The sequence below is a fragment of the Vicia villosa genome, linkage group LG7 (assembly GCF_029867415.1).
Source record: "Vicia villosa cultivar HV-30 ecotype Madison, WI linkage group LG7, Vvil1.0, whole genome shotgun sequence".
Taxonomy (NCBI): Eukaryota; Viridiplantae; Streptophyta; class Magnoliopsida; order Fabales; family Fabaceae; genus Vicia; species Vicia villosa.
The window spans coordinates 100,817,284-100,887,644 of NC_081186.1; the positions used below are offsets into that span (position 1 = coordinate 100,817,284).

A 70,361-nucleotide genomic window follows, 5' to 3' on the forward strand; every position below is an offset into this window, starting at 1 on the left:
CAATACCTTAATTAGAGCTGATGTTCTGCAATGGTAGCAGGTATACAAATGTCAGGATCAATGGATACTTTTGCCAGAACACAATTGATTGAATAATTTTAGAGTTATTAAAGGAGCAAGAGTGATGGAGAAAGTGCAAGAGGATAGTGGATGAATCAAACTTGGAAAAGTTTGTTCATAAATTTCATTGGTTCATTTTCAAAATTAGAAGATTGATTTTTCTATTTGTTAACAAATTTTAATATTGAGAATTTACTGTTTGATTTCACTTTTTAAAATTATTAGTTTTAGTCATCAAATGTTATACTCTGCCATTATTTCTTTTGTTGTCAAACATTGCTGCTTAAATTTACCTATAAAGATTTTTTTTTAAATATTTATAAATATAAATAGCACCAATAATTTTTGTTGCAGATCTTTGATATTTTATTTCATTATGTATATGATTAAAAAAATATTTGTATTTTTAAAAAAATTGGCCGAAAAATATTTATATTTGGATTCAATATAGTTGAATGTTTGTTGAAGACAATTTCTTCATGACATCAAACGAGTTAAAGATGACACGAGTTAAAGACAACTTATGACACATAAATATTATGTATTAATAAAATGTAGGAGTATCAAATTTTAATATATAATATCAATCATTAATATATAATGTGTATTTAAATTAGTACTCATAATAATTAATATAAACAAATTATTTAATTTTTTTATAATATCAAATGTTAATAATTAGATCTTCGCTTGATTATATTAGTACATCAATACAATACTTATTTTATTTTAATTAATATTTTTTCAAAATCCTTATTTTTATATGTTAAAACTTTTTTTTCTCAAAATAATTTATTTTCTCTTCCTTTAATTTTTTCTTTATTTATTATATAACATTTTTGAAACAATAAAAATGGAAATCTATTATAACTATTAAAACTAACTTTTACTCCTCAATTAATTTGAAAGGTTACACGGGAAATCTTTAACTTTTGCTAATTTTGTTAATATATTATACGATGTTCCAATACCTTTTTAAAGTTACATTTAAAATCTCTTTTTCCTAAATAAATCATTATAAATCATTATCAAAATTTGATGTCATTATAAATCATTATGATTTGATAATGTGATGCAAATATTTTTTAGATGAATTTAGATATCAACAGACAATTACAACGTGTTTAGTGTATATTTGGAAGATTTTTTTATATTTTTTATATTACTTATTAGCAATTATTTTTCCATGTTTTTAATACTAAATAGTGCAAAATTAATGAGTATTTTATTTATGGAAATTTAATATAATGTATTATTGATTTTTTGTTATTAGAATTTAAGGTAATTTATTATTGATTTTTTTTTGTATACAACTATTTATTACTCAATTAATTTTACAATAAATGTCAGCGTGAATGTGAATGTAATAATTTTAATTGATTGAATGATAAAACAAATAAAAATTACTGTAAAGTATGAGTCGTTAAATATTAACATGGCGGTTGAATTAATTTATAAAATTTTAATAACTTTAAATTATAATTACTAAAACGTTATATAGTAATAAATATAAACGTTATGTAGTATAGTTACTATAACTTATAACTTTTTTTATTCTAAAGTTATATATTTAGTTTTTCATTATAAAAATATAAGAATAAAAATTATTTTCTAATTATTTAGATCCTTATTTGAGATAAAATATATTTTGAAATTATTTAGACTTTTATAGAAAGGTTAATAAAACAAATCAAAATCAGTTGAGATTTTGTAATTTTTGTAAACTTATTAAATAACTAAAATTTTTCAGAATTTTTTCAAATTAACTTCATAATTGTAATCATGTTAAAAATATGTTACTTGGTAGTCACGAAAATTTAATGATAAATGACAATCATAAAAAATAATGATAAAAGACAAAAATTTATTAATATAGTCAATTTTATAAATTGAATAATCTACGATTGTTTTTATAATCAGGAATAAATTACAAAGCATTTTAAATTTGAGATTTTATATTTATTAGACTACTTAATTTGATTATTTTAAATATATGAGAATAAAGATATATTATTTACCATACATAGGTTTTAAATTTCACTTTTTTTTTTTATAATTGTACATATTCAAGATCTAATTACTTTATTAACATACTCATATTTTATTATTTGTTTAATTTTTAAATATTTTAAGTATACATTTTAATATTTGACGGAAGATGTCATACATTTTAGGTTTGAAAAAAATAAGCTAATATCTCAAATAGGTTTAATAAATTTTATTTTCTAACTATGTTTAATTTCTTAATTAAAATTATATTTTTTAAACTTATAAAATTATATTTTTTTATATTATAATAATATACATTAAATGTAGAAACTCTTAAGCATTTGACGTGAGTTGTCATACATTTTACGCTTGGGAAAATTGACTAATATCTCAAATAGATTTAATAAATTCAACTGGGGTTTCTTAACTCATATGAATTGACGGGTAGATGTGAACGTATAGATACCACTACCAGTGATTGACAAATCATTTTAATGGATATCTTTTAACTATTTCTTTTGTTACTGTTTTATATATTTGAAGTTATAAAATTAATTGACGGGTAGATGTGAATATATCTATGAGATATCAGTTATTGATCGAAATTAGGTGAATATTTATGAACTACAAAATAAGTTATATTATGTTTGATATTCCAAACACATCAATTAAATTTTGATAAATAATTTGATAAATAATTATAAGTTATAAATATATTAACGTTATCTAACTGAAAAATATGATGTCATATTTAATAATTTAGTCATTGATACGTGTAATATGAATCCATGTGTTTATTATTTTTACTTAAAGAGCTAAAAAAATTTGATGTATTAGCTCTTTCATTGTTAACTATTATGTTTTTGGGATTAACATTGACTAAAATTTATTTGCATTTTGGTTAAATATATATGGTTGATTTATATAGAAGAACTTTACAAGTGATATTTAGATACATGTAATGTGAAACCTCGACCAGACCTGTGCGACAGCACGGGTTTCCTACTAGTTAACTAATATGGTTGATGAGTTAATTAATTGATGATTGAAATGTAGTTTACTTAATTTAAGTAAGATTTAAAATTTTTAAGTAAATCATTTTGACCGATGAAATGGGGAAGACGTAACCTTTACTCCATCTATTAAAAACACGTTGGTAGTTAGGACAAACTTATCCCATATCACTACCTACCCTCAAATGTATCCCATATCTATACTACCACTATGAACTATCCCACTACATATGTCTTGAATTGTACTATTGTTCCACTACCCTACAAGTATTTAAAATATCAACTATATGTATATGTTTTTTATAAAGGTTTTTTTATCTGGCTTGTAGGATTGATTTGTGGCACTGATATCACTTTTGGAAGTTATTTTTTTAACAGTGGTTTTAAGGTTCTGTAAGACAAATTACTGTAAATGATTAAAGAATTTGACACAATTAAGTTATAGTTAAACAAAATTTTATAAAAATTTATCACAATTAAATCATAATAAATTATGGTCATTTTTTATTTTAGTATCCAAAAATTTAAGACGATCTTGAGATTTAGTATACTCCAACCAATTTTGAGGTAAAGTTTTTGTTTATGGGTTTTACTCTTGGCTATTTTGTTGTATTTTTTGGTTTTGAGTTTTTTTTTTTTTTTGTATCTTCTTTTATTTCAGATGGCGAATTTAGCAAATCATGTGAACAATACCAATAACAACGTGAATCAGTAAAGAGACTAGGGAGGGGAACATGTTAGGGTTATGCAGGGTGGAAATAACCATTGTGTTGTTATTGCTAAAAATTTGAGTTTTGAAGAAGAAGAACCCTACGAAGAAGAGGTAGTTGATCATGGGATTCGGATGATTATCGAGTGAAGGTTGATATTCCATTATTCTATGGAACGATGAGAGCATGGGAGTTTCTGGATTGACATATTGACGTTGGCAGATTCTTCGACGTTATGGGCGTCCCCAAAAACAAGCAAGTTAAGATGGTGGTGATCAGGATGAAGAGTATTGTTGCTGTCTGTGGAATAAATTTTTTGCTCAGATACAGAGGCAGAGAAAAGGGTATGTCATATCTTGGTGAAGAATGAAACAGTTGATGTTGGAGTGGTTTTATTGGATGATTATGAGCAGATTCTTTATAAGATGTATATTGAGTGTGTTCAAGAAAAGATAACTATGATTGAATACTCAACATAGTTCCTACATTTTTTAGCGTAATGAATTAGGAGAATCAGAGAGCCAGAAAGTGGCTTGATACTTAAGTGGCTTAAAGGGATTCTTGCAGGAGAAGATGGGTTTACATACTGTATGAATCATATATGAGGCATCTAGTCTAGCTTTGAAGGTAGAATTAATGGAGAAATCCCCTCAAAATTTCTCATCTTTTAGGTATTTGCCTCATAATAATTTTGAATCAACAGGAGATAAGGAAAAGAGTACAATAACCAGAGATTACAACCCTGAGAATAAGGGGACTAGCATCCTAGCGGTGTCCAGCAGGGTAAAGCACCAATCCAGAAGAAGAATAACCCATATGCTAAACCCATTGGAGACACGTGATACCGTTGTACTGGAATAGGTCACAGGTCAAATATTTGTCCAACAAAGAGAGTCGTTGTTGTAGAAGAAAGGGAAGAGCAATAATAAAGAGTATGACATGCAATAGAGAACGATTAATATGCAAGATTTGAGTTTGTAGAGGAAGAATCTGATGAGAGGGTAAATTTTATTTTGTCAAAAATTTTACTAGCATCCAAAGATGAAGGGTAACACAATAATTTGTTTAAAAGACGTTGTTCTATTAAGAACAAGGTGTGTAATTTGATTGTGGATATTAGCAGCATGGAGAATCTGGTGTCACAGAAATTTGTAGATTATTTGAAGTTTTCCATAAAACTCCATGAGAAGCGATACACCCTCGGTTGGGTAAACAAGGGCTCTCAAGTTTGAGTAACACTAGTTTGTAGAGTTTTCATCTCCATCGGAAAGCATTACAGAGAATACGTACTTTGTGATGTTCTTAATATGAATGTTTGCCGTCTTTTACTTAGTAGGCCTTGATAGTTTGATAATGATATCATTTATCGAAGACGGGATAGCGTGATGATGTTTACATGGGACACACATAAAATTGCTATAGTTCTTGTTTTACACTTTGATAAGAATTCAGGAGGAAAGAAGTCTAATTTTTTGGTGAGGACACATAAGCTAGAGGTAGTTTCTTGGGCCATTCAAAGTTATTCCAATTAAAAATTAATTTTTATTTTTAAAAAATTCATAACTCAAAATTGAAACATATATTAATTTTTAATACTCAAAATTAAAACTATTTTATTTTTAAACATTTTAAAATAAAAAATGACATTAAACAGAGTATAAATTTTTTAATAGTCCTCATATTTAATTAAACTTATATTATGTAATATCATCAAACTCCTCAATATGTCTTTTTCTTCAATAAATAAAATCAAAGTTATTATATGTTTGAAACTATGTTCACACATCTAAAATACTAAACTTAAAAAGATTACAAAACACATAAGTATTGTTTTAATCAAACTCCATAATTAAGAAATAGAACAAGAATTAGGATTCTCATCACTAAAAAGTTGTGGTGCATAAACATAGTGAATAATATAAGGAACATTAGTATGGTCATTGATTTTAGTATCATCTCTTGTATTCCCATGATGATGAATTTCTATTACTTTGCTTGTTTCATCACTAGCCTTGCCCTTGTCTTTCTTTTCTTCCTTTTTCTCTTCTTTTTTTCCTTCCTTTTTTTCTTCTTTCTTTTCTTCTTTACCCTTATCTTTCTTCTCTTCCTTTTTGTCTTCTTTTATGGAAATAACTTGTGCATTTTTATGCATTATTTTTTTCAAAAATGATAATAATTTTTCCACTTCAATGGTCCCTTCAACGGTTAGACTTTGAGCTTTCACATCGGTTTTAACATTGAAAATACCTATGTATTTATTTGGTCAAATTTAATAACATCAAACTCAATTAACACATGATAAGGTTTCAAGGTCTGAAAGAATAGTGTTTTAGTTACCTTTGTGTTTGATTAATCTATGCTTTAGATCAGCCTCACATTTGTCACAATGCATGTGAACTTTCACAGATATAGTTCGGACAATTGGCTTCAAATCAAACACAAAAAATTATTGTAATGCATATGTAATTCAAATTTGACATCATGTAATATATATCTTTGTATGAGATATTGGCCAAGTCATGATTTTAAATATTTTAAAATATATTACTATACTTTTAAATCTAACATACTTCACAAACATTTTTTTTGTAATTTAAAACTATTTTTATTCTTATATTTTCTTAAAAATCACAATTTTATAAATTTTCTAACTCAAACAAAAAATAATAATATTATTTCTCCCTAATTGATATGAGAAAAAAATCTCCTACATTTTTCATCAAGGCCTCAAAAAGTATAATTATGCCTCTCCTATTTTCACAAGTAATATTTTTGAGATTTGAACTATTTTTCATTAAATGTTAATACAAAAATATAATTACTATGCAATGCTTAATATTTAATTTATACTCTTAATAAAGAAAAATATATACTTACATCCTTAATTTCCTTTGGCTTACTAATAGTAATCTCTTTAGGCTTCACTTTTGGTGATATTAATTCAACTTTTTTATTACTCTTCTTCTCTATAATCTTCAACACTTTCAAAGGGTCCAATTTCCCTTTTACCTTCATCTCTCCTTTCTCAATATCCATTTCCACACTTTGTACCCCTACAAAATAAAATAAAATTACATATAACTAAAATGTTGGGCCAATGAATCGTAGACGAACCACGAAACTAGATTAGTCAATTTACTATCTAAATTGAAACTAATTGACTAAACCAAAAAAATAATCAAAATTAAAAACATTTAATTGATTGGGATAGTTTAACTGATATATGTTAATAGAGGAAAATGAGTATTAGCAGTTAATTTGAAGTTCAATCTCTATCAATAATATTTATTTGTATTTATATATTAATATAAATAAATTGTTGATTTTTATCATCAATGATTTTTTTAAAAACTAAAAACATTGTAATTGCGTGTAGATTTTGAGTTTGAATTTAACACTAAAAATATCGCAATTACGCACAGATGATTTTTGGTTTGTACAAAAGAAAGACTTAAAATAATTATTTATAAAGGATAAAATTATGATTTTAAAAAGCATATTAAAAGCATATAAAAATGATTAATCAAAATTATAATTTCAATATACCTTGAGTAGTTAAGAGATGCTTCTTGATTTTGTTCCCACATTCTTGACAATGCATGTTTAATTTGTAAATAGCAATGATCAATTCAATGTCATCTTTTTTCTTTTCTTCCTTTCCTTCAATCTTATCTTTTCCTTTGTCATTTTTCTTTTCTTCTTTCCCTCCTTCCATTGTCTATTGTGAGAAATATTTGGTTTTGGGGGAAATGAGAATATTAGTATGGTTAACAAAGTGTGATAAACACATGTTGTATATGAATTTTAATTAGCACTAAACTAATTTTCTCTGTTGGTTTAGCTAATGGTAGCTCACCAATTCCATGAAACTTGTTTCAATTAAAAAAAGGAATCTTGTACGCTTTATCCTTTGGGAAATTGTTACCTTACCTAAGAATGTTTCAACTTTCATTAGTTTCAAATTAAAAGTATAGAACCTTAAAATTAAGGTTGTTGTTAAATAATAAGGGAACTTTGATGACGTATATAAACCTTAAACTAGTGAAAAGTTATACTAAAGTAGTCTTGCATGCCTTGTGAGAAAGAAGTGTAGGTTGCGTTTGATTTGTTAAAATATGAGATACTGGACAGGACAACTTTTTTTGTACCATGTTTGATGCTGAAATTAATCATAGTACTGGACAAAAAATATGACAAGGGACAGGACAAAATCACAAATTCTTGTTCCTCACTAAACCATGGGACAACTTTTTGTCTCAAGCACATTTAATCAAAATATCATTTTTTACTCTCTTTCTCATTATTTAATATTTTAATTCATAAATATAATATTAATATTTTATATATCAATAAAAATATTATAATAAATATTATATTATTTTTATTCGGTTCATCGACATATCAAATAAAGTAGAGAAAAAAATCTCTATTTATTATTTTCCTTCTCTTCTTATTATATATTTAATATTTTGATTCATAAATAACAATATTTTCTATATCAATAAAAAATATTATATAAAAAATTATATTATTTTGCCTGCTGCATAAACATATTAAACAAAGTATAGTAAAAAAAAATTCTTCATATTTTTCCTCTTTATTATTTAATATTTTGATTCATAAATATTATATTTTATATATCAATAAATAATATTATAGTAAAAATTATATTATTTTGTCTGATACTAGTACATAGACATAGCAAGCAAAATCGAGAAAAAAAAATTGTCCAGTGCATTGACCATCAAACACAGTACAATATAAAAAGTTGTCTTGTATTGTTCTGTCCAGTACTTCATATTTTGCAAATTAAACGTACAATATTAAATTGGCGACCGGTCAACAAACAATGAGATAAATAAAGAGAAATAAAGAAATAAATAATATATAAAATAAGAAAAAATATAAAAAAATTTAAGAAAAAAATTATAGCAACTACTCCCTCCGTTCCTTTTTAAGTGTCGTTTTAGCAAAAAGCTCTTCAACCAAGATAGTGGATTATTAGAGTTACTTTTCCTAATATACCCTTATTTATTTTTCTCTTTCCAAATAAATTCAATCATACACTCTCTTTTTCCAATAATTAATTGAAAAATTTGAGGTGGAGTTATTGAGAAAATAAGGGTATAAATGACAAATTATAACATTAAATTATAAAACGACACTTAAATAGGAACAAAAAAATTCTTCTAAAACGACACTTAAAAAGGAACAGAGGGAGTATTAGTTTATTTATTTTATTGACTATAAAGTCAACTTTAACAACAAGTAACAAGAAAAGCATAAGCTCATCTAACAAAATAGGAGAAAAACTTTTGTAAAAAATATTTATAAATAAAATGTATTTGAGTGTAATTGAGTTTTGATATTTATATCAAGTGGTGTTCTAGCATCAAGTGGTTTCATCCCCCTCCCCCGATCGTAGTTGTTGGCATCAAGTGGTTTCAGCCCCCTCCCCCGATCGTAGTTGTTGGCATCAAGTGGTTTCAGCCCCCTCCCCCGATCGTAGTTGCGGGGGATTGAGTTGCTGGCATCAAGTGGTTTCAGCCCCCTCTCCCGATCGTAGTTGCGGGGATCGAACCGTGATCTTCACTATCAAGTTCAGCATCAATCACCATTAAACCAACTAACGATTGGTAACACCCGCATATTTTACCTACTACTCCCTCCTTTTTTTATTATAAGTCGTTTTGGAAAAATATTTTGTATTTAAATATAAGTCGTTTTACAATTCCAATGAATAATTAATGTTGTTTTTCCTATTATATCCTTAAATATTTATTATTCTCTCTCGTTTCAATTATATAAATTTATCTTCCACATGTCATTAATGAAGAATAATTTTGTAAAAACCTTCATAATTTCTCATTTTCATACTACAATTATTATTTTTCTTAAGCTGTGTGAAAAGTCTAAAACAACTTATAATAAAAAACGGAGGGAGTATTAATTTTAGTGTGTTTCTGCTTCAATTTAACTCTTACATAAATTTCACCATAAGGAATTTTGGGCAATTTTCTAACAACTAGTATGAGAGTCAATTGGTTGTTATTGTTAATTTTTCTTACTAGTGTATTATTCACATGATTAATAATTTTTGTGAATAATGCAAAAGTTGATCAACGTTATTGAATTTTTATAAAAGTGTTGGTCAGTATGATTGAGGTGTGAAAACAGATTAAAATCAATCTTCAAGTGGGAGATTGTTGGTCAGTAAATTATTAGAAACAAAGAAAATAAATAGTAAATAAATTTAAAAGGGGTTATAATTCAGCTTTGTTATTCATTTGTAACAAGTAACAAGTATGGTAAATAAATGTATATATTTATTCAATTTTTCATCACGGGTCATACTATTTAGATTATGATTCATCCTTTGGCTGAATATGTAATAGTGCTTGTCTTGATTAGACTTTTAGATCTGTTCAATTTATTTTAAAACATTCCAAGCAAAGACACAATTATTATCCCATATATAAGTACTGAAATCATACATGAAGCAAACACCACTGATTATCTTTTTATACTTGGTATCCTTCTCATTTTCTATGGACACAAACATCAATTCATGAAAACTACTTTCAGGTATTCATGGCATTGATAGAGAAACTGTTACCATGTTTCTTCTAGCTTCCACGGTAAGTGCTGAAGGAAAATGGCGAAAGCAATAGAGGAACATGAAAATGTTGCCTTGTCTGTGACTCCAAGATTTCAAACACAATAGATACGGATGGAAAGAAACCGTTCGGATTGTACTTTCCAGTGTTGAAACTTATCCTGTATATCCCTGGATCCACATCATCAACTATGTTCATTAGTTGACCACTACGACCGTCTGAATCTGTCGACGAAGACCCTTGAACCACCCATCCGTCACTATCCGTGTAACCGAATATCGGACGAGCTTGATTACCGTTCCACTTCTCCAAAAGTACATCAATGCCTGAAGCTGGAGAGCCCCGCGAAACATCCAACACATGAGTGGTAATAGGTGGGCGGGTTCTGGACGGGTTTTGGATCGATTTTGCAGTTAAAGTGTCTGAAGCAGCAGTCACGTGACCACCAATAATGCTTACACGTTCTTCTAGCATTCGAAAAATTTTAAAAACAAAATAAGTATCATGGAAATATCATAAGGGTTGTTGTTGCAATCGATGAAACAATTAGAATAGGAAACTATATTTTGGAATCAGATTTGAAATTTGAGGTGTTTTTAAAATAACCAAACATAATAGTAAAACATATTAATGAAAGATTTGGAAGAACCTTCTGCTTTTTTTGTTGCGAGAGAGGAATTTTTATCAGTTGTAGAAATTATGTTTCCTTTACTTGTAAAGAGCTTTGACAAGCGCAGTTCTGTAATTTTCATTTGCTCCTGAGCTGCAATCTCAAATTCGACAATTGGTCTATTTGTATAGCGTTTCTGCAGTGCAAAACAAATTAATTTAAATTTAATCTAACAGTGTTATACTAACATTTTCCTCTCTAACATTTCAAATCCAAAAATGGCACCCGTTTCATCTCTTGATATGTTGTTACCTTCAATTCAGCAAGTATCGATTCAGTACTTCTCCCAGATGCACATATAAGAAATACAAACCCAAACTTTTGCATATACCTAGCATTCCATTCAGCTAGTTCCTATAAAATTCAAACAGACCACTGTTAGACTACTAACTATTCATCTTTAAAAATCTCACATTGGACAATATATGGACTAAACATGTGTTTATAAGTGAAGTGAAAGCAATCTTCACCCTACTAGCCGGTTTTGTAGGGATGAGTTAGGTCCAACCACATTTCTTAATATGGTATCAGAGTCAAGTTTAAGATCCGGTGAGCTACTTGCTATCAGGTTTCTGCTTTCGAACCTTATAAGTGGGAGGCAATCCTCACCCTACTAGCCGTTTTTGTAGGGATCAGTTTTCATACATTTCATAGTACAGGAAACAACACTAAATTATTATTTGTAGTATTGTCAATAGCAGTATCAAGGAAGCAAACCTGTAAACTAGAACCAGTAGCAGTTGCTAAAGCAGTTGATTGTTCTCCCTTACTCCACCTGTCAAAACCAGTTTTTTCTACATGTTAATGATGCTATGATGCTAACTAGTGATCAAGAAATAAAACATTTTTACCCAAATCCACTTCAATTACTATCCGTACCCTAAAATTCAAAATAAATACACAAATTGATAAACACCCACATAACAAAAACACAACTTTAGCACTAAAGTAACAATTTTTCATATCAACAAACCAAAAAAGAGAGAGACCCAGATGGGGAAACAAAAGAAGAGAGAGTTAGAGATTGATGACTGAACTGGGCACTGGTTTGAGAAGCATGAGAAGGGGCACGAGTTTGACCAATGGAAGGGTGAGCAGAGAAAGCTTGTAGCCAACCATTAACATCAACGGTGTTGAACCAAATGTGTCTGGCAACAGAAAGAGCGTGTTGGTAGGAAGGAAAAGGAGAAGCTGAAGCCATTTCTTTGGCGAATTGGGTGCTTCCACAGCATGATAAGTAATCGTTTTCATCAAAACCTAATCCCAATTCCATTGTTGAGACACTGATCGCTTCTCTTTGTTGTGTTTTGTTGGATTGTGTAGAAGTCAAATTCAGTTGAAATTGGATCTATGTGTTGTTTTTGTAGAAGAAATGCTTGTGGCAGATTTCACCATTTACTTATTGTCACTTCTCTGTATAAAAAAAAAAAATTCTAACATGTGACTTGTTTGTAGAAATGTTTTTTTTGAAATATGTGTATTTGATTTTTTGAAATTTAAAAAATTATTTTATTTAATACAAATTTTTAAGTAGTAATTTTAAATGTTTTTTTGAAATATGTGTATTTGATTTTTTGAAATTTAAAAAAATTGTTTTATTTAATACAAATTTTTAAGTAGTAATTTTAACTTATATATCTCGTGAAATTTCAATTATGCCTTCTAATTTTGTAGATACATATGATGTACTTTTTTATTTAAAAATTTTGGTTTTTTTTATATATATCTACGGAATCGTTAAAAAACATAATGAACGTTGGGAAAATTCAAAATATTTCAATTCAGTAAATCTTTCGTAGATGTATTTACGAAACATGTTAAAAATATAGTGTTCCGTAGATGTACCTACTAAATCTTCTGCTATATTTTAAATCAGTGTTATTTCACTCCAAAACTCCAATATATTTGACAAAAATGGAACATCAAAGTAGTGCAATTTAAAGGCAATGGAATATAGTACAACAAAAGAGTACATCGTATAGATCATCTAAATAGTGTCAAATACATAATCAAAATAAAGTGCAAAAATGTAATCAAAATACAAACATCAATAAAATCACAGGCATCACTACTGTGTGTGTGTCAGACAACATCCTCTTCTACCCTGCCTTTGCGTCCACCACATCGTCTGTTGGCTACTTTGGCTCTACCGTCGAGTGTCCCACTGGTCCTGACACGATGTCGACGGTATAAAAATGTTTCATCTGCCACCCTAATGATACCATCATGTATATGCCTGTGATCATAGCCCTTAGGGAAGAAACCATCGACAATGCCTGCCCGCGACATGTCAAGTATCTCACAACAGCGAGGAAGAACATCGTCAGCGTGGTCCAACTGAGAGTGATGAGTCTGCAAGATCTCTTTATGGCCTAGCCTGGGCAGTGATCCCGCTGCAGTGGGGATTATGTAGGGTGTGGCACTGTGAGTACCAAGTGATGTACCTATCGACGCAGCTCTAGTCTCTCTTTGATCTGGTCGCCCGAGCCTCGTCAGGAACCATGTAATGCTTTAAGTCTACAAAGATCTCATCTATCTTCCGACGGATAACGATGATATGAGCAGATACGGAAGGGTGGCGTGGTATCGTTTGACAATAGCCGAACTGTCGCATGACACGCTCTGGAAGATAACGAACAGTGATGGCCAAACTGGCAGCCAACCATCCGGAAGATAATACAAGATTGGTTAATGTTGTTTGTCACAGAGTGTATTCTCCCACTACTAAGGGCAGTCGGGGAATTAGATTTCTTTTTAAAACTAATGAGGTTGCTTCCATGAAGCTTTGTTTAAAGTTGTTTACTTCTTCAAATAAATATGTGGATTTTTTTTTAAGATGAAAAAAGGGCTTATTACTTATCATATCTATTCCACAATCTGGTATGATATTAAAAATAATGTTCAAATCAATTATCATAATAGCAGTTAGAGATTGGATATTGGTGACAAGATTAAATTTTGAACTGATGCTTGAAGTGATGACTCTTTGGTTAATATTTTTAGTATCCATGCCAATGTTCATTCTCTGCTAAATGTCAAAGTGAAATATTTTATTCACAATAAACATTAGATTTTTCATGCATCTAAAAGTTAAATTTATCGCAGAGAAATTTCAAACATTGTTCTTTCAAATACCATCACCCCTAATCAACTTATGTGGAAGTATAATTTTTTTTTTGGGGGGGGGGGGGGGGGGGGGGGGGGGCTCAATTGTACACTCGTGGGGTGACCTAGTGAAAAACCACAGACGCTCCTTAAATTCGAAAATTCATTTTTTTAACTACCTTAACACTTTTTAAGTGAACCATTACTTTTTTTCCCAATGCAACTCAGTATCAATGTTAGGGTGACTCTGTAAGTATACTTCAATAATAACTCTGATTTCAAAAGTAAGTGATTGATACAAAGATGCATCTATGGATAGATTTTAATTCATATAACTCGCATTAGACTTCTCAATTCTTTCTTCTTCGTTGATTAAACTTTCAAAACACCAACAAAACACCAAAAATGCTCGTCAGCAAATTGCAACTCTAGCTTCACAATTCTTCGTTTGTCTAATTATTGTAGAAGAATATCCAATATGAATTTCAGATCTATAAGAGAGGTGTACTCTGTAACCTTAATTTCATGTTAGGGCTTCGCACCGTTGAAGAAAAGAAATATGATATGTCAATATATGCTTATTATAGTGTGGAGTGTTTTTGTGAACAACGTGAGATGAAGGACCGTATATTTATACAAGTTTGTTTTTACACTTGCTTTGACCATTTCCCCACATCACATTTGATTAGTTTGGTCCCTATTGCAGGTTTGAGTTTGTTCCTCATATTTTTGGTTATTTGATACATAGAAAGTAATGCATATGATGTAGGGAACACCTTTGCAATCGAATTCATCAATGCGGTATTATGATCAGTTACATTGACATTTGGCATTTTTTTCTTAGTTCTTGAACGTATTCTTGCACATTTCGAAAAGCCCATGTAGCATTGTTCTCTATTTCGCTTTTCAAAAATGCAAAATCCACTAAAAAAATTATCTCCGTCAAAATAACACAGATAATTTCCATTAGTGGAAGTCTATACTTGTTTGTTTTGTATGTTGAATCAATTATAAGCACAATGGGAAATATGTTGAAAATCTTGATAGAATCAAGATGAGTCCAAAAAATATCTCAAACTATGACTTCATTCTTAAACACTTTTTACCTAGAAATATAGTCTTCATTATCCAAAAGCTTAAGCAGTTGTTACATTTCAGTTCTTGGTCCTCTCGTCGCCTTGTTGTTTACGACACAAACATTGTATATTTTCTTGATATTGGATACATTTTTAGGTCTTTCAGTTTCAATGTTTCAAGTATGTTTTTTAGCGACACCATATTCAACATCATGTCATAAACAAGTTCTTTATCCTCAAGATTAAGTCTACAAACAATGAGATAAATGACTAACTTGTAACAAAAGTAATGATTATGTATACCAGATACCACATTAAATTTCCATGTATTATTTGTCTTACGATATCCACGAACCTTAAAAGAACAATCACACATTCTCAAACCGATGTCATTTCGTTTCAACTTTCAAATAGGTTGTTGGTACGTGTCACTTGTTTCACATCTCATTTATACAAATGCATGTCTTCTATCATAACCATTACCAGACCTCCCAATTACAACATCAAACCCAAATTTAGCGGCTGTCGTACATATCCATTAGAACATATGTTAACGCTCAACAAAATCTTCTTTAGTTATAAATTGTTCATGAAAATTTACCTCAATAGAAACCGGTTTAACATCCACCACAACATCAACCGATTTAATATGGTTTTCGACATCACCCAACTTAACATCCTCATCTACTTCATCCAGTTTAACATACACAATATCTTTAAAGAAAGTATTAGGGTGCACCATATCTACAACCAATCATAAAAAGAATAATAAATAAAAAATTCAAACTCAACCATGATAATATTCGAAGATAAATATTTGAAACATATCCAACCTAAACAGGAGATGGATCTCCCGACTCAACGCTCTTTTTCCATAACATAAACCAGATTAATGCAAGCAATGTGGAAGGAAAAATTTGTTCCTTACCTAAAATTAGGGGTGCTCGCGGTGCGTTTTGGGCGGTTTTGACGAAAAAAATCATCCGAACCGCAAGAGAAAAAATAGTGCGGTTTGGTTTGGTTCGGTTGGCTTTTAAAAAAATCCGAACCAAACCAAACCAAACTAATGCGGTTTGGTTCGGTGCGGTTGGTTCGGTTTTTTACAAATATTTTATTGAGCCATATATACACATATAGATGATAACATAATTTTGTATTTATACATTCATACACTATCAAATAACAACAAAACTCATCATATTTTGACAAAAATTTTCCATTTAATATGTAAAAATTAAATTAGACAAAAGTGGAATATTACACATAAAATAATAGCATAAAACAATATAAAAATTATTATAACGAAACAAAAAAATAGAAGAGACGAAAGATTAGTGAAAGTGAAAAAGAAAAAAAGTGTTGAGAGATTAGAGAAGAAAATATGCGATAAAAACGAAACTGAAATACGGAACATTTACATAAAAATGAGAAGGTGAAAAAGAATGAATATAAGAGAGTACAGATTATAGAAGAAGAGGGAAGATGTATGTGGCAAAGAAGATGCGATATTGTTATTAGAGATTTTAGAACATCAGGACTGAAATTATATGTGTAAAGATGATAAAATTGTTCGTAATCATAATGCTATTGTATAATAAGTTTAAGTTAGGGTTGGATGTGAGTTAGTAAAATTTAGGTTGTAACATAGTGCGGTTTGATTCGGTTTACAAAATACAAACTGCAAATCGAACCGAACCGTGTGGTTTTGTAAAAACTGACCCAAACTAATCCGAACCAAATGCGGTTTTTTGCGGTTTCGGTTTGGTTTGGTTTGGTTTGCGGTTTTCTATTGGGTTGGTTTTGTTTTGATCACCCCTACCTAAAATTGCAGCTTCTTTTGCTCCTTTTGATGGGATAAAACACGAAAAATGCTGATTTGACGTGCAAAAGTTATCCCTGAGAATGAATGCATTTTTTTTTAAAGGGATTTGGTAGAATGACGTGCTTTGACCATGAGAAGGATATGAAAGGTTGCTAATTTATTTATTTTTCCACTTGACATTTTCGGAGATGCATCTCTGGACATGTCATTAAGGGCGACTCAATCAACATAAAATACCATACAATAGTTATCCCTGACATGTCACGCGTGTATCTCCGAAATATGAGAAGAGTAAAATCGAGTTTTCAGTATGTTCACCCTCATGGCCTCATCCCATGAACCAGGAAAAGTATTGAAAAAAAAAAATCTAATAAATGACCACAAAATAAACCGGGCTAAAACTGTTAGTAAGGCCCACAATTGAACACGTTGTTGTTACTAGAAAACACAAAACCACACCCCCATTCTTTTTCTTCTTCTTTTTTTCCCCTTCTATCAATCGAATTTCATTCCCATTCTTAACAGTAGCTTCGTTATCGCATCCCACCGCTGCTGGTAATACTTTTTCTCCATTTCATTCTATCCATCTTCATTTCGTATCTTCTGTAATCAATCCAAAACTCCAACCATTTCGATTTACAAAATTATCGCTATGCATTTCAAATCTGATCCATTAGGGTTCCTTCTTAACATTGTCTCAATTGAAACTGAACGAAATTTCTTTGTTAATTTTTGCAGAAATGGCCGCGTTCTTAGCTCGGAAATCACTTCTCGCCCTTCGTACCCGCCAGATGGTAAGATTGGTATCTATTTCGTTTTTCTGTTCTCTTTTATTTGATTGTCAATTGTGATGTTGTTGATGATTTTCTAGGTTTAAGGTTAATAGCTTATTTTGAATATATATGGGGTTTTTGTTTGTTTATAGGCTGTTGCAGGTCAAGGGCTTCACAATTCCCAAAATTATGGCATGAGATTGAGCTCACACCTCTACTCTACCAAAATAGGTCTGTCTTTTCTACACCAAAACCTTTCTTGGTTTGGTTTTGTTTTACAATTATGATAATGGGGTAGGTTTGGATGTGTAGAAATTATATCTGAATATCACAAGTGTGCGAGTCGGTTTTGGATACTAACACCGACACACCTTTTATTCAGAAGCGTCGGTGCTACATAGGTTACTAATACTTACAAATATACACTATTTGCAAATTGCAACACTCTTCTCCTCAAGTTGGTGTAATGTTTAAAAACAAAACAAAAAACTCCCTAGGCTTTTAGTTGGTTGACCGGTAGAAAATGTGAGAAAAGTGTTTAGGTTCAAATACCACAATATGCTCCACCACAGCTCCCCAGCCCCAAGTCAGCTACCGATAGAAAGCATCTAATTATTTGGGTTAAGGGACGTCAAAGTCTCAAACATTTCAATAGCTTTATCATTTGTGACTGTTAATTGAGATATCACTTGATCTTTGTTTGCTTTTCTTATGCATGTGTTTTATTATGTATGCTTCTTTGATGTATATTTTTGTTTTTTTTTTTTTGCACAAACCGTAGAGGACGAGGAAAGGGAGAAACTTTCAAAGGAAATGTCAAAGGATTGGAGTGCTGGTATTTATTTAGGATCCTTTCATTTCAATTTGATTTTCCTGTTTTATATAATGTAACTAAATCACTGTGGATGCTTTGGATGCCAGTTTTTGAACGTAGCATCAACACCCTTTTTCTCACTGAGCTTGTTCGAGGTCTAATGCTGACGCTGAAGTACTTCTTTGATAAAAATGTTACGGTAAGTGTCATTTATAACTGTTTACTGGTCAAGAGTATTGCGGCTTATATTTAAGTGTGTATGACCTCTTTAATTCAGATCAATTATCCATTTGAGAAAGGCCCTTTGAGTCCACGTTTCCGTGGTGAGCATGCACTCAGACGATATCCAACAGGAGAAGAACGTTGCATTGCTTGCAAACTCTGTGAAGCGGTAAGGATTTAGTTGTTTATCAAGTATTTTCATTTTAACAATGATATTAGAGAGCATTCATGCTATCAAATGGCACAATATTTTCCTGTTGCTTCGATGTCTTTCATGCACCGATACTTATTGTATGTAGATGTTAACAAATGTAGCTTATAGTTGGTTAATGCAGAGACAAATAGATAGGTGTTCTTTGGTTGAACCAGATGTAGCATATAGCTTTGGTATGTTTATGAATCTGTGACATATCTTTGATTGAACTAGATGTTCTTGCAATCCCTAAGAATTAGAAATCTCTCTATCTGTATCTCAAATAAGGTTGTCAAACTCTCTCATTCTTGGAGGTTGTAATTGGTATATTTTCTTATACAATTATAATAGCAGTTTGTAGTAAAGAGTAGTAGGGACTAGGGATAAACAAAGCTACTAGGTGTGTGTCTCTGGATAACAATTTAGTTTCAAAATATAGGCTGTGAGTGTGAGCCCGTGTAAGTAATAGTAGGGACTGGGGATAAACAAAGCTACTAGGTGTTGTCTCTGCCTCTCTAGATAACAATTTAGTCTCAAAGTATAGGCTGCGAGCCCATTTATCTGCAGAAATATCGAAATCTAGTTAATATAAGTGATGTCAATTTTATATTCAAACTCTCAATTTACCGAAATTACCCTTTCCATGGTTTATATCCTCTTCTCCATTATTACTTTGATTCTCACCCTCTTTTCAGTAGAATCAGCTTCTGAATCATTATTATTTTGTCCAAATAATTTTTTTTTAATCAGATATGTCCTGCACAAGCAATAACAATTGAGGCTGAGGAGCGTGAAGATGGCAGCCGCAGGACAACTCGGTGAGTTACCTACCTTGTGTGCCTTCCTTTCTCCCACGCATTCCTCAATTTTGCTCAAATTTATCAAATCTTTCAGGTATGATATTGACATGACCAAGTGCATCTATTGTGGATTTTGTCAAGAGGCATGCCCAGTTGACGCCATTGTTGAAGGGCCAAACTTTGAATTTTCTACAGAGACTCACGAGGTTCCTTATCTGTTCCTTTATATTGAACTATATGAGCATCTTTAGTAATTACCAGAATTGTTTCTCTTTTCTTTTCTTATTTGTTTATTACTGATTATATGTTTTAACTGTTAAAGGAGCTTCTATATGACAAAGAGAAGCTGCTTGAAAATGGGGATAGATGGGAAACGGAAATTGCAGAGAACCTGAGATCTGAAAGCCTTTATCGTTGATAATCCTGTTTGATCTATGACTGCTGCTTATTCTGTCTTATTACGCACTGATAAATAAAATGATCAGTGAAATGGTCCTTAAGATTTGTATGGACTAATGGTTGTTCGTCAATTTTTATTATTTTTGGTGGACATTTGTTCCATTTCCGGCACGTATGCAATTGTGATTTTTTCTCTCTTGAAATCTTGAACCAATGAGTAAATAATTGTAAGAATTCGACATATAAATTTGTTACTTGGTAATCTTGAACTATAGCCTGCATAATAGAAATATCTGGTTTTGATGATGACCCTAATATGTGCCTTTTGTAAATTCTTGCAATTGTGTGTGATAGCAGAAAGCCAATTTCCAAGTTATATGGTGTCAACAAGGAAGTTATTTTTCAAAATCTATTAGCTGAAGTGTGAGATTATTTGTTCTCTACACGATTTCAATCAATTTACAATTTTGTAATATATAGAAGTCAACATTCTACACGTGGTGTTCTTGTAGGAATTTTTTAGTGGTTTGGGTTGGGAACCCAAATGGGTTAGAAGGTTCATAGCTCAAATATCTGCTACTAACAGATATAAAAAGTGTAGTGTTATTTAGTACGAAATAATTTTAAAAAAATGCAAGAATGCACACGTCACTATTTAGTAGAAAATGTGTAGAGTCGCTGAAGCTGTGGCGGAGAAGAGCATTCGATGCGACAGAGCAAGAGATGTACCTGAAAAGTTAGCACTCTGACGCTTAAGTCAATATGTGAAGGATGGGATGATATTCAAATTGTGTTTGGAACTTATTATTTAGAATGATATCATCCCATATATGTACATAAGATGAATAATTGTCTGGCTATTTTTTCGGCATGGAATACAGGGAACTATATTGGATGCATTGGAGGTATAAATATCTTACTTCGAGGTCTTTGAGGGTTCAATGGTCAGTAGAATGTTCAAGAAGTATAATAAATACCTGATTTGAATCCAGAATGCTCTGATTTTTATGGTGGTCGGATCCATGAAGATGTTGCTAGATCGAGATAGATATGGTCGGCTCGAAACAGTTTCTATAATTGAAGGATGTGGAAAAAATATAGTATTTATAGTTCTTACAAGTGATCATTTAGACAGTGAAATTTTTGTACACCATGAAAATTATATAATCAAAATGTTAAAACATTTGTATAAAAACAAATCTTGTATGTTATAGTATATAGTAAAAGTGTTAAAACGTATCTATATGGACAAATGCTATTTTTTGTTCACTCGAATAGTTGTTAGATCATTGGATGTGAAGAAAGATTCTTTTAAACCTTGAGAAAAATACGAAGAATGCGACTTGGTCTTGAACTATCATATTCCAATGCGATTGGAGCACGATGTACCTTGCTAAGTATATATGTCTTCATATATCATGTGTTGTCAATCTATTAGAAGAATATAGTTCTTCACCTACACGAAAACATTGGAACGGAGTAAAAAATATACTTTGTTATCTTAGATGTACAATAGACACAAGCTTGTTTTATTCTAAAGTATCCAAATTCAAATTAATAGGTTATGCAGAAGAATGTTACTTGTCAAATCCTTATAATGGTAGATAACAAAATTGTTATTTGTTTACATGTGGAAGAACAACTATTTCGTGGAGATTTTTGATACAAACCATAATTACAACTTCATCTAATCATGAAGAAATTTGTAACACTACATGAGATAAGTTGAGAATAAGTTTGTTGAGATCTTTTATTCAACACACACAAAAGACTTGTGACTTGTATTCAAGAAAAATAAATACAACAACCATATATGAAGAAAATACATCGCTTAATTAAAAGATTATTACCACATGCATCGCTAAATTGAAAAATGATTATGTTAAAAGAGACCGAACAAAAGATATTTACCCAAAGTTCTTTTTCACTCGTGATCTTCAGAAAATGGTGATAGAAACATCCAACAAAATTCATTCAAGTGATAATCTTCTAGACCTTTTCTCAATATTACTCCCAAATAAAACTTTTAACCAACTAGTACGGAATATTGATCTTCATCATCGAAGAAATGATCATTTAGCTGAGAGGAGAAATGATCATTTAGCTGAGAGGAGAAATGAATTTTATCTTAAAATGATATTGTATTCTTTTTTCTTCACTAGATTTTTTTCCACTATTAAAAGATTTTAACGAAACATTCTAAACAAACATCTAAGGAAACTGTTATGAATAACGGACGATTGTCTCTTCACAATTTCCTTCCTTATTTGTATCGACTAGAAACAAGACTATTCTCTCATAAATAATGTTATACTCTTTTTCCTTACTAAAATTTTTTCCACAATTTTTTTATAATAAAATTTTTAGGAGGCATATTTTTTATAGACATTCAATGGAGAATGTTATAAATGACATGCTTATAAATGTTTATCAATGAGAGGATTTCATATTAATTTTATATTTATTATATAAATATTGAGTCATATTATATTAGAAATGAACACTTAGAATTTGAATAATACAATATAGTGAATGTACTTTTTTTTTCTTTCTCTTTTATCTCTTGAATAATACAATATAGTGAATATACTTTTTTCCCTTCTCTTTTCTCTCTTGAATAATACAATACACTTTCTTATTTTGTTTAGTTTCAAAACATATATTTAATTATTTTTTTGATTTTTTATCAAACCATGTCAAATAATTTTAGTGTTTGAATCTAACAAATAATGTATAAGTTACAAAATCTCATTCTACTTTAGTTTTTAACATGCTTATTAACTACCTTTGATATGATTTTTTGATATTAATCTCAATTAATTTTTATCATCATGTTAATATAAAAATATATTACTAATAAATAGTTATAGTGAAAATAATATTTCTACTAAGTTTTGTTGCTTACAATTTATAGTAATTCGGTGTATTTAAAGCAATTTTTTTGGAAAATCCCTCATTTTTGGTTCTCTCAGTCTTAAGTCCTCCTCACGTGAACATCCTCCAACGGAACAACCGGCCATGGCTTCCCCGGCCAAACTCGATGAAGATCAGGTTTTCTCTACTTTCAATTTTCCGTTTTTATACTACAATTCTCTATTTATCCTTTTTTTTTTCTGCTTCAAATTTCAATCCGTTTTTACTCATCCGAATATTTTTCAATTTGAATCGTTTTCTGTCTCAGGTTCTGGTGGGACGTAAATCATCTGCCAGAGTTTTGACATTGAACAGGCCAAAACAATTAAATGCTCTCTCTTATTATATGGTACTGTTTCCAAATTCTTGTTTTTTTTCTAGTTTTGTTCAATTGTTTTATTTTACTTTTGGAGGAGGTTAATTTCATTCTAGAAGGGTAGAATTTGATTTTGATATGTTTTTGTTGCTCTCCGAGTGTAAAATTGATTCTAATTGAAGCTAGAATTTAGAACTTTTTCCGGTTACATCATTTGGTTTGTTTTAGTGTTTTTTTTTTTTTTTTGTGATTTGTCAAAGCCCTTATACCGAACGTCGTCATATCCTGAGCAGCAAAGGCAGCTGCAACTCCACCTGGAACATCGCTCTAGTGTACCTGTTCCTAACTGGTCTGATCAGCATTTTAATGTCAGTGAAACCGCTTGTTTAAGTCACAGCCCAATTTTTCATATTCTTTAAACACATATGATTGGGTTTTTATACTTTATTTATACCACTTGGAACATTTGTTAGTCATCAGGGACATATTTGGTCAATTACTAGGATTATCATAAGTCAATTAGTTAATACAAACCTTACAGATGAGATGTTAATTCTCTAAATCATAAATATAAAACTTCATCATTTCAAAAGGCATGCATTCAGCCATGCCGAACCGTATTTGTTGAGCCTCAATATCTTGTCATCCTTCTCACCTTTCAATGACTTTACGATTTTCTTTTTCCACAATTTGGCTACAACACGCGATTCTACTTAAAATCGGGATCGTTGGATGTGAGTGAGATCGTAAAATCTTAAGATTTTAAGATCTAGACCGAGATCTTGACAACCATGGTCTCTTCACCTACTGACTAAGCTGAAGCAACAGCCACATAGATTGTATCATCCTGTTCAGCAATCAGCAGCCTTAATGTCAGGTTTACAGCCCCATTTATTTAGTCGCCATCTTCCGCCTGGATTATCCATTGGTAGAAAATATTATCATGTGCTTATAAGTGGGGGAAATCCCCACCATACAAGCTGGTTTTGTAGGGTTGAGTTAGGCCCAACCACATTTCTTAACATGGTATCAGAGTCCGATTTAAGATCCGTTGGACCACCTGCTATCAGGTTTCCCTATCAGACCAATCACCATTTATTTCCACGCTCCAAATGTTCAGTCCTGGCCATGAGGATGTGTGTCAAGAGTCTCACATTAGACAAATATGACTTGAACATGTGCTTATAAGTGGGGGCAATCATCACCCTACAATCCGGTTTTGAAGGGCGAGTTAGGCCCAACTACATTTCTTACCAGTTTGTTTCCCAAATAATTACTGAAATGTCATTTTGTTGTCTGATTTTTAAATATTTGCACTGGAAATAACAGATAATTTGTCACACGTCAAATTACCCTAATTTCTTCCTCATACCTGTCTGAACTCTTTAAAAAAATTATTATACTGTTTGTGAAGTTCCAATTCCATTTCCCATTCTTACTTTTCTTGGTATTATTCTTCTGTTTTCCTGATTTAGGTATCTAAGCTATTGGAAATATTTCATGACGACGAGGGAAATCCTGATGTTAAATTGATTATCGTTAAGGTCATTTTCATTTACCGAGCACTTTTTTTTTATTTTGTTATTTCCTATATGGAAGAGAGAGAAAAGTGCTAGCAACTGGAATAAGAATGAATAAACTGCTAAATTAGTTCTTGACATTTTCTTGCAAGAGCACATTGGTGCCTGAAAGTAATCAATATGTCTGAAAGGAAGCCTGAATAAATTAAAGACTCAAACCTAAGAGAACCTCGATTTTCTAATTTTTGGCTACCTATATTAGGGAAATGGAAGGGCATTTTGTGCTGGTGGTGATGTTGCAGCCGTTGCTCGTGATGCAAAAGGAGGCATGTTCTCCTCTTATTACTTTTATCAGATAATGTTCATTGCATTGCTGTGAGCGCTGTATTTCATACTAGACTTCATTATCATTTCATATTATATTATATTCTTTTGTTGATTTTATTTTTCATTTATGAGCTGCTGTAAATTTGTAATCATCCCTCATTATAATTTCATTAAATTATTCGGCTACTAGGATTATTAGTAACCATGCATAGGGGATTATGTTGTAGGCAGGGCAAATTAGTTAGGTCTATAATGAAAAGGGCCGTGTTTGAAACTATTATCGTTAATTTTCAGTTTTTTCTCCATGTCTTTTCATTTCAAGTTGGTATTTTAGCTCGTGATATGGAAGACCTTGCTTTTACACAAACCTTAGGCTACCTTCATTGCAGCTGCGGCTCAACTACCTTTATTGTGCCTGACCTCAACACTCTGTTGATGGCTTGATGCCTTCATTGCATTTATATTAGTATCTAGACACCAAACCATTTATCACCCTCTACTGCTAGCAAAACTTCATCCGACAAGACAACCTTACTAAACGAACTGCTAGCCTCCATCTAACCAACAGATCCATCATGAGTTGCTGCCACACACATTCGAGTTTTGCTTGCATATCAGAGTAATGTGCCTCGTGGTAGCATGTGAATGCACACATTTCCTTTATTTATCTATCTAGCAATCCCATCTTTCTACCCTGGTGGCCTTTACTTCTGTTTTGATTGTCAGTTTCCATAGCCTCCACCTTGAGGTTGACTCCCCTTACAATGTATTTCGGATAAATTTATTTCTCTCTCCTTGTAGTACCCTCCAATTAGACAATTGTTACAATTCTAATTAAATTTGATATGAAACGTTAGTTGTTTCTATATTCCTTATGGGAGGAAAGGATATAAATTTGAATGCATGAATTTTCAAATGCAGTATTTAACTCAAATGAAAAACTAATTATTTGTTTTCCTATGGAATAGGTGATTGGAGGTTTGGTGCAAAGTTTTTTGACACTGAATATAAATTGAATTATTTGATGGCAACATATAGTAAGCCTCAGGTAACTTTTTATAGTTGTACAAACACTTGTTCTTTTTTGTATTTGCATTCATGGCTTTAGCACATCAAATTTCCTCACATCTGTTTCTAAACATCTTCAGGTTTCAATTCTTAACGGAATTGTCATGGGAGGTGGCTCTGGTGCTTCTATGCATGGAAGATTTCGGGTTGTTACAGAGAAAACCGTACGTTTTGTCGAGATCATTATCATGTAATTACTTTAGTATCTAGGTGCACTGAGTAGCCTAACCAAATCAAAGAATTATTGCTTCAGAGAAATTCTCTCTGCAAATTTATAATGCTGGCATATTTTCATTTCAGAACCCTAATCCATAAGTTGTACGGATCAATATCCATCCTAATTATAATAGGATTCTATTGCTAATTGCAAGGGATGTATCAAAGACTTTCAGCAATCCTCCTAAGCCGGTGCACATACATTATATGCATCAAGGTTGTTGCATATGCATGTTACCATTGGACCTCAAAGAGATTTAGTGAAGATGCTGACAATTAACTTGTTTGAAGTAGTCAACAATTTACTAAGCCTAGCCTGTCAAATCATCTTAACCTTAGGCAGCACAGTACCATTGGAGTTCTTATGCAGGTGTCTTGTTTGTATTTGCTGAAGTTATGAGTTTTAGATAATAAAAGGAGAATAATCAGATATATAATTATTGTGAGATATGACTGATAATGGTTTAATACTAATTTGATACAAAAGACTAAATGCTAATCCCCATTTATAGGGATACAAGATTCCTAATCCTTAATAAATAGGAAAATCAGGAAGCAAATCCTAATAATAACTAAATAATATAGAAACTAATCCTAAGATATAATTTAAAATACACTAGGATAAAAAAGCAATCCTAGGAGATAAACTAAGATACCCTAGCATACTATCAAATGTTCAAAGATATTTAATATCTATAAGTTCTAATAATATTATTTCTTTGGATTTTTCTTGTTCACTGTTGTTGGCACTTTGTTTTCTATCCAAAAAAGAAAACAGTGATATGAAAGAAAGGTTGGTTTGAAATGGCTTATACAGATATGCACGTCCCTATCTATTTAGCATCCAGATATTCATTGACTTAATTTTTATGTTTGTACTTCATGACCTATACTAGTGGGATCATTTGTAGGTCTTTGCAATGCCAGAAACAGCTTTGGGATTATTTCCTGATGTAGGCGCCGCATATTTCTTGTCTAGATTAGCTGGATTTTTTGGTATGAAAGTTGCATCTTAGATATCTATGAATTTAATATATCCTAAATGGTTTAGTTCATATTAAGATTATTCAAATTTTCAATCTTTTCATTGTTTTTGTCACTGATATCTCCTGTAATTTTTGGTGCATAGCTGATTTTGTCAGTCAATTAACATCTTCCACTTTACACACACATGTATGTGCACATTCAAAATACCAGGGGGCGGATTAGGGGAGATACTTAGATTCTTGAATTTTCATGATTGTTTACTTTCTCTTGGATGGTTGGATTATGTAAATCAAAATATCAAATACTGTTTAATTGAATATTTTTTATTATGATTCCAACATCTTTTCAGCATTTACAAACCTCTTATAAGAAAAGTACAATAACATTTCCGTCTCCTCATTCTTTCTTTTGGATACAAATTGCAGGTGAATATGTTGGTCTTACAGGTGCTAGGTTGGATGGTGCAGAATTGCTTGCTTGTGGTCTTGCAACACATTTTGTCCCTTCATCGGTATGCTACCTACTACTGAAGTTTTGGGCTCTTTCTTCTGATTTGCATTTTGGTAATAAATACCTAACTCTAGTCAACTTAAAAAATGTACGGGCTCCGACCATTGGAAAATATTGCAGTTTTTTGAAAGATAATGGTTTTCATGCTTGGGGTTTAGAAGTTTATCATGAAATATATATGGATAACTAGTCAGAAGTTAGAGTCGTCGTTGTTTAATTAGTTCCTAACAGTTACTGTTAGCAATAAAAAGAGAATAGTGGTTTGAGAAACTTCTTTCTTGCAATTTGAGCTGTTTTGAATGCTTAAGAGGTGTAACTGCATGCATTTTTAAGCCATTATTACCCTACCCTCCTTATTCTTTAAAATAGAAACAAACTCTATCCAATCTGAAACCTTTTCCAAGTTAGGTACATGGAGATTCATTTTAAACAAAGATGGCCTTATCCAAATTTAACTGCTTGGCTTACATCAGTACTTTTAATGGATATTCCTGTGGAACTTTATTATGCACAACTTTATAATGCTTAAACATTCTTTTTTAAGGACTAAAATACTTGCATGATGTTTAAATTTAAATTCCTTGATTTGGGGTTTCTAATCTGTGTCTGTTTGGTTGCCTTTTGCAATGAATGCACAGAAACTACCGTTATTGGAAGAATCATTATGCAAGGTGGAAACTAGTGATCCAGCTGTAGTATCTGCAATTATTGATAAGTACTCGGAGCAGGTTTCCTTAAAAGAGGATAGTGTTTATCACAGGTTGGTGTGTTTCTGGGAACTTGGAGCATGTCTGGTGTTTGTTTGTTTTCTTTATTGTTTTTAAATAGTTGGATCATATCACTCTAGTCTTAGTCACTTACCTTCTTTATATTCACTTTTTGTGGCCACTCATTGCAGGATGGATGTAATCAATAAGTGTTTCTCTAGAAAATCAATGGAAGAAATTTTATCTTCTCTTGTAAGTTATGTTTTGAGTTATTACGCCATTAAAAATATCTTTTGACATTTAGCAACCATAATATTATCATGCTAATTTAGGAGACCGAAGCTACGAGTAAGGCTGACAGTTGGATTTCTACAACCCTTGAAACTTTGAAGAAATCATCTCCAACAAGCCTTAAAGTCTTTCTTAGATTGGTAAGTGGCCAGAAATTATTAAATGTTAGATTTTCCGAAAGTATTAAAAATCTACCATCCTTCTCCAATCTCCAATTTTTCTTACCATTATTATAATGTCTGCTTCATAGTTTTTTTTTTTGACTTTTTTTCAGATTAGAGAAGTCAGGCTTCTAGGTGTTGGTGATTGCCTTGTTCGCGAGTATAGAATTGTTTGTCATATCCTACAAGGACGCCACAGCAAAGATTTCTTCGAGGTTTTTCAATGATTCATAAACATGTCTCTGTTTTAGATTATTTTGATTTCATGCCATACTCAATGGTTATGCCCAACTGCAGGGTTGTAGAGCTATACTAATAGACAAAGACAGGAAGCCAAAGGTGATGAGCCATAACTATAGACACAAATACTTAGTAATTAGTATATGTTGAAATTGTGTTTCTTTGATTCTCATGTTGATTGTGTCTTTATCAGTGGGAACCTTCCAAATTGGAGCTTCTTAGTGACAGCGATGTGGACAAATACTTCTCTAAGCTTGATGCCGAATGGTGGAAAGATTTGGAACTTCCCAAAAGGTTCAAAAACTTGCCTGCACATGCTATTTCCAAGCTTTAAGGCATCAGCAATCTCTCATCTATAAGCCCAAAAGTGTAGAAGCCAAGGAATCACAGCATTAAATGGATTCTTGAAGGTTGAGTATAGCATTGTGAATTGCCACCCTGCAATTTGATTATATATTTATCGATATCAAGAATAAATAGTCAGATTAAGTTAATTGATACCTAAGCAAACCATGATAATTGAATAATGAGAAAAATTATATATTGATATAGATTGAAGTGAAAATTAGTTGGATTTAATCAATGTTCCATTCATATATAGCAATGCTCATAAGATTATTACATATACAGCCAATCTTGTTGTCTTTTGGAGAAAATACATTCACTCTTGTGGTCCATGTGAGATATGTTGAGTACTTGAGTTGTTTCATGTATTATAATCGCTTAACATTAGTTTGTGACATGCATTATTTATAAATATGTTTTATAGTATTCACATTGTCATAAATTTTTTCATCCAAAAGAATATTTCTTTGAACATTGATATAACTTCTCACTTTATGAACAATTTTGTTTTCTTTTTGTGCTTTAGAAATTCTGCATAAGGACGACCATCTTTTTTTTTGTCTTGACGATTGAACGACTTTTTGTACTCTTTATATATACATATATACACCACCTCTTTCAAATTCTAATACAACCAATTGTTTCCTTCTATTGGCCTCAAATATCTAAATTTGTATAACAATAGAAAATCATTCACTACTTCACCTCGACCTCATATCAAGATCATCTCCACAAGTAAATTTATTATCAATAGTGAAGTGTTAAATAAAATCAATAGACTCGATAAGTGTTTGTGCAATGCAAGATTTTAAATCATTAGAAGGAGCATGGGATCATCCGTACCTGAAATAGTACACCATTAACATGAAAAAATGTCTGATATTGTAAAAATGTTGTATGAATTGTAAAATTTGGATGAGCTTTTCAATTATCCGCTGGAGCCTCCCATTGCTAACACAAGAGAGCGCAAATGGATAAAAATACAAGCTAATTGAACATGAAAACATATTTCCATGAACTAAGCTCTTGAACAACATGAAGGAGGCAATTTAGAAAAGACCAACAACACCCATAACGACGACCTACCTAACTCAGTGTCATGGACGACAGAGGAGGAAACACATGATATTCACACGCAGACAAGGATGCAACTCATGTGAACGTGCGTGACAATGACTAAAGGTGATTTTCAGGGGACAAGTCGACTTGGAGGAGACTAGACTGGTGGTGACCACTTGTGAGAAAATTAGAGATGGCGATTGCTGGCTACCCGAGTCATGTATCTGGTAGATTTGGTGTGCATATATCCGTTGGTATGAATTTTTTTTTGGCCATCCCTGAATTTACCACTGTTTGGATTTGCTGCACTTGAGAAACCACATAGTTACATGCTGTGGTTAATTTCAATCAATGATTTGAGATTATTTATTTTAAATTCCAGTACATTAAATCAGTTGCACATCATCTCATCCATCAATTTTAAAAGCATGACTTAGATATTAAATTTCTTTAAAAAGTCACCTAAATAGAAAGAAAATTTGATAGGGTGAACATGATATAATAACATCATTGTGTACATGTTAAGGTTTTCTGATAGATATAACCCTAGATCTAGAAAAGCATTAAAAGACAATAAGATAAAATCAACTTTTCTTCTTCCCATAAAGTGGCTGCATACAATGTTTAAATAGTAGGGTTTGTTCTACTATATGGGCCATGGGCCGAAATAACAAATAACATAAAGTAACAACTTGATTAAAAATACTAAATGGACCTCCCCCCATGTGTTATACGAAATCTCTTAGCCAAACAGCCCTCTTTTTAATTCTGTTGGGTCTCTTCTTATCATTACTCCCGGGCCCAATAAGAACCTTGTCCACAAGGTTCGTTGGACAATCCACAGAAGCGGTAGAAAAAGGAGTTGGGCTGTTGCCATTCGGGGGCCCACTAATTGGAACTTGCAAGTGGGAATTTGCTGTTGACAGGCTGGCTTTGTGGGAAGACAGACCCACGTGATGCTGTGGTAAAAGAGCCGTTGGAAGATAAGGTGAAATCTGCTTCCTTGATTCTGATTGGTTGTAATGGCCATGCTTATCACCTTGGGCAGTGAACATAGCTGTACTATGAGAAGCGTGCGAATCTTTCCAAAGTAAAGTACCCTTGCCTTTCTTTTGTTCATTAAGACAAGTTATCACCGTAACTCCCTCATTAACTCCACGCGGTGTACTCAAAGCATCAGAAAGTTCTCTCTCTTTGTCAACTCGTTTCCGATCCTTCTCTGTCCCTTGTTCTTCCAAACTTTTCTCTCCTCTTGGCTGGACCATCCACTCAGTTCCGCTCTTGGCTTGTGAAGTGTCACCCGGATGCGATGAAGGTAACGACTGTGTGCTCTCTAACCCCATTTTGTTAGTCTCATCTCCTTCTTGTAATGACTCTGTCTTGTGTTCCTTCTCTGTTTGCAGATCTTGGCCCAAATCAAACTCGAAGAGGTCCGGCAATGGAGGTTGTTGAAACTCGGTTGGAGGATGGCGTCCGTGGTATGCCTTCAGCAGCGATACATGAACTATGGGGTGGATGCGAGATGAGGATGGTAGATCCAAGAGGTAATTGACGGTTCCCGTTCGTTTGATGATGCGAAAGGGGCCGAAGAATCTTTTGGCGAGTTTCTGAGATTCTCGACGCTGAACCGTACTCTGTCTGTATGGTTGGAGTTTCAAAAGGACCCAGTCGCCTTCCACAAAGGTAACATGCCGTCGTTTCACATTCGCTTGTTTCTCCATAGCGACTCTGCTTTTCTTCAAGTGCAGCTTTAATTCACTCAAGATCTGTTGTTGTTGTTGTAGTGTTGCAGCGAGTGTTACATCTGAAATCGAGTTGTGCACATAGTCTAAGATGTTTGGGGGGTCACGACCATAGAGAGCTTTGAATGGCGCCATCTGGATTGCTGAGTGAAAAGATGTGTTATACCAGTATTCTACTAAGTGGAGAAACTTATGCCAGGTGCGAGGATGATCTCCGGAAAAACAGCGTAAGTAAGTTTCTACTGAACGATTTACTACTTCTGTTTGGCCATCGGTTTCTGGATGATAAGAAGTGCTGTATTGCAGGTGTGTACCTTGATTTTTAAAGAACTCTTTCCAAAATTTGCTCAAGAACAAGGGATCCCGGTCAAACACTATTGTTTTAGGACTTCCGTGAAGTCAGGCTTCTCTCTACTGTGAAACGGTTGGCCAAATCTTTTGCGGAGAAATGGGTGGGAAGCGGAATGAAGTGCACATATTTAGTCAGTCTATCACAAATCACCCAAATGGCCGTGTGACCGTAAGAGCTAGGTAAGTGTGTAATAAAATCCATTGTTATTTCTTCCCAGACTTGTTTCGGAATCGGTAGAGGTTGCAGCAAGCCTTTCTTTTTCTGTGTATCATATTTATTATGCTGGCATATGGAACACTGTTTAACCATGTTTTTCACTTCGAGGTACACTCCTGGCCAACAAAAAGAAGACCGTAATCTGGCTAAGGTAGACTTGACGCCGGAATGACCTGCTGTTGGTGTCTGATGAAACTCTTGTACAACCTGTTGGCGCAAATCCGCAATTTCTGGTATGAAGAGTCGGTTCTTGTAGTACAATAAGCCATGGTTCACACTGTAATCGTTGTTGTTCTTTTGATTTGCTAACTGAGTTAAGTTTTGACCCACTGTGTCATGTTTGTAAAACATTTTCAAGGTCTGCAGTAAGTCTGGAAGCGGGGAGGAGATGACTAACAGGGTTGCTTTTGTCGGTTCAAACTTTCTACTTAACGCATCTGCAACAAGATTCGACTTTCCAGGTTTGTATGAAATCTCGAAATCAAACCCTTGTAACTTTGCTGTCCACCTTTCTTGTTCTGGAGTTTGAATGCGTTGTAGTAACAGATTTCTGAGACTTTTTTGATCTGTATATATATGAAATCGTTGACCAATGAGATACTGACGCCATTTCTTGACAGATTCTGTGATGGCGAACATTTCCCTAACATACACCGAAGAAGCTTGCATCCGTGGACACATCTTTTTACTGAAGAAAGCAATGGGATGACCTGCTTGGGAAAGAACCGCACCAATGGCCACACCGGAAGCATCTGTTTCAATTGTAAATTCTTTTGTAAAATTTGGTAAAGCGAGTACCGGCATGTCGGTCATTTTCGCTTTCAATTCTGTAAAGGCCTTAGCTGCCTCTGTACTCCAGATAAAAGTAGTGGAACGCAACAAATCGGTGAGGGGAGCGGCGAGAGTGGCGTAACCTTTCACAAATCTGCGATAAAAACCGGTAAGGCCTAAGAAACCTCGGAGCGTCGTGAGAGAACGTGGTGCTGGCCAATCCAATATGGCCTTCACCTTTTCAGAATCAGGTGTGACTCCTCCTTTTGAAATAATGTGTCCCAAATACTCAATCTGACTTGCTGCAAAAACACATTTAGATAGCTTCACAAAAAATGCCTGTTTTGTTAATAACTCAAAAACAACCTGCAAATGTGTTAGGTGATCCTCAAAATTAGAGCTGTAAATTAAAATATCATCAAAGAAAACAAGTACGAATTTTCTTAGGAAGGGTCGAAGTAAGTCGTTCATAGCTGATTGAAAGGTAGATGGCCCATTAGTGAGGCCAAAGGGCATTACAAGGAATTCGTAATGCCCATCAAAAGTCCGAAAAGCTGTTTTATACGTGTCTTCTGATGCTAGTCTGATCTGATGGTATCCTGAACACAAGTCTATCTTGGAAAAAATGGTAGCTGAACCAAGTTCGTCTAATAGCTCATCAATAGTGGGTATGGGGAATCTGTCTTTTACTGTGACAGCATTCAATGCTCTATAATCAACACAAAATCTCCAAGTCCCATCTTTCTTTTTCACTAATAAAACAGGGGATGAGAAAGGGCTAGTGCTAGGTCTGATTGTTCCATCTTGGAGCATTTCTTGTATCATTTTTGTCATGGCTTCTTTTTTTGAATGTGGGTAACGGTAAGGTTTCACATTGATAGGTGGTGTATTTGGTAAAAGGGTGATATGATGGTCATGCTGTCTAGATGGGTGTAGGCCTTTTGGTTGTTGGAAAATAGATTGAAATGTAGTCAAAAGTTTGGTAAGTGGGGCTGGTAAGAGGGTCTGGTCAATGGGGGTGGAAGCTGTGGGGGTAGGAGCTTGAGAAGTTTTTTGGATGGGTTCCATGAGTAATAAGTGGAAAGAGGCAATGGCATCGGTGTGAATAAGTTGACGGAGTTGGTGGAAAGATGTATTTATGGGAGTTGAGCTGGGGTCGCCGGTGAGGGTTAGGGGGGGTGTTTTGATGTTGAAAGGTGAGGGAGGGAATAGAAAAGTCTGCCTGAATTGGTCCAAGGGTTCTAAGCCAAGCCATTCCTAAAACAATGTCAGCACCCTCAATAGGTAGTAAATAGAAAGGAAGGGTGAAGGGTTTATTCTGAAGTAGGATTTGAACATTGCTGCAAATTCCCTCACATTGGAGATGAGATCCGTTCCCAACCATAACAGAAAATTGGTTGATTGGGGTGGTGGGTAAGTTTAGGTGGTGAGCAATTCGAGGCTGCATAATGTTGTGAGTACTACCCGTGTCAACCAAAACCATTACGGATAAGCCATGGATTTTTCCTTTGAATTTTAAAGTTTGAGGGTGGTAGTGACCTGTTAACGCTTGAGGGGATAGTTGGAAATAAGTATCATTAAATTCTGCCTCTATAGAAGGTTCTTCAACATTTATGCTTTCTGGTTCAGCAATCACCCCCTCCTCTTCAGCCAAGAGTATGAAAAATCTGTTTGTGGAACATTTGTGTCCTGTGATGAATTTCTCATCACAATTAAAACAAAGGCCTTGGGCTCGTCGCTCTTGAAGTTGGGCTTGAGTAAGTTTGCGGATAGGAAATTTGGGCTGTTGTGGGTTGGGGTTTTTTTGAAAGGTATTATTGGGCTGGGCCGAAAATGGTTGTGGTTTGAAATTCTGGGTGGATGGGGGTGTAGGAATTGGTTTTTGGAAAGTTGCTGAGAAAGGTTTGATGAACTTTTGTTTGGATTCCTTGAGTTTAGACTCAATTAATTTTGCAAGTCCAATGGCTTGGGAAATAGATGTGGGTTTTAGGATGGCTAGTTCATGCTGAATGTCTAAATGCAGGCCTGAAATAAAACAATTTAGAATTGCCAAAGGTGGCAGACCCACTACTTGGTTTCCAAGCTGTTCGAATTTCGTTTGGTACTCCATAACAGACCCTGTTTGCTTTAATTTAAATAATTCAGCTTGATGATTTTCAAAAGTAGACGGCCCAAAACGTAATTCTAAAGCCCTTGTGAAAGAGGCCCAATCTGTTAACAAGTGATTATGATGCATCCATTTAAACCAACCTAATGCATCACCCTTCATATAAAAAGAAATCAGAGATAAACGATTTTCTGGTGGAAGATTATAAAAGCTAAAAAACTGATCAGCCTGAAATAACCATTCCAACGGGTTAGATCCATCAAATAATGGTAATTCAAGTTTGGGAGAGCGAAACGGGGGTAAGGGGGGTATATGGCCCAGCTGCTGATATGGGTCGGATTGATGCAGTGGTACAAATGCAGATTGGGGGGTGTATGGTGGATAAGGTATAAAAGGTGGAGGGGGGTGTACAGCGTGTGATTGGGGGTGTATAGAAAGTGTGGGCTGAGTGGGTGCGAATGTATGGGCTGGGGGTGGGCGGAAATTTGAGTGGTTTGGTGTGACAGTGTGGGTAATGGGTGATTGGGTGGGTGTGTTCACATGGGTTAAAGGAGGTGACCCAAAAGATAAGGAAGAAGGTTGTATACCTGATGTGCTGCCACCAGCATGTGCAGAATGTGTAGGGACAGCAGCTTGTAGATCTTTTTGAATGGAGATTTTCTGCAGAGCTGCCATAAGAGCTTGGTATTTTGAATCTTCCTCAATTTTGTCATTCTCTAACCTTGTATGAAGCTGACCCACTTGTTTGGAGATATCTTCATGAACTTGAGCAAATCTTACATCCATTTGCTCTTGTGTTTCAGCCATAGCATTGTTTAATTGTAATGAAGACATTTGTAAAGCTTCTTCTAAAATCTCTTTAGAAGAGGGGTTTGGGGGTTTTGGGGGAGCCATGGGAGGGATTGAGAAAGGAAAATGAAAGCACCAATGATAGATATGTGTTCAATAACCCTAGATCTAGAAAAGCATTAAAAGACAATAAGATAAAATCAACTTTTCTTCTTCCCATAAAGTGGCTGCATACAATGTTTAAATAGTAGGGTTTGTTCTACTATATGGGCCATGGGCCGAAATGACAAATAACATAAAGTAACAACTTGATTAAAAATACTAAATGGACCTCCCCCCATGTGTTATACGAAATCTCTTAGCCAAACAGCCCTCTTTTTAATTCTGTTGGGTCTCTTCTTATCATTTTCCAATTGCTAGCTTAAAAGCTACACTTCATCACGTTTCCACATGATTTTTTTCCCTTTCGTTTTTATTATTTCTTATCCATATTTTCTATTACGACAAGTATTTTTTGTTACTCAAACCATCACGACAAGTTAAAGAAACACAAACATTATAATATATTTTCATTATGAACCAAATTTTATACCAAGGATTCTATTTAGATACTTTTGAGTCTCTTTTTCACTTTTGATTCAATATAGTATATTCTTTATGCCTTTTTAGATTGCTTCCCCTACAATATAACTTCATCACATTATTTGAGTGCATGTAATGTATAAATGTGTCTCCCATTTGAGAATTATTAGCAAAATCTTCCCCAAAAAAGTAGAAAATTTTCAAGAAAATGACTTCAAATTCTAGCCCTACAAATAGCTACCCTATCAAAACGGTGGTCGTTTTGGTTCAAGAGAACCGTTCATTTGACCACATGTTGGGTTGGATGAGGTCCTTAAATCCAAAAATCAACGGTGTTACCGGTTCAGAGTCAAATCCAATTTCAACATCCGATCCTAACTCAAATCGGGTTCTATTTAATGACGGGTCCATCTATGTTGACCCAGATCCAGGTCACTCGATCCAAGATATTTACGAGCAAATTTTTGGAGAACCATGGAGCGAAGCCTCAATAGCAAAGAAATTGCCGCCAATGATGGAGGGCTTTGTTCAAAATGCGACGAGACAAGAGAAACCAAAAGAGGCAACGACAGTGACAATGACAGAGGCAGTTATAAATGGGTTTAAACCGGATTTAATTCCAGTTTACAAAGAGTTAGTTAAAGAGTTTGCAATTTGCGACCGTTGGTTTGCTTCGGTTCCTGCATCGACCCAACCCAACCGGCTCTTTGTGCATTCTGCCACCTCACACGGGTTAACTAGCAATGACTCTTATAAGCTAATTGGAGGGCTACCTCAAAAGACAATATTTGATTCTTTGGATGAAAATGGGTTCAGTTTTGGGATCTATTATCAACAACCACCATCCACACTTTTCTACAGGTTCGTTCATTTCATCGTTTAGGTACCTTACCATACAAGTTTCCTTATTTTGCTTGCGTATGGTTACAATTGGTGTCTTCTAATTATTTCCAGGAACCTTAGGCAGCTGAAATACATAGATAACTTTCATGAATACGGATTAACATTCAAGAAGCATTGTGAAGAAGGGAAATTACCAAACTACGTGGTGATAGAACAAAGATTTTTCGACTTGTTCTCAATACCTGCAAATGACGATCATCCATCTCATGATGTTGGAGAAGGACAAAAATTTGTAAAAGAAGTGTATGAAGCACTAAGAGGCAGTCCACAATGGAATGAAATGTTGTTTGTGATTACTTACGACGAACACGGAGGATTTTACGATCACGTGCCAACGCCAGTGGATGGAGTTCCTAGTCCAGATGACATTGTTGGTCCTGAGCCATTCAAGTTTAAGTTTGATAGGCTTGGTGTTAGGGTTCCAACCATCTTTATTTCTCCATGGATTGAGCCAGGAAAAGGTAAGAATGGGATGCATATGCATGCAAACTAAAACTAAGTTATTAACACTTCCTATAATTTAGAGTTTTCTTAACTTAGTGCATTATAGTTACACTCTCTTTAAGGAACTACTTACACCAATTAATCATAACATGGTTACTATTAAATAGTGTTGCATGAACCTTCTGGACCATTTCCAACATCACAATATGAGCATTCATCTATACCAGCAACTGCGAAGAAGATATTCAATCTCCCTAATTTTTTGACAAAGAGGGATGCATGGGCTGGAACATTCGAGAGCCTTTTAACTCTAACCAGTCCGCGAACTGATTGTCCAGGTAAAATATCTGTCTCTCAAGGATACGAAGTCAAACTCTTATACTCACACTTAACAAATATTTAATGTGTTGTTTTGATGAACTTTCAATGAATAAAATGTTATCTCATCCTTGTGCAGAAAAATTGTCCGACCCGATTAAACTACGAGAGACGGATGCTAAAGAACGAGCCAAGTTGAGTGAATTTCAGGAAGAATTGATACTGATGGCAGCAACTCTAAATGGAGATCATAGAAAGAGTATATACCCGGACAAGTTAGTCGAGAACATGTGTGTTTCTGACGCAGTTAAATATGTTGAGGATGCATTCAATACGTTCTTGAATGAGTGTGAGAAAGCAAAGAAAAATGGAGCTGATGGATCTGAAATTGTTGATTGTGCCAATTCTTGTAGCACACCACCCAATTCCGAAAATTTCTTTCACAAGATGTTGTCTTGTGTAACCTGTGATCGATGAATAATCAACTTGCACATGATTTACATTATGAAACAAGTGCTTTTGTGTGTATATTTAGCAATATTGTTAATGAAGCAAGTGCTTTTGTGTGTATCCAATAATGAATAAAGTGTATATACATATACAATAATTGTAAAGCTGAAGCCCCTAACTATGATGCATATACATGGTTCTTAATGATATACAAGTTTTGACAATAAGTCTAGTTAACTAGAGCGTGCCGCCTCGAATAATTCTCGCCATTTCTGAGCATCATTTCCAGGACCATCCCCCTGAAATATATACATTTTAGCATTAATAATAAAACAAATCTTTCCAGTATTTGATTTACACAAGATATGAATCATAACCTTAACAGTAACAGACAGTTAAGAAATTTAAAGCTTTGATTCTATTATGTGATACCTCAACAGAGTTAACTTCAAATATTTGGTTTTCAGTGACTTCAAGATCTAGTGCCTGTATGCAAGCTTCAGCAACCACAATTCTGCTAGCCTCTCCCACTAGCTTATCTCCTGAAAATAGTTACCATATTTCTGAAACTTTAAACAAAAATACTAGCAAAAGGTATAAATCATCACGTGAAGGGACATAACAAACGCATCCAAACAAGTGATTAGACTCAAGTGGTTAATGAGCTTCAGTTAAAGACGAATCGTTTGGGAAAACCTAAATTTGAAAATCCAAGCCGAAACAATCCTTGGTCAGACATTACTTATCTCTCAGTTGACTCTGAATTACCATGGCTTCCCTCCCCTTGAAACTAGAGGGTTAAGACAAAAAAAAAATCTAAGAGATTCAGTTTAGTACTTTACGCAATTGGTCTTTGGGGTGTTCAATCCTTGAAGTCAACCATTTTCACCGTTATAAGCATAACTATTCACACTTAAAGCTTGTTAATAAGCTATGATGAAAATCACTTGGGAAATAAACATCTATAGCACCAGCACCTCTAAAAAAATGTATGTGCGTGTCAGTGTCGAACACCAACACCGACACGACACCCAAACTTGTGATTACATTTATTTTATTCATTCTTTCAAATTATTACCGGTGCCAACGTGTCAGTGTCAGTGTCATGTATGTGTCCATGCTTCATAGAAATAAACAATAAAGAGGAAAAGAAAATGCTAGTGATATAATAATGAATATTATTCATATACCTTGACCTATAAGGACTGCTCGCCGTTGACCAGCTGTTGCTTTGAGTAAAGTATTGAGATCATAAGATGTGTATGGCCCATCCGTCAATCTTCCAGGTCTAAAATACATTTAATTACACCATATGAGGATATTTCAGGAATAAAAACATCTCTGTCTTTCAATTATCAACAAGACAATATCGGGTATAAAACATTTAACATTTTCATCTTACCTAATTATAGTAAATGGAAAGCCAGAACTCTGAAGAAAGTCCTCTCCCATCTTCTTATACTTCAAGACGCCAAATAGGTTCATAATGCTACATCAAAAATGGACATTAACAAGTTTATTGGACAATTTTTTGAGACGTTGATTAACCAACATAATTTACATCGATCCACTATGCAGAATGGTAGTAACCATACAGTATGAAACCAAATCTTTAATCATGAAAGACCAACAAAAAACTATAACTGAATCAAAAGATATACAAGTATCAATAATTCCAAAATTTCAGCTGATTCTTCCGTTAGCGTTACACTTGATGCTGAAATAAAAAGAGTTTATTGCCCGATTATGGATAGGTTAAACAAAAGCTTAAATTAAGAACTCATTAATAAGTAATATTACCTCCATGGCAATTCTTTACACTTGGTCACACCAATTGATGACACAAGAACAACTCTTTTTACCGAGGAAGGCAATGCAGATATTAGATTCTTGACTCCCACCCAATCTTCAAATAAATACCAATAGTCAAAATCAAAATACTGAGAAGTGCTTGAAAACTAGATGATTCTACACTGTAGCCAAAATGTAATAAAATGAATTTTAGTTATGATACCTACTAACTAACTTTCTATTTGAATTTCAATTTAGCAATGATACCAAATGCTGCAACATATATACATAATGTGATTCTTACCAACCCTTTCTGGTGTATTCTCATCATCCCACCGCCTTGAAGGAAAAGCTGTTGTTCCTGTGCAGCAAATCACATGAGTGACTCCCTACAAAGAAACACAAATTACTACCATAATTCTATTGGTTGAATGAGACGGTGAATCAACAATTATGCAATGGTAAAGTATTTTGAAGGGCTTACCTCAAACATAGATGGATCCAAATCTTCATGCTTCCTTGTGTCTCCTTTGAATACCTGTCATATTCAAGAGCTTTATAGAAATAGAAGATGTATTGAGAACAAATGACATCAAATTGAGCCACAAAGCTTTTTCTCAAGATATACCTGGAGTCTCTCCTCATCTTGTTCCCCAAAGAGTGCCTTAGCTTTCTCAAGATCCCTAAGTATCGCCCGTGACTTAATATTCCGTTGAAGCAGTGACGCTAGAACTAGCTGCCCTGAATATTGAGTAATTGAGTAAGACAAGTCAATTGATTCACGAACAAAACTATCGGCATCGATTATGTAAGCACATCCATATTAAGCAGTTCTAATCTAAACCGAGACTCTGATACCATATTAGAGCAACTAGTATATAACTCACGAGTCATACAATCGTAACCGAGACTCTAATACCATACGAGAGAAAATGAGTGAAACTCTTCACATTGATTTCAATCTCAACTGAATGAATTGAATACAAGAGCAAAAAGGAGAATTTTTTTTCCTTGTTCAATCTTTTATTTAAATTTTAAATAATATTAATCAACATTATACATAATAAATAGCAGACAAAATGGGCAAGAAGCTGCGCCGCTACCTGATACAAATTGAAACAGAAATCTAACTAACTAACTAACTATAACTGTAACAGAAATCTAACTAACTATAACTGAAACAGAAATCTAACTAACTATAACTGATTTCTATTTACTAACTGATTTAACTGATCTAACCTAAAGTCAATTGAATAAACAACTACCACCAAATTCAGCAACCACTAAATATTTTATACTTTCAGTTTCAGCTTTTAATTACAAAAAATAAGTGAAACAGAAAGAAAAAAACAAGAATGAGTAAATGTTTACCTACACCTCCTGAGGCACCAAGAACAAGAACCAGTTTGGAGGATGATGATGAGGGAGTGTTTTGGTTATTTTGTGTGAGAGGTTTCTGTGAGTCGGTAGAAACAGCTTTTGCGCAAACGCGCTTATAATTGGAAGTTCGTTTGGAAGAAGATGAAGTAAGGGAGATTTGGTAATTAGGAAGTTTGGTGAAGAAAAGTTGAGGATTAGAAGAAAGAGAGTGGAATTGAAGAAAAGCAGAAGCAGCAGTTGTAGAAGCCATTAATTCAATAAGTTTGAAAGAAGAAGAAACAAACACTTCTTTATTTTACACACTCAACTCCAACCTCAATTTGGCACCACAAGTTTTTTTTTTTTCATTAATAAATAAATAGATACTTCTTAATTTACAAGTCAATTTTGTAATGGTGATGGTGATGAACTTATCATGATAAATTCATAAACATAAACAACATTTTATTTTATTAACACATTTTCTAACAAAACCCCTAGGAAAAAAATAAAAATTTACTAAACAAAAAAAGTCCAATTAGGACTCGAGTGAAATCATCATAAAGAAATGGATGAAGCTCGGTTTTTCACTTTTTTTAATATCAAAATTTATAAAAAAAAAATTACTTAAATTTAACCTATTTTAAGTAATTTTTTACAAGAATAGTTTTTTAGATACATTCTTATGAAAAAAATTAAACTTATATTTTAGTATATAATCATATATATTTATGTTACTAAATTCAAAAGTAATCTTTTAACTTATTAAAAACGAGTTAAGAAAATGTATAACATTTGAGAATTTTTTTTATAAAAATCATTTTTAAATATATATAAAAAAATATTTTTGTAAAGTTAAAACAAACCAATCCTTTATGTGAGATGTGTGATATTTGTTTTTATATAAATGATTTCTGACATAAATAATTTAGATTGTTTTTAATGCGAATGAAATTAGTCAAAACTGCGTATTTTGATATATGATTTAAGCGAAAATTATAATACATTTGTACATTGTTAAAAAATCAATATATTTTCATATCTTTGTTACGTCCTATGCCAAGGTAATTGAATACGGCGAATGACTGTGATCTGACTCGACATGGAATGGTTTACCTAGAAGAATTTTAAATACGGGTAACAACATGATGCTAATTCTAATTCAATAATATCTTAATTCACTAGTGTTCTGGACTGGCCCAATGAACAGGCATGGTCCAATCCGTACCTGCCCCAGGACGACCCAATAGCATTGACCTAACAACCTATGGGCAATAAGAACATTATTTCCTCTGCCCGATGGCTGGGCTTTCTCCCATTCTATGGCTCCCAGGATTCCTCAAGATGCTCCGAGAATCCTGGCAATCACAAGTTTTGGGCCTAAATCCATGATCCGGCCCAAAACGTGGACCAATGGTCAAGCGCTGAGGGACAATATAAAACCCTCTCATTTGAGGACCAGGTAACACAGTTTTAAACCCATGAAATGCTCTTACGTATCTCTGCTCCTACTGACTTAATCGTCGGAGTTCCTTGCAAGCACACCCTCTCCTCCTCTTCATCAGCACTGTGCAAACGTCTATGATCTACTTTTTGATTCTGATCACCCTCCGGATCAACTAGAGAAGCGTGAAAGAGTTCCCATTCGTCAAACCATTCCATCTCATCATCACTATTTTCCTCTGCAGAGAGATGGAGTGTGTAAGACTCAGCATTCATGTTTTTCCTTGTCATAAAGTCAACCTCGCTTGAAATTGATACAGCAGTTACAGTGTTCTGTGTGGGATTCTCGTTAACTTCTTTGACTGAAAGTTGTCTGATTTTTGTCAGAAACAAAAGGACTTCTGGATGAACATTTGACAGCTGCTGTTTGACAGGATTGACCTTATCTGACTTCAAAGGTAAGACAATTGTCGTAGCTGGAAGAATATCTTGACCATATATCTTCTTAATGTCCGCAAGGGTTGGCTTCTCCTCAACCCATTCAGGAACTATATAACCAAGACTGCAATGTGGACATGGCTTCTCATTGAACCTTATCTGATATTCATTGCTAAAAATATCAGGCTGGGCAGTAACCAAAAACACACTCTTGAAACCAATTCCTGAAATTCAATATAAGAGATTCTATCAAAATTTGCATCATCTTCTTCAATTTAACAACTTTAATAAATATCTACATTAAACAATAATTTAAAAGTATTACTTGAGGAACAAGTATTTCCAAAAATGACAAAGGTTTCTATAAAAAAATAGTAAATACATTTAAATTTTAGAAAACATATAGATAGACTGAATTACATTGAATTCATTCGAACGGATTAAACCCTAAACAATAAATTAAATGCTAAACAAAAAAACTCAACGAAACTACATTGAAAGTAACAAATCATATTAGCACAAATCCTTGTTACTTCAAAAGCACTCAACACTTTGAGAAACATTTCAATTCAATATAAGTATGTGATATACCTTTCTCTCCAATGTAACCACTACTCCGGTTCCCTTTCTTGGTTGATCGTCCAACACTACAGATGGACTCAATGTTTTTCGGAGAAAATCCCTTTTCGTTATTGAAAATAAGCAAAGTCGCCGGAGCACCAGTATCAGTAATATCATCAGAAGTTATAACAAACTCAAGTCTCGGTTTCACTCCTTCATTGTAATGATTATCTTCAGCATTCTGTATAAGTTCAGAGTATATTTATAAACATTAATTTCAACCACGATGATTTTAAACTACAATATCAAATCATGCATAGTGTTAATAATACGTGTAACTAAACACTTTATCCCCAAAATCAACCATAAAATCTTAACATTATTATTCAAATAGTATGCATGACAGTTCTAAAAAACAGACCGATCAGCGAAAACTACCGCGATCACGATATAGTGATACCGTAAATTATAATTAATTCACACTAGGACGACTTCAACGGAGACAGTTATTTACCTTCATGACTATAAGAAAGAAAAGACATGAAATAGAAAAGGATGAAAATGAAAATGTACTTGAACGAGTTCCATGAGGAAGTGAACATCTCATTCCTGCACAATGCTCATCATTGCATATAGATTGAACACAATTATCACGTGCAATCAGATTCTATTGTTAGATGCTGGAAAAGTTCTTGAATACAGTTCACCCAAGGAACTCTAACAAAATGAAAAAGCTGCATTTTACAAAATAGTTCAAAGTACTGGAAATGTTGAGTATTTATGTAGCTTAGTATTTGAAAAGACATAACACTTCAAATGAATTTAACCAAGATCGGAAAACTGAAGACAGTTAACCAAAATGATTTTAAGGAAGATTATCCTTAATTTAATGAAAGTTCTTTGGAATTAAAAAAAATTATAGTATTACTTCAAGAGACATTTACAAGCTTTGCACGCCGAGTATTTTGATCAACCTCAACTCGAAGACCAAGTGCAGAAATTTCGGGCATATCAGCAGATCCCTGCAGCTGCAATTCAGAAACTACCTTTTGATTCTCCTCATTTCCCTCCAACATATTCCTGACAGACCATATCCCCCATTCTCTCAGGAAAGGATTATCTTCATCAGTAACACATTGTTGCAATAGCAATAGAACTCCATTCCTATTCCGCAGTTCGTCTTGTGCATGCTTCCTTTTATAAACACAATTTCCAACAAGTGCAACTATGTCTCTCCTAAAGCCCTTGTAAGGGCATGGTTTCGAGGAAGAACTAGCACCATCTTGATTCTCAGATTGTTTGATTCCTTTTCGGATTATTGCTGGAGGTTCAAGGTCCCCAAGCACAATCAAAAGCAACTCAATGAGACCATTTGACAATAACACATCAACAACGTCATTTGCATCCTCTGCTTTACATCTCGCACTATCATTAGCACAGATGTCCCTCAATATAGTAAGCGAGTAGCCAAGAACGTCCACTGCAGTAATGCCAGTCGGAAGACCAGACTTGCCTCTCACTGAATGCTCAAGAACCCCCATATATTTCTTGAATATTCCATAAACAAACAACGCAACATCCTTCGAAACAGTAACATCTTCGATTCGCTCATTCAAAATTTCTGATAGGATTTGCAGAAGAAACGCTTGTTCAGATGAAAACTGATCATCTTTTGAATCACCATCTTCACCCTCGTGAATATCCTTAAGCCGTAATTTAGAAAACAATTCAGGCAATTGAGATTCTTCAAGACAAATTCTTGAGAGAATCAACTTTATCCAATCCTCGCCAAAACTAGCTGGTTTCAACAGAAGTAGAAGTCAGTGTTACAGCTTAAAAACCATAAGACATAAACACAAACTCATGTCATGAATCATGGCAGCATAGCAAATTATAGATGTAACTCATAAGTCATGACATCATAGCAAAATATAGAAGCAGCATGCCACAGCAACAACACTAAAAAAACCATTACACCGATACTAACAAAGGAATCAGCCAAAACCCACCACAACTCAAAAGCAGGCACACAAAGCACCTGAAATCCTCTGAATTCACTAACACCAACTATTCCGAGCTTCCACCGGTAGGCCGGAGTACAAGGATAATTAGAGAGGAACCGATTTCAAGACATGACTTTAATTCTTTCCATCATTTTCAAATTATCACATACGTCAATGTATCAGTGTCATGTCTGGTGTCGGTGATTCATTTATAAGGAAAGCAAATAAACAAATACATAAACAAAATCAAAGTGACAACATAAGAATGATCCTAAACAACAACATAGATGAAACAAACATATAAAAGCACACAAGAAAAAACATAAACTATAAACTAACCAGAAGAAGCAGTTCTCACTAATTCTACCACTACAGGCCAACCAGTATCGCTACAAAGCTCTCCAAACCATTCTGGATTTCCATCACAACAAGTATAAATCACCATACACAGCGGATCACATACTTCCTTACTTCCAAGTCTCGCAAGCGACACAAAACCAAATGGAAACAACTCTTCCCAAATAGCCCTCTGATGCTGTTTCCCAGCCAAACAAACATTTGCCAAAACCTGCAAACCCCATCTCACCAACATGGGATCAGAACCATCCTCCAACCTCGAAACAACAATAAGAACCCCATGAAACTCAAGAAACAAATTCTGATTGACAAGTTCACCAGCACACAGGTTTCTGAGGAGCTTGAAACACAAGGATAGAATATTGTAATCTATAAGAAGGGTTTGTGATTGAAGTATAGTGAGAAGTGCAGGGAGGATTCTTTTGGAACGTCCAGAATCAGACTTGGCGGTTTGAATGAGAATATCTAACGAGTTTTCTAAGGTATGGGAGTTGGAAACATGAAAGAGTAACTTGAGGGCATCATCATCACCCATTGCAATGTTGAAAAAGGGTAGAAGCGAGATAGCGTGAGAGAGCCGTTAGAGAGAGAAGTGGCGGCGAGAGGGAGTGAAGCAAGAGAGACCGAGAGTGACTGAGAGCAGAGAACCGAGAGATTTCCGAGTGGCCTTCAATGGTGGAAGGAAGCTTTTTTTTAGAGAGAAGAGCCGTGAATATTCGCTGTGAGAGAGGAGAGTTTTGTTTTTGCTTTTCTTCAGAATAATCGTGGAAAGAGACAAGTGGGGTAGAGTGAATTTGTGAGAGAGGAGAGTTTTGTTTTTGCTTTTCTTCAGAATAATCGTGGAAAGAGACAAGTGGGGTGGGTAGAGTGAATTTGTTTTAGGGTTAGCTTATGACTTGCTGAAGACATATTGGGCCGGTTCTTCTTAGATCCAGCATCGGTTTTCTCTTTGTCTGCTTGCTCAACTTACACCACTTTAGGATAGAACTCAAACTTGTTTTGGGCCAGCAACTATAGGCCCACACGATTCTTTCTTAAAAAAAACCCAACAGCGAATTTCTTGCTATGCACCCCATGTCTGTGTTCTCTTTTAGCCCATTTATATTTTAATTTCTTTTTATTTTCTAACAAAAATACAAAAAACATGCTTTTATTTTAAATTTAGACTTTATTTTCATTTTCATATTAAAAACCAAAAACATTATATTCATCACATTCAAATATTAATAAACCTTGGTCCAATGCCAAGTCGTTTCAATAAATCTATCGATCCAACGTCGAGTTTCTTTTTTAAACCTTTCATTAATTAAATCAAAGTGATTAAATGACAAGGGGTGAACACCTCTTGAATACTTTCAATCCTTTGAATCAAACAATAAAATGCTTTCTTAAATAAATCGAGAAATCAAGTGACAAGAAGTGCACACCTCTTGAATATCTTGATTTTCTTGAACCAAAACTCTTTAATTAATCAAAGTGATCCTGTGACAAGAAGTGCACACCTCTTGAATACCTTGATCCTTTGAATCAAAATACATCAATCAAACCAAGAGATTGAGTGACAAGGGGTGCACACCTCTTGAATACCTTGATCTTTTGAATCTAAAACACTTAATCAAACCGAAAGATCCTGTGACAAGGGGTGCACACCTCTTGAATACCTTGATCTTTTGAATTAAAATACATTAATCAAACCGAAAGATCTTGTGACAAGAAGTGCACACCTCTTGAATACCCTGATCTTTCAAACCAAAATTAATTAACTTGGACAACAAGTGAAAATGGGGCTCGCTCCCGTTCAATACCTTGGGTAAAGACGCGTTAGGTGAACACCTATGCTCAATCCTTTGCTAAATGTCCGTTTAAAACACAATCCCAATTTCATTCAAACTCTTTGCCTTATGGCTTTAAAAACTCTTTTCTCATAAACGAGACACTTATCCAATTTTCAATACGAACATACTTCCACATGTGAAGATCGAATATCTTCCACTCGAATGCGATGATGGCCAAAATCATGTCTTATCTTGATTTAGTTATCCATTCTTGTAGTGATATCATATCCATGTGCGTGTAGTATTTCCATTTGAATGCGATCGAGTACCTCTCGCTAAAAAAACCAACAAACTTTTCGTGGTTCCTAGCCCGAACTACGATTGCTCTGACTTTCCCATTGCACTAGGGAATACGTAGGCACAAGATACAAACGTCTTGGCGGGCACAATAATAAAAAATCTTTTCTTTTTCCTTATAATAATAAAAACCTTAAAAAACATTTCTTTTATCTTTTCTCGATTAATAAGCGTAAGAACACAAGAACACAAACAAAAACACTAACACTCAAACACGAAACTAACTAAATGGGTCCCATCGAGTATGATGGAGGTGAGGGGTGCTAATACCTTCCCCTTGCTTAACCGACTCCCGAACCCTTATTTGGTTGCGAATGACCATCTTAGCCATTTCTTTTTCTCTCTGTGGGTTTTATCGGTATTTTCCCTTTCCTTCTTGGAATAAATAAAGTTCGGTGGCGACTCTGTTGATACTTCGAGCGCGCGATAAGCGCTCGAGTCACATTTTTACCGCTACAATAGCCACATGAAAAAGTATCGCCGCTTAGCGCCCAGACTGCCGCTAAGCGGAGCACCAAAAATATCTGCTTCCACGCTGGAGGCCGCTAAGCGGGACTTGCTGATCACAAATTTTCCTTTCGCCCCTGGAAAGCGCGCTTAGTGGCCGCTAAGCGGCCCTTGCTGAAAAAAACTTCTTCATTGAGTCTCCAAACTTGCTCCAAAATGCATCCTTACCTCCTATTACTTCCCAAAATGCATAGAACCTACAAAAAACATAAGAGAAGCTTATAAATACTATATTTACTACTAAACTCGATTTTATTTACTTACACGATTACGAACCTAAATTCAATAGAAAAGTAATGAGAAAAGTTATCAAAATACCACAAAAGTTTATCAACAAATATCCACATTTTGAATTCTAACAGGGTCCAAAAAAGGGAAGGAGAGATTGTTTGCCATAACTTTAACACCATCGTGGGAGGATTCTCTAGGGGTGCACACCTCTTGAATACCTTGATCTTTTGAATTAAAATACATTAATCAAACCGAAAGATCTTGTGACAAGAAGTGCACACCTCTTGAATACCCTGATCTTTCAAACCAAAATTAATTAACTTGGACAACAAGTGAAAATGGGGCTCGCTCCCGTTCAATACCTTGGGTAAAGACGCGCTAGGTGAACACCTATGCTCAATCCTTTGCTAAATGTCCGTTTAAAACACAATCCCAATTTCATTCAAACTCTTTGCAAGCTTTGCACGCCGAGTATTTTGATCAACCTCGACTCGAAGACCAAGTGCAGAAATTTCGGGCATATCAGCAGATCCCTGCAACTGCAATTCAGAAACTACCTTTTGATTCTCCTCATTGCCCTCCAACATATTCCTGACAGACCATATCCCCCATTCTCTCAGGAAAGGATTATCTTCATCAGTAACACATTGTTGCAATAGCAATAGAACTCCATTCCTATTCCGCAGTTTGTCTTGTGCAGGCTTCCTTTTATAAACACAATTTCCAACAAGTGCAACTATGTCTCTCCTAAAGCCCTTGTAAGGGCACGGTTTCGATGGAGAACTAGCACCATCTTGATTCTCAGACTGTTTGATTCCTTTTCGGATTATTGCTGGAGGTTCAAGGTCCCCAATCAGAAGCGTGAAAGAGTTCCCATTCGTCAAACCATTCCACCAACACATTTGAATCGCTCTCAATCACGAGTTATGTCACCCTGACACAAATTACTTCCTTCTCGTCTACACGAAGAGCATTACATGAACTAACAAGACCCTTCATTTAACTTCCACTAGTATTACACTTCCACTAGCATTACGCAGTAACCCTCCATGTCAAAAAAATATTTTGGGATACCAAGATTTTTCAGAGTAAGCTTATCACGTAGTTTAGTGATAAGGTCATGGTTAGTGTAGAGGATGTGCCAGCCAGTAGGATATCATCAAGATACACTAAAGCATACAAAGTGGCCTCTTGATCCTAATAGACAAAGAGAGAATGACAACAATTACTATAGAAGAAACCAAAATGGATTAAGGCTTGATGTGGTTTCTCATACCACGTCCTTGGGGTATGCCTTAAGTCATATATAGCTTTCTTCGATGTGCACACCAAGATTGAATTGGTGTAAAAAAACCAGGCGATTGTTACATATAAACCTCTTCTTGAAGATCTTCATTAAGAAAATCATTATTGATGTTAATTTTTTATACTTCCCATTTGTATGTGATAGCTAGAGAAAAGATGATCCTAGTGGCTATTGGTTTAACCACATTTGTTAAGAAGTGTGGTTAGGCCTAACTCAATCCTACAAAACCGGCTTATAGGGTGAGGATTGCCCCCCACTTATAAGGACATGTTCATGCCATATATTGTCCGATGTGGGACTCTTAACACACCCCCTCACGCCCAGGATTAGACAACTGGAGCGTGGAAATAAATGACGGGTGGCCCGATAGCGGAAACCATAGAAGGTGACCCACCGGATCTTAAACGAGGCTCTTGATACCATGTTAAGAAGTGTGGTTAGGCTTAACTCAACCCTACAAAACCGGCTTATAGGGTGAGAATTGCCCCCACTTATAAGGACATGTTCATGCCATATATTGTCCGATGTGGGACTCTTAACAACATTTGATAATGTTTCATAGAAGTCAGAACCTTGTCGTTGATGGAACCCTTTAGCTATTAGCCTTCTCTAATACATGTTAATACTACTATATGAACTTTCCTTGAATTTGAACACCCAAGTGCATCCTATTTGTTTCCTATGAGGAAAGTGTTTATAGAGTCCAAATACCATTTTTAACTTTTCTGATCTCCTAATTAACTTTTCTAACTTCCTAACTACCTTTCCAAAACTAGAAGTTCAGACTTACATAGACGGCGTTAAGCTCTTCGCAAATTGCAATCATCCTTCAACAAAACAATTCGATTATGCTCAATTTCCTTGGCAAGAGTATTAGTTTCTCCCTATCATCAAGAGACATCTTATTCTTACATAGAATGCGTTAAACTCTTCGCAAATTGCAATAATCCTTCGATGAAATAATCTGATTGTCCTCATTTTCTTTGGCAAAATTATCATCGAACATATTTTCTTTTACTATAAACTCAAATTTAAAGACAATTTGTTTACATTTAGTTGAGGATAATGTTTGTACAAGACAAAGGCAATAAAGAATATTAGAGACCGATTTTGAATATAAACATAAGATTTCAGATCTAATGATATATAAAAACAAAAAGTTGTATATCTACAATAAAATAACAATGATCAAGAACAAAAAGTTGTATATCATTAAACCAGTGATCTGGATCAAAAAATATCATTAAATCAGTACATATAATTACATACCATTGGAGAATCTAAACCCTTAATTGTCCTTTTCAAAGTATCATTAGAATCACTACTCAATAACATATATATACCATTCATGTTAATGTGGACTCTTTCCTAAATGGTTTATCATGTCTCATTGAGTCACTCATCTAATTCACCATCACTATGACCTAATTATCTTACATCATGTATGCATCAATTCACCTAAATGTACATCATCACCATGCATGCATGCATGCATACAATCCATCAACACTTTTTTTATAATGTAATTTCATTTTCTCTAAACTAGTGTTCAACCATTACCAATGGTGGTTTTTCTTGTTCTATCTTATACTCATGATGATCATCAACAACATTTTTATTGTTATGATTTCCTTCCCCGACATCTCCCATCTCTACAACCGCGCCGAATTGAACGCGACGCTCTCCACCGCCTCCGTCAGGGGAATCGCCGGGCGATTTTGCATCACCGGGGCTAGTTGTTTGTGGAGATTTTGGTGTCCAAATTGTAGTAGTTTTACCATGATTGTTATTATTATGGTGCTCTTGAACATCACTAGGTCTAATGCATCTATATATAAAGATGGTGAACCAAGAGATCCATGGAATTGCTACCATTGCCATACCTACAAAGAGATACCATGATACAGCTTCTGAATCTGGGAGGAATATGTACATGCAAAGGAAGATTCCTCCTCCAATTGTGCATGCAAAGAAAAAACAAGAGATGACATATATTCTAAGATCTCCTTTTCTATCTCCCATTGAAGAGGAAGGTTGCACTATAATTGAATATCAATATATAATAATATCACTTTTTTCTTTGTTGAAAGATTTTGCAGAAGCTTTGTTTGTTGAAAAACAATTATTAGACAGTTTCAAAGAAGTGGACACATTGAAGCGATTAAATCGGAAGACGGTTTGTTTGTTGGTCAAGCAATTATTACGTTTGAGTTTTTTAAATAAACTAAGTTTAACTTTTTTATGTTTGCAATAATATTTTTTAAAGAAAAAATAAAAAGTAAATCATGATATATCACATGACCATAAAAAAAAAAAACTCTATATACCCTTGATTTTCCTAGACATCTTGCGAAATTCCATTTATGCCTCCTGATTCCGAAGATACATATCAGAAAACATTTTTTTTGCCAAAATTTAGTTGTTTACGGAGATACATGTACGGAAGAATTTAAAACTGGTAAACATTAGGAAAAACTTCAAATTGATTCAGGAGATTTTCCGTAACTACATCTACGGAACGTCTTAGCGCCAAAATATTTCGTAGATATAACTATGAAACTGTCAGATATAGTTTGAACTAGCATAATCACTCCTCCATTGTTGGTTTACTTCTTCAACACTCTCTTTTACAACCTAAAAACCCTACATCATCAATATCATTTTTCAATCCAAAACCCTAATTTTTCAGTGCAACATATCAAAGGAAGCAAGAGAAGACTGAATTTCAGGTAAAGATTCATCTTTGTCCATTTACATTGCTTACATTTTGCATCAAATTTCTGTCAAAATATGTAACGCTGTTTCCGTATGTACACCTCCGGAACGTGTCGAAGATGAACACATTTTGTAGGTACTTCTCCAGAACATGTATGTGTTGTTTTTCCAGCAGTGTTCTGATTTTGTGTTATTTTTGTTATTGTTTACGAATAGGTATGGTGCACCGTGATAATATCTCAAAAGAATTAGTTTCTACAAATGACGTTTCTACGAATGTTGGAGGGGTTGTCGTAAAGGCGGTAGATGTCGGCGGTGACTTTAATAACAAGCAAGAATTTGATGATTGTGATAGCATGCTCACATGGATTCGTAGGAATACAACTAACCTTGGTTTTAGTATGGTAATAGAAAGACTGGGTAATAGTTTGGATAGAAGAAACGCTTTGGTAACATTGTTGTGCGAAAGAAGCGGAAAATACCATACTCCTCTAAGAAAGTTTAAAAGAGACGATATGGGTAGTAGAAAATGTGAGCGTCCATTTAAAATTCATGGTTATTTGTTGGCTAGCAAAAAGTGGAAATTTTATGTTATTTGTGGTTTGCACAACCATGAATTGTGCTCAAAGTTACAAGGTCATCCTAGTGTATGTCAGCTCAAACTCAAAGAGAAGACATGTATTAGTGACATGTTCTTAAATCTTGTTCAACCGAAAAATATATTTGTCAATTGAAACGGAAGGAACCCGACAGCATATCAAATATAAGGCAAGTGTATAACGATACCGCAATAATAAATTAATAAGGCGATTAGGGGAGATATAAGTGAGATGCAATGACCGTTGAAATTGTTGGATGGTAACGGTTACGTATCACGGTACATAACTTACGACGATGGAGTTACGGTCCGAGAGGAGAGGGGCCATTTTGAAACCACATATGGTGCCTGAGAAACCCAAGGGTTATAATAGAAGTTTCTCAAGAAAAACTCAACTATGAAGTCCTCTTTAATTATCACCTATCATTTACAACACTTCATTATTTCGTTGTTCATTATGAAGCCTTTAGAATTTACTTTGTTGTTTAAATTACTTAGTTAAAAACATATATAGATTTGTTTGATAAATAAATTCAAACAAATTCCACATCTTATATTGATGATAGATCTCAACAACACATACAAATGATAGAAAACGTATCATGATATGAACAAAATGTGATTTAAATTTGTTCAATTCACTGAAACAAAAGGACTAATGAAGAAACATTGCTGATATTCAATAAGTAATTCAGCCATACAAAAATAACAAAGGTGAACTTAGTCACAACAAACTGAAAAGAGAAAAAAAAAAAAACTAAAAACATACTTATTCTGCAAAAAGACAGACACACAGAAACAACTAAAACCAATGCATAATACTTAGTCAGAAGGGATGGCAGAACTGAGGAACTTTTCATCCTCACAGAAAATCTGTAAGTTCTTGGACTCCATCAGAAAATCAATATCTTCGTTCTTGAATTTCAGCACAAATCCCAGTGTGATCAACTCAGATAGAGCAGGAACAAAATCGTGATTCTCACGCAAAACACCTTCTGAAATTGTCTCGCAGAAATATGTTGCATACTTCAGTGCATTACTCTCAGGCTCATTCATCTTATGGAGGAAAAACTTTGAACTTTGCCTATCCCAGCGAACCATTTTGTCATCTTTCTTCGTAACAGTGACACCAGAAGACAGTGATAAACTATAGCTTACCGTGACCGGAACCATTGTCTTAATGAAACTTAAGTTTAGAAGACTTTGAACAGCTTCATGCCTCTTCTCAGGTTCCATTTTCAAGCTTGAACAAGCAAGGAAGCCAAGAATCAGCTTAACCAAACCTTTCAAGTTGAAAATATCATAAGGATCAACTTGCACCATTTCAACACCATCATCATTAACTAAGGATGATTCTTCTTTGCTCAGTGATTCAGAGATATTCCGAGCACCTATCTTTCGGTAGATGTCATACAACTTAACAATGGAGGATGGCCCGAAATTCTGCTCAGGATACCACACAAAAATTTTCTCATGCTCAAAAAGCCTTTTCAGATGAAGATTATCAGGAATAAATGCATCTTCCTTATCAACCAACACTATTTCCTTGCTGCCTGAGGTTACAGGTAGTTTGATTAGCCTCTCAGAAAGTTTCTTCTCAGTATTTGTGCCCAAGTGTTTCATGATAAACATCCAGAATTTACAGCACTTGTCATTCGACAATTCTTCAGACGATCTCTCCCAATCATTCCAAAGATCAACATAATCATCAAGTGAGGGCTTAGACTTGACTTCCATGGAAAAAGTTAAGAAGGGAAGGATTTTCTTATCGTAGATATCTTCAAGAACATAAAACTTTAAGCTAAAGAGCTTATCCGGATCATGTATGATGCATTCTTCAGAATTGACCCACTTCCCACCTTCATTTCCATTCGAAATCCAAATTTTCTTGGCATCTTGCTTCTCGGGTTTCCAATTGTATTCGGATAAGTACCTACATAAATGTTGACAATATTATAGAAGTCAGAAAAAGTATTAAGGTGGCTAACAATAAAGAAGCAAAGTTTTAAATGACAATACCTATATATCTTCACAATATTGTCAGTCTTAGAGAGAGAATCAAGGTGACTGGCAAGCAAGGCACATCCATTCTCAAGGTCAATAATGACTCCTACAGCATTCAGTTCTTTCTGGAAAGATGCTATTTTAGGTCCATAAAAATTTGCATCAATAAAAGGTCCATCAGTTGGATTAAAGAAAAAACTCCACTTGGAATCGAACATTAAACACGTCTCTGGAGGCCTATAACCAGCATGTGTCTTCAGCCAACTTCTGGACAATCTCTTTTTAAACTCATCATCAATGGAAAGCTTATGCTCGCTCAATAGACTTCGGATGCACTCCAGCAAAGAAAACACACTCTCAGGAGTAATGGTGGAGGGATTTAAAGGAAAGTTCAGACACTTTGGCACAAACCTCACTCCATTTTTCAACTCAGTTACAACGCCAATGTTCTTCAGCTCTTCCTTGTATTCATGTACTGCGGTACCATAAAACTTGACACTGTCATCAATGAAAGGGAGACAAGTAATTGAAGATATAGATTTCCACTCCGGACCATATAATATGCATTTGCTCGGGCACTTAAAACAGCCAACCTTAGTGTACAGCCACTTCTGATTATGTATAATGGTGGAGAAATCAGAAGGAAATCTATGAACAGTCCCTTTTAGCTGCCTGCAACAAGAAAGAAATGACACGACGTTTTCTTTGGTAAATGAAGTTTGTGATGCCCTCTGTTTGAAGAGAGAAGCGATTTTTTTTATAGCATCGTCAAATTCTACAACGACGCCGATTTTCTTCAACTCAGCTTTATAAGAAAAAATCTTCTCTCCATAGAATTTACTATCAATTACAGGAAGGCCGCTGAATACTTCCAAAATGCAGCCCCACACCTTGTCATACAAGTAACATTGACCGGGTATTTTGAATCCCATGTTTGTCTTCAGGCAGCTTGTTCCCTTCAGAGAAGCAGAGAGATCACCAGTGTCATTCAAGAGTCTCAAGCAATGCATTGTCAAAAGAAGAGCCTCGGCTGTCAAAGAGGCCAAACTTGACGCTAATTTTAAATGCTTTATGACAATATCATAGTTTCCACTTATGCCAACTATCACTCCTAGCAACTTGAGCTCCTCTTTGTAACTACATATTTCATCACCATAATAAGACTGGTCGATAAAAGGGATATTACTGATTTGTGAGGCTACTTGCCATTCGGAATCATTCAATACAGATCCCACAGGAGACATTAAACCCAAAGATGTCTTGAGCCATTGACCATCTTTGATGCTGTTCACAAATTGGTCCAAAGGAAGAAGACTTTTCCTGAGAAACCGGATGAATTTAAGCATTAAAAGAACATGATTCTTGCTCAATGTGAAGGAAGATGCGCGGGACATCAGTTCTCTTCCAATGAAATTGCATGCTTCCTCACAACTGGACATCACTCCAATCGTTTTCAACTCATCTTCATATTTGTTTATTCTATCACCATAGAAGCTCTCATCAATCAAAGGAATATCAACCAGATCAGAACCTGATTGCAGAATTTTCCCCAATGGAGATCGAATTAAGAACGACTTTGAAGGGGGCCTGTATCCATTCACCGTAACTTTAAGCCAGCTGCCATCTTTTATACATTTCAAAAACCTCTCTGGTAGTCGCACTCCCTTGTACTTAAGTTTACGAATCCATTCCAGAAGCAAAAAGGCATTGTCTTTGGTAAGTGGTGTATTAACTGCAGAAAATCCAGCATTTGGAGGAGAAATATGAGGTATGTCAGAAGCACCAACATGAGTTTTGAGGAAATCAATAAGCTTCCCGGAATCTGTATATTGGCCTGCATAAGATGATGAATTTAGGTAATCCTTTCCAAGCTCAACATAATTTTCATTCCTCCAAGGATTTGAAACAATCAAGTCTGCCCATTTGCTCACATTTGCAGGCACAAGAACCCCTTTTCCTATCTCGGTGACAGCCCCATAACTATCAACTAGTGGCATAGAACTGCATAGAGCATCAACCTCCCGCTCTGACAAATAAGCCTTTGACAATGAGTGATACAAAAAATGAGCATATGCTATCGCAAGTTTTCTGCTATTCTTAACAGAACTGCAGAGGACATTTGCGAAAGTGTACACACTCAACTTAGTGACATTTACTTCATTTACAAGCCATTCCATCAAAGTCTGTTTTTGGGAAAAACGTAACATAGCTTTTTGTGTCCTTTCTGGCATAAAAAAACGGTTTGCTGCACATGCGAACTCCTTGTTCCAATTGATCAGCCAAGAGCAAGCATTAGCATCACTTGAGTTTGTTATTGCTACTCGCCTTGCACCTGCATGGCTTTGTGTGCATTCATTAAGAGTGAAAGATGCTAGAGTTCCATTTAAGGACACATACTTGATCAAAGGAATACTACTAATTTCTGTGCCCTTAAATTTTGAAGACCAAAATTTGGCAACAAACAATAAAAGCTGTAGATAGAGATCTTCTGATACTCCATCAACAAGACTAGAACTTTGGATGCACTTTGCGTACCAATCGACCATAACTGGTTTCACCCCTAAAAAGCTGAGTATCTGATCATACTCACTTGTATCAAATGAGGAACTCAAGATCTTCCTCCCATCATGAGAAGAGAGGTTAAGCAGATACACTCCTTCGTCCCTGGCTTTATTCAAAATATCCCAGAATTCAGGCAGCAGTCTGCTAACTTCACCAGGCTTATAGAAGTGCTTCTGCTTCGTGTAAGTTTCAATTGGAACAATATTTTCTTCCAACAAATTTGCTTTGATTTTGTCCCTCACATCGTTAAACTTCTCAAATGGAGATCTTTCAATGGGAAGGAACTTGAACATACTAGCCAAATTGGATTCTAGAGGTTGATCTGATCTTATAACAAGAGTTTTGAATGCCTCCATAAAGGCAGATGGAACACATTCAAGTATCCCTTTGTTCCATTTATTATCTAAGAGAATTGTCTCCCTTGAAGAGGCCAGGACAAAATCGGCATGAATTATGAAGGGAAAATTAGTCACCATCTCTGTAGGAAGAAATGCATACACCCCAAGTGAGCTTTTGCCAGAATGAAGCCTCTCGTGAAAAGGGAAGGCTAATGTCACAACCCATTCTTCCAAATCTGTTCTCCTTTCGACTACATTTTCTGACCTGACCGGAAACTTTTGCGTCCACATGTAGTAGGAGCATTCCTTCTCAGCATTACTATTTTCCCCTGCAGAGAGAAAGAGCGTGTAGGATTCGGCATTCATATTTTTTCTAGACAAAAAGTTTTTCTCACTTGAAATTGATACAGAAGTTATTGTGTTCTGTGCGGGGTTCCGGTTCACTTCTCTGACAGAAAGCTGTCTGATTTTTTTCAGAAACAAAAGAACTTCAGGATGAACTTTTGACAGTTGCTGTTTAACAGGATCGACCTTATCCGGTTTCAGCGGTAAGACAATCGTTGTAGTTGGTAGAGAATCTTTACCATATATCTTTTTTATATCCAACAGGGTCGGCTTCTCCTCAACCCATTCAGGAACTATATAACCAAGACTACAATGTGGACATGGCTTTTCATTAAACCTTATCTGATATTCATTGCTAAAAATATAAGGTTGTGCAGTAACCAAAAACACACTCTTGAAACCAATTCCTGAAATTCAATCCATACGAGAAATTCTGTCAAATATTTTGCATTACCATCTAGTAGATATCTATTGGCAAACATAACTTTTTATAGCATTCCTTGAGTAACAAGTAATAAACATGTTTAAAATTTATGTATAAAATGACATCAAATGAAATGCATATAACACTTTGAGAAATATCTAACTATAAGAATGGATGTACCTTTCTCTCCTATGTAACCACTGCTCCTGTTGCCTTTCTTAGTCGATCGTCCAACGCTGCAAATGGACTCGATGTTTTTCGGAGAAAACCCATTTTCATTGTTGAAAATAAGTAAGGTGGCCGGAGCACCCGTAGCAGTAATATCATCAGAAGTTATGACAAACTCCAGTGTTGGTTTAACTCCTTCCGTATAAGAGTTATCTTCAGCATTCTATTCAAAATAGAAATAAGAAACAGTTTAGTATTATAAAATAAGATCTCTCTATTAATACATCATTGCATGATTGATTTTATATATATGGATACTAGTAATAGAGAAAATCAGTCATTGACATGCATACATAGTTTTACTTCAGTGTATAAAAAAAATGAATGAATAGACATGCATGATTATAGGAAACAATAGAGATGAAAGGGTAAATGTACCTGAATGAGCTCCATGAGGAAATGAACATCTTTTGCATAAAGTTCAGCGGATAGATTCTTAACAGCATGGTGAAGATCCTCAGTCAAAGGATTAGGTTCTCCGCCGATAGAGAATTTAGTTCTTCGTATCTCTTCAACATGCTGCTTTGGTGAAGCCATAATGAACGAGAACAAAGTGAAAAACCAAATATGTGATCAAGAGAAGAAACAAGTGAGAGTTTACTTGAAACAAGTAGAGAAGTAAGATTAAATAAGTGAGTTGTAATTTATATTAATTTTCTTGAAAAAGAGAAGAAGTTGTAAAGTTGGTTAGTATTACTACAATATTGTCGTTTGTAATTTCCAACCATTTTCGTTTGGGTTTCCAAGGGGTCAAGTCAAGTAAACACTATAACTAAACAGCATCTATCTGGTTTTCCATTGCCCATTGTGCGGTAACGTCTATCAGCAAAATATGACTGACTTAGTGACTTCCCTTCCCATTATCACTACGGCTGTTACTTTTTAAAATTTAGTACTACTAGTATATGGCTCAAGTATCACTCCCTTGCAGATATTTTTAAATTTTTTTTTGTTAATAAGAATAAATTGATACTTTTATTTTTATAAGGATATATTTGTAAAATTAATATTACTGGTATAAGAAATTAGAAAATCTTAATTATTTTACAATTGTATAAAAACACATCACTTACTATTATTTTGAGATATTTATCTAAAATGTCAATTTAAAATAACAATGTGACTTATCTATCATAATGTCGACTTAAAATAGCAATGTTATATTTGCAATATTAATTTAGAATAATAATGTTATATTTTTAATGTCAATTTAGAATAATAATGTTTTGTTTACAATGTCAATTTACAATGGCTAAGAGACTTAGAGTTCTAAGTAGGTTAATAACAATCATAGGTGATAGGGCTTGCCCACGACAATGATAAGTCATGTATGGTGGTGTTTTACAATGATTTAGGGGTCCTTCTCACGTGAGGTGAGAGGCCCTTTTGATGGACAATGTGCTTAGGCGATTATATGAGATACGATATGGGGTTATGCTTTATGATGTAATTATGTGTATGACTTAAGATATGTCCCTTTCTCCTACATAAGAGATGTATTTATAAAGGCCTTTAGGGTCTACGATTCTCTTGGGAAGGGTCACCACACACTTAGTCAATAGTGGACCGTTGAATCTCTATTTTCGATGAAGTCGTGGATCAGTTATTGACCCTAACTTCTCTCTACCTCCAAAAACGTCTTATCTCATGTTTCCAGCTATCGGGTGATAGGAAAATCCTAGGGCGAGGAGATACTTCCCTTTGAGCGACATTCCAATGTTGAATTGCAGCAACATCTGACTGAGTTACAGGGTCACTTCTCGTTAGAGGGATTTGTGAAACAATCAGTTCGACAGTTGGTCTGTTAAAACCTTCTGCTGCACCCTGTGAAATGAAAATCAAATATCCATGAGTCGAAAAGCGAGAGCAAAGCAGTCAAAATGTAAAAACATTAGAATGACTTCAGTGATCTTTGGTTGCTTTTTCACCTTCCTCGAAGGCTTGGAAGTATCTGGTGAAAAATCACCATCAGAACCAAAGAGTTCGACTTCAAGGTCTTGTTGTTTACGCTTTTCGGTGTTGCTGATGGTTTCCTGTAAAGGCTATGTGCAAAAGAAAGTGTGTGAAGCATACCTTAGTTGTTGTCGTCTTCTTGGCGTCCTATGTTTTACCCTCGACAAGGGTTTTTGTAGTATAGCACACGAAATTATTTTGCAAATTTAACAAATTTTGTGACTTTTATGTAGTATAACACACAAAATTTACAAAAAGACAAAATTTTCCCAGTTTAATGATCTTCGTGACTTTTATGTAGTACAGCACACGAAAATCTTCCAAAATACCAATGTATACAAGTTTAACTGACTTCGTGACTTTTATATAGTATATCATACGAAAATCAACCAAAATACAAAATTTTACAAGTTTAAGAAAAATCGTGACTTTTATATAGTACTAGTATATAACCCGCACGTTGCGCGGTTAATATTTATAGGATTTCTTTCTAATGAATTTATTTAAACAATTATTATATGAGTTTATTATAAGATTTGAAAATATGTTGAATTTTACAGAATAATAAAAAATCAATGTAATTGTAAATAATTTAGAAATTACATTATATTTTATTGATTAGTTTGTATCTTAAAAATTTAATTATTTTAATGCATAAATATCTTTAGATGATAATATTTTAATAACTTCCAACCACTATAAATTTACAATTAAATTAAATAAAAAATATATAAACTTGAAGAGAGGGAAACCGAGATTGCCTTATGTGTCATCCTGACAATGTTTATGATTTTTAAATTCATTTTTTAATTTTATTTTATCACTTTATTTGTATTTATTTTAGTTCTCATTTTTAATATTGTATTTTAATATAATACATATATAGTTTATTTGACCAAACACAAAAAAGAGTCACGTGTATTAATTAATACTAATATCATATAATATATATAAAATAAAATTTTAATTGAGAAAATCTCTTATATATCAATAAAAAAAGATAAATGAAAAATAAAGACAAAAAAAATACATATTTGAAATTTCATATATTTTTTATTCTTTCAATTAATTATAGCAATGAAAAAGATAACTCAAATAATATATTAGTCTAATTCTATGAAACACGTTTTCAATCTAAAATTCATTCTTATAATCCAATGTTCATATAAGAAGAGTCTACCATTTCTTGATCATTGGGACTGTCCACATCAGCTGCTGTCTCCACAATATTACACATCAGCAGCCTCAACCTTTTATTCTTCGATCCATAACTTACAACCCTTCTGCCTTCCAAGCCCTCCACCTTCCACATTCCACAGCGGTTTTATTATTACTATATATAACCGATCATACTTTCACATTCTCTATTATGTTCATCAAACCTAATCGTGGAAATTTTGGTTTCCAGCCATTCCAACGACTATTCATGGACAGATCGATATTTAACATTTGTTTCTTTCTTTTCTTGATAGAAAATATCTTTCATGTTATTTGCAGGTTTATTTTGTAGTATATCATTCTAAAGTACCAATTGGCGTCTCATGTTATTTGTAGGTTGAATTTTTAGTTTATCATTCTGAAGTACCCGTTGGCTTCACTCCATAGTATATGGTTCGTTTTTTACATGGGTTGTTTTTAATCCCTATTTTTTATTCTTTTAGTAACAATTTAAATATTGTCCCAATCCATGTGTTTTGGATTTTTTATGGTGCAGACAGTAGCAAACATCGTCTATACGATTTGACTGCCCTGAAAGTTTGAGCAGTAGAAGTAGAAATCAAGTTGGCTGGTGTCAATATACAATGGAGAATCTGCTTGAAATTATTGGGTTATGCTTGCGCAAGTTTTGTCGAAATTGTAGATATTATTATATGTAAATAATATGATATTTTATATTGATTCATAAAATGAACTTTAATTTTTTATATTTTAAGTGCAAATGTTAATAAATAAATCTCATAGATTGATTGATTGATTTTATGTTTGAGTGATATTTATATTAAATCTTAGTAATTATCGAAATTGTAGATATTATATGTAAATAAGATAATATTTTTTATTAATTCATAGAACTAAAGAATATTTTAGTTAGGTCAAATTAAAAAAATAAGTTTATCAATATATATAAAGTTAGTTTTATAAAATATTATTGATATTTATTTATTGTAAGGTCGAACAAAACAAAAAATAAAGATATAATATAATAAAATATTACAAATTAAAAATGTATACATAATTTTGAAATGTATAAGAAAATAGAATCAAAGAATAAAGAAAAAACAATATATTTTTTAGGTAAATAAAGAGTTTTGAAATGAAAAGACATAAATCATTTACCTATAGAAAAAATTAAATATCATAATCATCTTTAATTGATTGCAACTTTAATTTTTGATTTAATCTGATTGCGATTTACTATTTTGATTTTTGATTTAATGTGATTGCAATTTTTAACTTCTTATCCATAATAGTCCAAGCATTATGGTCGATTTGAACGTCATTTTAAAGAATGGTTTGTTGAAATAATGACGCAGCCCACCTATTTTCTTTGATATGAAAATAATTGGTATATTGTTGCAAATTTTAATAAATAAATTTCATTGATTAATTGATTTTATGTTTGAGGGATATTTATATTAAATCTTAGTAATTATAAAAATTATAGATATTATAATATATAAATAACATAATATTGTATATTAATTCATAGAACTAAAGAATATTTTAGTTAGGTCAAATTAAAAAATTAAGTTTATCAATATATATATATATATATATATATATATATATATATATATATATATATATATATATATATATATATATATGAAATTTATAAAGTTAGTTTTATAAAATATTATTGATATTTATTTATTGTAAGGTCGAACAAAAAAAAATAAAGATAGAATATAATAAAATATTACAAATTAAAAATATATACATAATTATGAAATGTATAAGAAAATAGAATCAAAGAATAAAGAAAAAACAATACATTTTTTTAGGTAAATAAAGAGTTTAGCATGAAAAGTCATAAATCATTTACCTATAAAAAAGTTATATATCATAATTACCTTTAGTAATCATTGATTGATTGCAACTTTTAATTTATGATTTAATGCATGTGATTGCAACTTTTGATTTCTTATTTAGTAATTACAATATATATTTTTAAATTATTAGATTTGAGAAAATATTGTACTTTTATATCTTACAAAATTATACTGTTTTTACAATATGATTTACCTATCTAATTTTGTAAGATATAAAAGCCCTTTTAACGACCCATAAAATCATTACGTTGGGAATAATTTAATTGATATATTTAGTACTCCAATTATATTGATATTGTATCACCAAAAATTGAGTGAATCAAATTATCATTAAAAATTAAATAAAATAATTTATCTCACTTGATTTCCTTCAAAATTATTTAATAGAAACTTTCCAAAATAATGAATTTATCAACATAATTTTTAAACCAAATTTCATATGGTTAGAAGATTTCTAACCTCTCATTTAATAAAAGGATAAATATTATTAGATACATATTTTAATAAAGTGTTTTAGTCATATCATTGCTTTTATATATTGTATGGTTTTTTTTTATAAACAATGCATAATTATTATTATAAAAATAAAGTATATTTTCAAAATATTTAAAATACAACATGTGTCATCGTCATTCTCTGTATAGAAAAACTAACTACTATTTTCTATTTTCACTTTAATAAGATTTCTTACTAATACTACTAAATTATTTAAAATATAAAATCTAAAAGTTATATATCTATATATATATATATATATATATATATATATATATATTAATGAAATTTTTAAGAGATTATTAAATAAAATAAATATATTAGATCTATTGACTATTGTTTTAAAAAAAAAAACATATTTAAAAATAACTATTGGTGTTAATAAGCATAAGTAATCGAATGAAACATAAGTATTGTATGAATAAATAATAATAATAATGTTATGAATAATAGTAAATAGATGTGGATGTTCATTTTCCCCAATCTTTCTATATTCCTTAACTCCTATAATTTAAGTTCTTAACCTTTGTGTATTCCTTGAGTTAATGGTTGTTATTGGTCATGTACTATAAATATGGATCATGTTGCAATGTAAATGGTACTTTTGGAAGAAGATAATACAATATTGCTTTCTCTCTTCTCTTTCTCTCCTTCATGTATCATTCATCTCGATATTGATTTGGTGAATTTCATAACACGTTATCAGCACGATACTCTACAACGCGAGTAATGATATAGCCAGGTTCTACGTTATTTTTCTAATCTTAATATATTTGAACCAATATAATATAATTCATGATTTTGTTACTATTTTTTTCTTCATATAAATATGTTTATTTTTTATATATTTTGTAGAGAAATTTATTTACCTTGTACAATAATATTAGATTTCTTTGATCATTCTTGTTAAATTCCGGAAGAATTTAACATTAAAGCATTTCTATATGTTAGTCCGAAATTGAATTTTAACACATAAAAGTGTTAATTTAATATTCAAGCATCCCTGAAGGATTGCACAAAGAATAATTTTTCTTGACCGTTATTTATGGAAATAGTTTGTGATGTGATATTTGTAGAACAAAAGATTATTATTAAACTATCTCAAAATTATTGTTCAAAGATTGAGTTTAATCGAGTATTGTGTTTATGAATAATTGATGAATTCCAGAAGAATTCAACGTTCAATCACCATTAAAAGATCGCATCTATAATATTATTGAATCCCAGAAGGATTTCATAAAAAAAAAAATTGTTGTATCGATCTAAAAATTCATAATTTGTAATATGTTCATTAAAAGATTGTCATTCCAGAAAAATGACACAAATAATTTTAACGCATCCCAGAAGGATGGTTATATATTTTATTTATTTTTTAGATTATTGTTTATAACAAATTATTTATATAGTTCCTGAAGAACTTATCAAGCATCGCTGAAGGATAGTAAATCAAATTAATTATATGACGATATAATTTTAGTGATATAATATTGTATGATTAAATATGTTTAATTTTATAAGGGGTAATTGTTTGATAATTATAAGATAATATGTTCATATGAATGTGTTTGATTAAAGTGTTTAATAATGAGATACTATTATATTGGTTTTGAATTATATTGGAGGTATCGAATATCTTTGTATTACACAACACAATTTGGACATAAAATGTGTAATAGAAAAGCTACCGATTTTTTTCTCGGGTTTGTACTACACTTATATTAGTACAATTGAAGCACATGTCATTGTAAACCAGTAGTTTACAAATTACACTTAAATGTGTCGTTGGTAAAACCGGTTGGGTCATCTCGGATATAATATAATGCGAATAATTTGTATTGAAGAACCAGAAGTTTCTTCAATCCAGTCAATTTTTGTGTGTTTCTAAAGGAAAATAAAAATTTGAGAAATTGAGTTTTTATGACATTAATTGTTGTATCGACTAAACGATCATGCATATGTCTCTACTCACAACCAGAAGTATGTGAAATCATTTTCTCAACTAATTAGACTAAGATCTTGTTTTCTGATTTTTTTTAGAAATTCCTTTATAAGTATCACATATATTATTAAAATTGATATTAAATATCATGTAATATATGTTCATAAAAAGAAAATGGACCCGAAGATCCATTCTTTAGACGTCTAAAGTTAATTATATGGTTGATACTTATAAGATCATCAATTCTAAATTATATATTTGAAACACCCAAAGTATGATATTAAGATATTTATTCGCATTAAGCCAACAAGATACTATATCTTAGTCCTCCCTAATTTATTCTAATATTTCTCATCTAAGTGAACATTTGGATGTGTTGTGTATATTCCAATTGCTCCAATATAATACATTAAGATGAGTCATGAAAGAATATTGGGAAAATATAATTAATATGAATCTCAATTTTGAGGATATAATTTGAGAAAATAATTAAATACTTGATTGCAGCCCAGTAGGCTGATTATCACTTGATAAATTAATTTTCCCAATATTAGGGGGAGGGAATAAGTAGCTGAAATCATGAACAAGAAGTTCAAATGAACAGCTAAAATCATGAACAAGAAGTTCAAATGAACAATTTAAAATAAATTGTTGTCTTGATCCTCGTACAAATCAATATGAACCAGAAGTTCAAAATATAATTCATTTGCAAAGTATATGAAATAAATTATCAGCTGATAATACTCCACTCAAAGTGGATTCTCCTATTGGATAATATAATATTGCAACAGAGTTGTTGCTGCGCCTGAAGCGTGGTATAAAAGTCGGTTCCAATGTTAAAAGTCCTCTACTAAGAAAAGAAACTAAAGATGACCCAAGTGAGGATATGAAAATGCTAAGAGCATTGTGACCTAATTTAATTTTCAGTTCCAGAAGAACAAATCAAGTACTTGAAATATGAAATAAAGAGATCTCGATAAATTATGTCATGGATGAAATGGAATGGAATCGAAATTGAGATAACCAAATAAAGTCAATATTGACAATATCTTTGTATACAATATAGCGCAAAAAGTGATCAATGATAACGAGGATCATGAGTCAAAGTCTATTAAAGATTGTAGGCTAAGTGAGAATTGGCCAAAATGAATATATTCAATTAAAAAAGAATTAAACTCACTTTACAAGTGACTCACTTTTGGACCTGTAGTCCGAACACTTCAAGGTGTGAAACTAATTGGATATCAACGAGTTTTTATGAAAAAGAAAAATAAGAATGATATAAAGTTTGATTTATTGCTCAATGATTTTCACAAAGACCTAAGATTGATTTTGATAAAACATATCCACCTGTAGTGGATTCAATCGAATTTTGATATTTAATTAGCCTTGTAGCACATGAAGGGCTTAATTTGAACATGGTGAATGTTATGACATTTTTTTTATATGGTTCACTTAATAGTGATATTTACGTGAAACTCCCTGAAGGGTTCAATATACCAGAGGCACGTAATTGTGGATCTCGAGAAAACTACTACATCAAATTGAACAAGTCTCTCTATGGGCTGAAAGAATCTGGATGCATGTAGTATAATCGCCTTAGTGAATATTTATTAAATGATGAATATACTAATAACTCAATTTTTCCTTGTATTTTCATAAAATGATGTGGAAAAGTATTTGCAATAATAGTTGTCTATGTGGATGACATAAGTATTATTGGAACTCCTGAAGAGCTTCCAAAAGCTATAAATTGCTTAAATAAAGAGTTTGAGATGAAGGACCTAGAAAAGACAAAATATGTCTAGGTTTGCAAATTGAGCATTTGGATAAAAGAATATTTGTTCATCAAGAAGGCTATATAGGAAAGTGTTGAAATGATTCTATATGGACAAATATCATCTATTGTCTACTCTAATGGTTGTTAGATCATTAAATGTAGAGAAAGATCCTTTCAGGCCTCAAGAAAATGATTACAAAAA

The 70,361-nt window shown here is 33.3% G+C and overlaps 9 protein-coding genes across 12 annotated transcripts; 3 read left to right on the forward strand and 6 right to left on the reverse strand.

The window, feature by feature from the left end:
• Positions 1–5,564: 5,564 nt before the first annotated feature.
• On the reverse strand, positions 5,565–7,520 carry LOC131618043 (heavy metal-associated isoprenylated plant protein 4). Its single transcript, XM_058889309.1, has 4 exons — positions 7,319–7,520; positions 6,650–6,825; positions 6,110–6,197; positions 5,565–6,019 (listed from the first exon to the last, which is right to left on the reverse strand). Exons 1-4 carry the CDS (start codon positions 7,485–7,487, stop codon positions 5,622–5,624), a joined length of 831 nt encoding a protein of 276 aa, XP_058745292.1. The 5' UTR covers positions 7,488–7,520; the 3' UTR covers positions 5,565–5,621.
• A 2,665-nt stretch (positions 7,521–10,185) lies between these two features.
• LOC131618044 (uric acid degradation bifunctional protein TTL) lies at positions 10,186–12,470 on the reverse strand. Of its 2 annotated transcripts, none has more exons than XM_058889312.1 (5): positions 12,097–12,470; positions 11,777–11,834; positions 11,312–11,413; positions 11,039–11,195; positions 10,186–10,853 (listed from the first exon to the last, which is right to left on the reverse strand). In XM_058889312.1, the coding sequence occupies exons 1-5, from the start codon at positions 12,330–12,332 to the stop codon at positions 10,399–10,401; spliced, it is 1,008 nt and encodes a 335-aa protein (XP_058745295.1). In that variant the 5' UTR covers positions 12,333–12,470; the 3' UTR covers positions 10,186–10,398. The 2 variants fall into 2 exon arrangements, with proteins under 2 accessions (XP_058745295.1, XP_058745294.1); XM_058889311.1 differs by having other exon boundaries at positions 10,186–10,856.
• Positions 12,471–17,516: 5,046 nt separating this feature from the next.
• Positions 17,517–20,578, forward strand: LOC131618045 (uncharacterized). The gene is made up of 9 exons (XM_058889313.1): positions 17,517–17,617; positions 17,801–17,856; positions 17,988–18,066; positions 18,617–18,670; positions 18,757–18,848; positions 18,927–19,040; positions 19,815–19,882; positions 19,959–20,070; positions 20,187–20,578. Exons 2-9 carry the CDS (start codon positions 17,803–17,805, stop codon positions 20,280–20,282), a joined length of 669 nt encoding a protein of 222 aa, XP_058745296.1. The 5' UTR covers positions 17,517–17,617; positions 17,801–17,802; the 3' UTR covers positions 20,283–20,578.
• Positions 20,579–23,161: 2,583 nt separating this feature from the next.
• On the forward strand, positions 23,162–30,290 carry LOC131616179 (3-hydroxyisobutyryl-CoA hydrolase 1-like). The gene is made up of 14 exons (XM_058887442.1): positions 23,162–23,314; positions 23,445–23,525; positions 24,968–25,036; positions 25,275–25,338; positions 26,308–26,387; positions 26,488–26,571; positions 27,535–27,619; positions 28,036–28,121; positions 28,759–28,880; positions 29,019–29,079; positions 29,160–29,258; positions 29,393–29,494; positions 29,577–29,618; positions 29,713–30,290. Exons 1-14 carry the CDS (start codon positions 23,282–23,284, stop codon positions 29,851–29,853), a joined length of 1,149 nt encoding a protein of 382 aa, XP_058743425.1. The 5' UTR covers positions 23,162–23,281; the 3' UTR covers positions 29,854–30,290.
• Positions 30,291–37,533: 7,243 nt separating this feature from the next.
• On the forward strand, positions 37,534–39,624 carry LOC131616181 (non-specific phospholipase C4-like). Its single transcript, XM_058887446.1, has 4 exons — positions 37,534–38,343; positions 38,437–38,846; positions 38,997–39,167; positions 39,287–39,624. The coding sequence occupies exons 1-4, from the start codon at positions 37,691–37,693 to the stop codon at positions 39,622–39,624; spliced, it is 1,572 nt and encodes a 523-aa protein (XP_058743429.1). The 5' UTR covers positions 37,534–37,690.
• Positions 39,625–39,687: 63 nt separating this feature from the next.
• LOC131616182 (uncharacterized protein At2g37660, chloroplastic) lies at positions 39,688–43,109 on the reverse strand. Its single transcript, XM_058887447.1, has 9 exons — positions 42,760–43,109; positions 42,017–42,129; positions 41,873–41,926; positions 41,693–41,777; positions 41,398–41,503; positions 41,000–41,086; positions 40,788–40,885; positions 40,030–40,139; positions 39,688–39,896 (listed from the first exon to the last, which is right to left on the reverse strand). The coding sequence occupies exons 1-9, from the start codon at positions 43,016–43,018 to the stop codon at positions 39,831–39,833; spliced, it is 978 nt and encodes a 325-aa protein (XP_058743430.1). The 5' UTR covers positions 43,019–43,109; the 3' UTR covers positions 39,688–39,830.
• Positions 43,110–43,701: 592 nt separating this feature from the next.
• On the reverse strand, positions 43,702–48,400 carry LOC131616180 (uncharacterized). Of its 3 annotated transcripts, none has more exons than XM_058887445.1 (4): positions 47,532–48,400; positions 46,236–46,987; positions 45,220–45,430; positions 43,702–44,852 (listed from the first exon to the last, which is right to left on the reverse strand). In XM_058887445.1, exons 1-4 carry the CDS (start codon positions 48,082–48,084, stop codon positions 44,221–44,223), a joined length of 2,148 nt encoding a protein of 715 aa, XP_058743428.1. In that variant the 5' UTR covers positions 48,085–48,400; the 3' UTR covers positions 43,702–44,220. The 3 variants fall into 3 exon arrangements, with proteins under 3 accessions (XP_058743428.1, XP_058743427.1, XP_058743426.1); XM_058887444.1 differs by having other exon boundaries at positions 46,164–46,987; XM_058887443.1 differs by having other exon boundaries at positions 46,134–46,987.
• A 4,541-nt stretch (positions 48,401–52,941) lies between these two features.
• Positions 52,942–53,917, reverse strand: LOC131618046 (uncharacterized). Its single transcript, XM_058889314.1, has one exon. The coding sequence runs from the start codon at positions 53,745–53,747 to the stop codon at positions 53,268–53,270; it is 480 nt and encodes a 159-aa protein (XP_058745297.1). The 5' UTR covers positions 53,748–53,917; the 3' UTR covers positions 52,942–53,267.
• A 1,897-nt stretch (positions 53,918–55,814) lies between these two features.
• On the reverse strand, positions 55,815–61,476 carry LOC131618047 (uncharacterized). Its single transcript, XM_058889315.1, has 4 exons — positions 61,318–61,476; positions 60,892–61,102; positions 57,058–60,694; positions 55,815–56,971 (listed from the first exon to the last, which is right to left on the reverse strand). The coding sequence occupies exons 1-4, from the start codon at positions 61,474–61,476 to the stop codon at positions 55,861–55,863; spliced, it is 5,118 nt and encodes a 1,705-aa protein (XP_058745298.1). The 3' UTR covers positions 55,815–55,860.
• Positions 61,477–70,361: the final 8,885 nt, after the last annotated feature.

Coding starts and splice junctions, on each gene's coding strand:
- LOC131618043 (XM_058889309.1), bottom strand. CDS start 7,487: ATGGAAGGAGGGAAAGAAGAAAAGAAAAATGACAAAGGAAAAGATAAG. Junction 6,826..7,318: donor GCATCTCTTAACTACTCAAG/GTATATTGAAAT, acceptor TTTATTTTGTAG/GGGTACAAAGTGTGGAAATG. Junction 6,020..6,109: donor TAGATTAATCAAACACAAAG/GTAACTAAAACA, acceptor ATAAATACATAG/GTATTTTCAATGTTAAAACC.
- LOC131618044 (XM_058889311.1), bottom strand. CDS start 12,332: ATGGAATTGGGATTAGGTTTTGATGAAAACGATTACTTATCATGCTGT. Junction 11,835..12,096: donor GCTTCTCAAACCAGTGCCCA/GTTCAGTCATCA, acceptor TGGTTTTGACAG/GTGGAGTAAGGGAGAACAAT. Junction 11,196..11,311: donor CGATACTTGCTGAATTGAAG/GTAACAACATAT, acceptor TTTGCACTGCAG/AAACGCTATACAAATAGACC.
- LOC131618045 (XM_058889313.1), top strand. CDS start 17,803: ATGGCCGCGTTCTTAGCTCGGAAATCACTTCTCGCCCTTCGTACCCGC. Junction 18,671..18,756: donor GTCAAAGGATTGGAGTGCTG/GTATTTATTTAG, acceptor TTTGGATGCCAG/TTTTTGAACGTAGCATCAAC. Junction 19,041..19,814: donor CTTGCAAACTCTGTGAAGCG/GTAAGGATTTAG, acceptor TTTTTTAATCAG/ATATGTCCTGCACAAGCAAT.
- LOC131616179 (XM_058887442.1), top strand. CDS start 23,282: ATGGCTTCCCCGGCCAAACTCGATGAAGATCAG. Junction 25,037..25,274: donor TTAAATTGATTATCGTTAAG/GTCATTTTCATT, acceptor TACCTATATTAG/GGAAATGGAAGGGCATTTTG. Junction 28,122..28,758: donor CACATTTTGTCCCTTCATCG/GTATGCTACCTA, acceptor ATGAATGCACAG/AAACTACCGTTATTGGAAGA.
- LOC131616181 (XM_058887446.1), top strand. CDS start 37,691: ATGACTTCAAATTCTAGCCCTACAAATAGCTACCCTATCAAAACGGTG. Junction 38,344..38,436: donor CCATCCACACTTTTCTACAG/GTTCGTTCATTT, acceptor AATTATTTCCAG/GAACCTTAGGCAGCTGAAAT. Junction 39,168..39,286: donor TCCGCGAACTGATTGTCCAG/GTAAAATATCTG, acceptor ATCCTTGTGCAG/AAAAATTGTCCGACCCGATT.
- LOC131616182 (XM_058887447.1), bottom strand. CDS start 43,018: ATGGCTTCTACAACTGCTGCTTCTGCTTTTCTTCAATTCCACTCTCTT. Junction 42,130..42,759: donor TGGTGCCTCAGGAGGTGTAG/GTAAACATTTAC, acceptor CTCAATATTCAG/GGCAGCTAGTTCTAGCGTCA. Junction 39,897..40,029: donor TTGAAGTTAACTCTGTTGAG/GTATCACATAAT, acceptor TATATATTTCAG/GGGGATGGTCCTGGAAATGA.
- LOC131616180 (XM_058887443.1), bottom strand. CDS start 48,084: ATGGGTGATGATGATGCCCTCAAGTTACTCTTTCATGTTTCCAACTCC. Junction 45,431..46,133: donor ATACTCGGCGTGCAAAGCTT/GTAAATGTCTCT, acceptor GAACTTATACAG/AATGCTGAAGATAATCATTA. Junction 44,853..45,219: donor TGGTTACATTGGAGAGAAAG/GTATATCACATA, acceptor ATTGAATTTCAG/GAATTGGTTTCAAGAGTGTG.
- LOC131618046 (XM_058889314.1), bottom strand. CDS start 53,747: ATGGGAGATAGAAAAGGAGATCTTAGAATATATGTCATCTCTTGTTTT.
- LOC131618047 (XM_058889315.1), bottom strand. CDS start 61,476: ATGGCTTCACCAAAGCAGCATGTTGAAGAGATACGAAGAACTAAATTC. Junction 61,103..61,317: donor TCCTCATGGAGCTCATTCAG/GTACATTTACCC, acceptor TATTTTGAATAG/AATGCTGAAGATAACTCTTA. Junction 56,972..57,057: donor AATATTGTGAAGATATATAG/GTATTGTCATTT, acceptor ACATTTATGTAG/GTACTTATCCGAATACAATT.